Here is a 55,427-nt window from a genome sequence, read left to right as displayed (position 1 = left end):
CCCCCCAACCGAGGGCAGCTGCCCCAGCCCCCCCCCCCCAACAATCTGGCCACCCTGGCCCAGCCTCACACCCCTGCACCTGGCCACCCTGGCCTAGCCCCACACCCCTGCGTCTGGTCACCCTGCCCTGGGCCCTGTGCCCCTGCACGTGGCCACTCTGGCCTGCTCCTGCACCCTCATCGGGTCACGGAGGTCGCCACGTGCCAGGAGGACACACAGAGGGGTTTGCAGGTTCTCCTTCCTGTGGCCATTCAGGTGCCTGGGGGCTCCCCTGGTAGGGGGTCGTCCCTGACCCCAGTGGACCCCCAGCTGCCTTCCTGGGTGAGGCTGTGCCCTCGGCTCTGGTGCCTGTGGAGGGGCCTACCTGCTTGAGGTGCACAACAGCCCCCGCCTTCTCCATCGTCGGGCTCCACTGGGTCTCCGAGGGTATCCAAGTGCTCCCTGTCTCTCACGTCATACTTCTCATCTGGCTGTGGGGGCGGCAGTGAGGGGCCTGGCCAAGGCCGCCTGCCCTTCCCAGAGGCCACCCCAGCCCACCGCCACCTCCCACCTGGAAGCAAATAAAGATGTGGGTGACCCGTGGCTGGCAGCCCACGCCCTGCGCCTTGTCCCACTCCTGCGTCAGCACTGACAGCGGCAAGTCCCCAGGACTGCTCTGGCTCTCGTGCACCAGGAAGCTGCCCGGACGCCCCTTCTGCAGCAGCAGTTTCTCAGCCTCCTTGCCAGACAAGCTCCCCTGGTACTACCTGGCCCAGGCAAAGGGGAGCTCAGGTGAGGCTGGAGGCCACGGCCTGGCCAGATGAGGGGGAGAGACCCACACAGATGGGGCAGAAGGCTCAGTGAGACATACGCAGACCTTGGGGTCCAGGCAGCGCCCCCACCCAGGCCCCAGAGCTGCTCTGCCCACCTTTCTGGCCCTTGCCCACCCAGGAGCCTGCAGGAGGCAGGCAGGCGCTGCAGGGGTGGGCGGCCACCAGGTGGCAGCCTGGTCCTCAGCAAGGAGGGGCCGGGCGGCCTCCCCAGACCAGGCCTCCTTCCCTGTAGATGCAGGACCCTGCAGTGGGGAAACCGAGGCTGGAGGAACCGGCTCAGTCCAGGGCAACAGCCAGGAGGGCAGGGATGGGGCCAGGGCAGGCACTGGCTCCCCTGAGTCACCCTGGACTCCAGTGCCTGAGACCTGAAGGAAGGAGGCCTGGGGAGGCAGGTGCAGGACCCTGCACCCTCTGCTTTGCTGCAGCCGTGCCCTGAACCAGTGCTTAGCAGACGCCATCCCTCAGGATGCAGGCACGTGCACTCACACACATGCACACTCACACATGAACACACACACATGCATAAACACGAACACGTGAACACACGACACACGCACACACATGAACTCATGAGCACACATAAACACGCGCATACCCAAACACACATGAACACACGAACACACACATGAACACACATGACACACGAACATGCACACGTGTGTGCGCCCAAACATACGCACACATATGAACACACACGAACACACACATGCGTGCTGGCAGACACACGGATGCTGGGCCAGGGCTCACCACTCTGACGTGGGGTCCTGGCAGCCCAGCAGGCACCGGAGCTGCACCCCCAGGCTCTGGCAACACAGTCACAGCCCCGGAAGCCCTGCCTGTCCCCAGGCCCCTCACAGGGCAGGAAAGGGTCCTGCGGAGCCCCTGACTCAATGAGGCCTCCCCAAAGGCCTCTCTAAATAGTTCCTTCCCACCCAGAGGCCGCCCAGCACCACGTCCAACTCTCACAACCTTCCCAGCGCGTCGGCCCCCTGCACCAAGGCCTTGTGTCCAGGAAGCTGCCCACCGGCCCTCCAGGAGGACCCAGGTGTGAATTGCCCCAGGCCCCCAGCTGAGGACGTCCAGACCCCACGAGGCCTTCAACCAAAGCCTGTCCATGCCCTGACGGACACCATGAAGCCCCCGGGGCTGCTCTCGCTGGGCCTGGCAAGGAAGTTCCCACACTGACCCCTGGAGAGGAACAGCTGCTCCGCCTCCACCCCGCGGACCTCGGGGTGGAGCCACCCGGAGTGGGGAGAGCAGGTCAGTGCCCAGAGGAGGAGTCTGGCCCCACACAAACCTCCCTCACTGTTTCCATGGTAACACCCACGATGGTGGCTTGAGGCCACTGTGCTCAAAGCCAGGAATGGTCACTGGCCAAGGGTTGTGGGGTCCCAGGGACACGGACGGGCTGGAATTCTCCCCCAAGTGGCAGGGCCTGGGGCCAGTGGGGCTCCCTCCTTCTCCACATGCCCCCGAGGCTCTCAGCAGCCCCGTCCACTCCACCCCTCCCAACCTCCACTGCCAGGGTCTCGGCAGCCCCGTCCACTCCACCCCGCAACCTCCATGGCCAGGATCTCGGACTTCCAGCCTCCAGAGCTGAGGGAAGGAGCTGCCTGCCTGCCCAGCTTATGGTCACTGTTTCAGCAACCCAGCTGCCTGACGACAGGTTCTCATCTCCCGGAGGGCAGAAGCTGTTCCCCGCACTGCAGCGTCCCAGGTCCGTAACACTGGGACTGAGACACTCGACAGAGGGACGGCTGGATGCACAGGGAGGGGGGCGAGAGGCCAGCAGATGCCTGTGCAGCCCCAGGGAGCCTCGCTCTGTGTCTCAGGCGGGGCAGGTCAGGAAGCTTGGGGGTGTCACTGAGGAGCTAGACTTTGGCTCTGCAAACCTCGGGGCCCCATGCAGGCAGAGGCTGGTGCTGCCAGCACCTGGAGGGGAGGCTGAGGCTGCAGCCTTGCCCCTTCCTGGTGAACAGCCACCCTGTTCCCAGGACCCTCCTTGTCCACAGCCCCCCACGAGGTCAGGGCTGCCCTGGAGCCCACGTCCGAGATCACAACTGCCCCTTACTTTCGAGGCACAGGAGTCCAGAGCTCAGGACTACATTGTATTTGGGTGGCAGCCCCAGAGGCCAGAATGTCAGCAAAAAAGAGTGAGTGACTGAGGGAGGGAGGGAGGGAAGGGGTGGAGGGAAGGAGGGGATGGAGGGAAGCCGGGAGGGAGGGAGGGAAGGGGAGGGAAAGAGGGGCAAAAGGGGGGAAGGAGGGAAGGGGAGCGAGGGAGGGAGGGAAGGGAATAGGAGGGACCCCATCCCCGGCTCCAGCCCACCCTGGCCAGGTCCATCTCCTGGGGCCCCAGCTCCTCCTCCTCCTTCAGGCCCTGCCTCCACTCCTTGCAGCTCCTGTCCCTCTGCTCCCCTCTGAGCACAGCTTCTCCCGGAAGAAGCACGTATGGCTGTGTGATTTGTAAATGTGAATGAATTAAAATTCATGGCCGGGCACGGTGGCTCACGCCTGAAATCCCAGCACTTCGGGAGGCCGAGGCAGGCAGATCACCTGAGGTCAGGAGTTCGAGACGAGCCTGGCCAACATGGTAAAACCCCGTCTCTACTAAAAACACAGAATTAGCTGGGCGTGGTGGTGCCTGTAATCCCAGCTACTCAGGAGGCTGAGGCAGGAGAATCACATGAACCTGAGAAGCGGAGGTTGCAGTGAGTCGAGATCGCGCCACTGCACTCCAGCCTGGGCAACAACAACAAAACTCTGTCTCAAAAAATAAAAATAAATAAAGTAATAATAATAAAATTCAGCAACAGCAACTTTGCCGCCACTCAGGAACACTGTGGTGCTGGTCGGCAGAGCCAGTCCTCTCCCGTGTCTCCAGAGCTGTGTCCCGCCCTCCAAGCCCACAGAGGACATGGCTCTCAGGGTCCCCATGGACCTTGGGGCCCAGCCGGTCCTCAGCAGCCTCCAAGGCCTTCCGTGCCACCTCCTTCCAACGGCGCCTTCTCCGCGTGGCTGTGCAGAGGCTGCGTTTCCCGGCTTCCCACCTTGCCCTGGCCAGGGCCCTTTGTCCTCCTCCTCCTCGATGGGAGCCCACAGGCCCTGGCTCTTCTGTCTGCGCAGAGCCTCAGCCCGTCCAGCGCCACCTCTGCTCTGAGCTCCAAACTCAGACACCTGGTTTCAGCAGCTTCGTTTGGAAAGCCAGCAGCACCTCGTTCCCACTGTCTTCAAAACCCAAAGCTCCTGATCTTGTCCCCGCCCCCCACACCCTGTTCTTCATCTTCCCCACGCGGGCAAGGGTGGCGGCCCTGCCTCCGGCCCCCCTCGGCACTCCCCGCCGGCTCCGATCCATCAGTTCCTCTCGTCCTACCTTCAAAAGGTGCCCAGAGGCCACACGCAGTGGCTCACGCCTGTAATCCCAGCAGGGTGGATCACGAGGTCAGGAGTTGAAGACCAGTCTGGCCAACATGGTGAAACTCCGTCTCTACTAAAAATACAAAAATTAGCCAGGCGTGGTGGCGCACACCTGTAATCCCAGCTACTCTGGAGGCTGAGGCAGGAGAATCGCGTGAACCCGGGCGGGGGCGGAGGTTGCAGTGAGCCGAGATCACGCCACTGCACTAGAGCCTGGGCAACACAGCGAGACTCCATCTCAAAAAAAAAAAAAAAAAGGGTGCCCAGAGCTGACCACTTCTCCCCCGACCGCCTCGGCCTGCCAGGACTATTGGTTCCGTTCTGCCTGACTCTGACCCCATAGCCAAGCCATGGCTCTCGGGAAACGCAAAATTCTGTCCACCCGAGCCTGGCCAGCCTGCTGGGCCTGCCCCATGAGGTACGGCACACACCTCCAGAGGGGCCCTCCCGGGCTGGCCCTGCAGCCCCATCCCTGTCCCTGCTTCTGCATTCAGCGCTGATAATGGCAGGCAGCACCCCACATTTGCGTTCACTCTCTCCCTGTGTCTTCGCCTCTAGACAAGAGCCCGTGAGGTCGGCCCCCTTCCAGCCTCATGGCGCCCCAGGGCCTGCACACTGGTTCAGGGAGGCTCAGGAGCTCAGATGATCTGTGCACGGCCACCCAGCAGTGAGCAACACCTCCATCTACACCTGGCCTGTGGGGAAGGGGGGATCGCCCGCCAGGCACGTTCTGGCACTTGCTGGGCCTGGCGCCCTAAGCTACTTCCCATGAAACTGGCTCCATGGGGGAGCCAGACCTGGGGGCGGTTCCCACTGAGTGGCCATGGGGGAGGCTACCAGGGAAGGCTTCCTGGAGGAGGAGTGCCACGTGTTGACCTCCAGGGCCAGTCACAGGAGAGCAGGTGAGGCCACCGGGAAAGGGTAAGCGCATCCCCGGGCCGGCACTGAAATGCTGCGGGGCCAGGAGAACGGACGGGAACCCAGGAGGCAGCTTCCAGCCCCGGCCTGGGCTGCCCACTCTGCTGAACCACATCCCACACCTGCTGCCCCTCCCCAGCCCCACAGCCTCAGCCTCTACCCCAAGACGGGCGATGCCCAGGGTGTGGAGGCAGGGACAGGGGTGGAGACACAGAGCCGGGGAGAGACCTCATGTGACCCCTCCATCACACTTTCCAACCCCTCCTCCTGCCCGAAAGCTGCCACCAAGTCTGTCGCGTGGAAATCTCCAGGGGCGGGGCCGTGAGGCTGCAGCAGATCACACCACCACCCCCAGCATCACCGCATCCCCACTCCCCGCTCCCGGCCAGCCCAGTGCAATCCCAGGCTGAGCGTGGGCCTCACACCTGGGCCTGGAGGTGGAGCTGGGTGCCCAGCAGGCGTGGGGGAAGAGGGCACGGCCCAGGTTCCCAGCTCCCATCCCTCCCTCTCGTGGTGCTGCTCAGGCAGGAGAGGTTTGGAAGGCCTGGACCCTCTCTAGAGGGCCCAGGGTCACCTCTGTGCCAAAGGGGTCCTGGCTCCATGGTGGGCCAGTGGCTCAGCTCTACCCTGGTGACAGGGCCCACAGCGGGAGGGGCGAGGGGACTGGCAGTGGGCAGGACACACTGGGTTTCAGACCCCCAAGGTCCCCCAACAGGTCTAATGACACCAGACAGATGAGGTCACCCAAGAGGTCACCCTGACCCAGACTGGCCACCGGCTGCTGCAGCTCCCTGCATGGCCCTGGTCTTTGTGTCTCATCCGTAGTGGGGACGGCTCCAGCCCTGGGACACTGGGACTCCCCCTGAGGAGAAGTGTGGGTTGCAGCGTTCGTGAATGGCTTGTCAATGTACATACACACACACACACACACACACACACAAACACACACACACACTCAGTATGGGAGCGGCACACACACACACACACACACACCCGGTATGGGGGTGGCATACACACACACAAACACACATACACACAAACACACACATACAAACACACATACACAAATACACACACATACACACACAAAAACACACACACACGGTATGGGGGTGGCATACACACACATAAACACACATACACACCTGGTATGGGGGCGGCATACACACACACACACACAAACACACACACACACACACACCCAGTATGGGGGCGGCATACACACACATACACACAAACACACACACACAAACACACATACACACACATACAAACACATACACAAATACACACATACACACACAAAAACACACACACGGTATGGGGGTGGCATACACACACATAAACACACACACATAAACACACACACACACATATAAACACACACACATGCAGTATGGAGGCCGCAAACACCCACACACACATATACACCCACAAACACACATGTACACACACACACACCATATGGGGGCTGCTTTCCCCCACGCTGGGGCCTGGCCACACCTGCATCTTGATGGTGGCAGGTGTGCAGACCAGGGAGAGGGTCTCAGAGCATGGGAAGTGCCCGTTCCACCTCCCTCCCTAGAACCTCCAGGTCTCTCCTGCAGCCCCCAGGGCTGACCCCTCAGGACCCAGAGGAACCACAACCAGGGTGGGCTCTGCCCCCGACACCAGCCACAGTCATGATTCCCTCCCCAGCCCCCGAAGCACAGGAAACCCAGGAGCTCGGCGGGTCCACCCCTGAGGGACCCAGGACCCAGACACCATCATTGCTGCAAGACACGCACAGGGCACAACCCTGCCAGCCCCGCCGCGCTGCACAGGAGCCCCAGGGCCGAGTGGTGTCCACAGAGGTGACGCTGACGTGGCAGACCACGAGGAGGGGGCTGGGGACAGCGTGGTGGATCTACCCTGGGATTTGGCTGGGACTGCCCAGGCCTGATAGGGCTGTGGGCAGGGTCTCAGGGGCCAGAGGACTGACAGTCCAAATGGCCGTCCCAGGGCGGGGCGCGGAGGGGGTGGCCAGGTTGCGGGGGAGTCCAGCCCTGGGCTTTCCCAGGCAGGCCCCGGGTCACAGGCCGATGACAGGCACATGGCTCTCCCTGGGCACCAGCACTCTGCCCAGGGGTCCTGCCAACCAGTGCCTGAAATGGACAGTACACAGGCAGCCTCCTCCTTCCTGGGTTCCGGCTGGACGCTGAACGTGACAGGCACGGGGCTTTGGGCGGACAGATTCTCAGTGATCCAACTCAGTCCACTGTTCCCACGTCTGAGAAGCCCAAGACTGTGCTGGAGGCTGCCTGGGTCCCCCCACACACCTGGGCCTCTGCCCTAGCGATCCAGGCCCCTGACTGCTGGGGCACTGCTGGGCAGGGTGGGTCAAGGGTCTCTACTTTGGGTTATGGACCTTGAGCTCAGGCTGGGAGAAGACCTGTGAGCCCTGTTGGTTCCTTCATGGACCTGGGGGTCACTCAGGATCACAGAGCAACTGCTGTGAGCTCCAGGTTCACCAAGCCTCAAGCTCCAGAGGAGGGGGCTCTGGGTGCTGCGCCTGGAGCTGGGAAGTGGTGACGAGTGGCTGTCACCTCCGAAGCTCCCGGCTGACCCCCAATGCACGCTGCAGGGTGAGCCTGCATGCGTGGGCACACGCGGAGGGTGCAGGGGTCAAGCAGAAAGGGCAGGAAGTGCCCGGCTGCCGTACACGTACTGGAGGCAGGAAGCAGGCCCGACCTGCGGCCCGTCCCAGCTCCCACGCACCCCCGGCCCTGAGCCCCGCGACCAGACAGGGATCCGCCCTCCACACTGGGCCCCGGGGGGTCTGGAAGGGAAGTGAGTCCTCCAGAGAACCGGGTCCTGGTAGGTGGGCAGGCCACGCCTGGGTGGGGAGGGCAGAGGGCTTCACCTCCAGGATCCCCTGGTGTTGCTGCCTCAGTTTCAGGACTAGGAAAAGCGGGGTGCCCCCCAACAGACTGCATCCCCGGTGGCCAAAAAGGGAGTCTGGAGCAGGGCACGGGGTAAGAGGACGGAGGGAGAGGCTGTGCCCGCCACCCGCAAGGCACCTTCCCCCGGGTAGGGGTGCTGCTGACCCTCACCTAGGCCCAACCTCTGCAGCCCTTTCCACCCGCCTGAGTCAGGCCAGGCCCGGCGGGCCAGGGACCAGAGTGTCCCGGCAGGGCCTGAGGGTGGAGGAGGGCAGGAGTCCGGGACCCCAGGTCTGAGGGGCGACCCAGCTGGGAGCGCGAGGAGGTCCCGGGTGGCATCTCGCCACGCCCACCCGTCGAGGCCGTGGGCGCTTTTCCTGGGGTCCAGGATTCTGGGCCGCCGCGCGCCAGACTCACCTGCACGTGGCCATGTCTCACCGCGCCGCTCGCGGGCGCTCGGGGGCCGCACGTTCTGGCAGCTTCGCGAAGGCCCCGCCCGGGCCCCGCCCCTGAAGCCACGCCCCAGGCCACGCCCCGACGCCACGCCCCCGGCTTCCTTAAAGGGTCCGCGCCAGCCAGTCTTGCCGGGCGCCTGGGAGGTTGGGCTGCGGGCGGAAGCTCCGGTCGTCCCCGCTTCAGAGCCGGGTCGCGGGTCGCGGGTCGCGGACGCTGTTGCCGGCTCCGTCCCGCGCTCCCTTCCAAGACCCTCTGGCTTTTCCGGGGCCGTCTCCTCTGCGGACGGGGGCCGAGGCTCCAGGCTGGGGGGCGTGGCGGGGCGGGGCCCGCGGGACCGGCCCCCCGGCTGTGCCGCGTCCGCCCCCGCGCAGGTCCCAGCCTCAGGCCCGTCGGTTTCGCGAGTCTGGCTCCCACCGCGGCCGGTCCCGGACGCGGGCGCCTCTCCCTGGCCTGCGCTCAGCTGCCCTGGTTTTCAGGCGTGGCCCGGGCTGCCCTGGGCTTCCGAAGCCTCTCAGACCCGCAGCCTCCAGCCTGGGACCCACCAGCGCTTCTCCGCCCGCGCGGCTTTCCTCCTCTTCACCCCCGGCCACGAAGGCGTCGTCACCCTCCAGGTCCCCTTTGAGTCCTCTGGGTCCTGCGCGCTCCGCTGCGGTTGTTCCCCCAAACTCCGTCTCCTGGTTCTGCGCCTCCTCTTCCTCCCCTCCGAGGTCCTCCTCCCTCCTTCATTTCTGGCGTCGGAGCTTTTTCTCCCCTGCTAGGCAACACCCAGCAGGGGCACCTGCACCAGGCTTCAGCCCAGCCTCTCCCTGCCTGGCACCCCTCGGCCCCCTGGACCCCACTCAGGGGACCCTAGCTTCCCCAGCGCGGCCCTCCCTCCAGACGCATCAGGGCGAGTCCACCCAAAGCTTCGGTGCCTCCAGCTCCATCTCCACCTCCCTGAGCGCCTCTTCTCACCCCCCTCGACCCACCCATTCTCCCTCAAATCCCTCCCTCTGCTCCCCCTGCAGCCGAGCACCCTGTCCCAGCCAGCGGTGTCCTCGTGAATTCTGGTGTTCTCCTGCTTGGAGCCCTCTGGGAGCCTCCCACATCTCATCAGGCAGCGCCCCCAGCCCTCTTCCCCAGGCCCACGCAGCCCCGCTGGACCTGCCCTGCCCATCTGCGTCCAGCCCCTGCCGCTCTGATCTGTGGCCTCTGTCCTGCACGCTGGCCTCTGGCCACTCCTACGCCTCCACTTCTGCTGAAAGCTCCCTTCGTCAAGACACAGGGCCCTGCACACCATCCAGTGGACCCACGCCACATGCCCCACCTCGGGCTTCCTCACCTGCCCTTCCCCGCTCATGCTTGGGGTCTGGGTTTGGGTATGTTTTCCCTGGACCTTTCCTGGAGCCCAAAGTTGGTCTGCCCCCACCCTGGCCCCCCACCGTCAGCGACCTGTGTGTGGCCACCACTCCGGGACTCTGTCCTCCCTGACCCCCAGTGCCTGACACCTGCCAGGCACACAGGGTCGCTCAGCGCGTCCCCAGAGGACCGAGTGAGGAAAGGCTCAGAAAGCAAACACCCAGACTCGTGGGACCACCTGGGTGTGGAGCTTATGGGCATTATCTTCTTTTTCTTTTTTTTGAAATGGAGTCACGCTCTGTCGCCCACGATGGAGTGCAGTGGCGCGATCTCAGCTCACTGCAACCTCCGCCTCCCAGGTTCAAGCGATTCTCGTGCCTCAGCTTCCCGAGTAGCTGGGATTACAGGTATGCGCCACCACACTCGGCTAATTTTTGTGTTTTCAGTAGAGACGGGGTTTCACCATGTTGGCCAGGCTGGTCTTGAACTCCTGACCTCAAGTGATCCACCTGCCTCGGCCTCCCAAAGTGCTAGGATTACAAGGTGTGAGCCACCACACGCGGCCTTTTTTTTTTTTTAATCATTAATACAAAATAGAAAAGTACACTTCGTTATTTTTCATAAGAGCCAGCACTTTGCAAAGGCCACCCAGCTGGTCACACACCCCACCCCTTCTTCCCCTGCTTCTCCCCAGGGCTCACATCTGCTGGTGCTGGATGCCAGCTCTTTGTTTTTTAGACAGGTTCTTGCTCTGTCACCCAGGCTGGAGTGCAGTGGTGCAATCACAGCTCACTGCTGCCTCAACCTCCTGGATTCAAGTGATCCTCTTGCCTCAGCCTCCCGAGTAGCTGGAGCTATAGGTGTGCACCACCACGCCTGGCTAATTAAAGAAATTTTTTTGCAGAGATGTGGTCTCACTATGTGGCCCAAGCTGGTCTCAAACTCCTGGCCTCAAGCGATCCTCCAGCCTCAGCCTCCCAAAGTGCTAGGATTACAGGTGTGAGCCACGGCGCCCTTCGCTGAGGTTCAGCCTCTGCAGTGCTCTCACCCACACACTAATTTAGGAAGCAGGTTAGAGGGAGTCCAGGACCCCAAGTACGCTGGGGGTTACAGGCTGCCAGCAATGCCAAGGGTTGGCGCTGCACATCTGGGCCAGTGAAAAGGCTGCCCAGCAGCCCCACACACCCTGGCTCCCCCCAGGCCCGTGCAGCCTCCTTCCAACCCTGTGCCCTGACACAGACGTGGGCCAATTACGTGTGCAGACACACACACCCACACGTGCACACTGGAGAGCCTCCTGCCTCCACGGCCCCGCCCCCCACGGTGCTCCGCGTTGTGTGCTCCCCACTCAGGGCCTCATCAGCCACAAGGAGCCCCTGTGCAGGGCCTGGCTCCATCCAGGGCCACCCAAGGAAACTCCAAGTCTGCGTTCCCACCACAAAGCTAAGCAAGAAGCCGCCAGGCCAGGGCGCTGGTGAGGACGGACCCAAGCCAGGCCAGGGCGCTGGTGAGGACGGACACAAGCAATGCTTTCAAAGTTTTCAGACTTTATTTCACAGCGATCAACACAGAAATGTACTAGAGTTAGTAACAGGGCGCCCAGCCTCCCCGCCGCCCGCTTCATCGGGTGCTGCTCCTAGGAGGACTGGGCGAGGGCTGGGGCTGGGGGTGGGGATGGGATGGGGGTGAGGAAGGGATGGGACGTTGCAGTTTAAGGCATTTCTGGCTTCGGAGCCATCCCTGCCACCCCTGCACCTGCCCCTTGACCTTGGTCAGACACTGGCTGGCCCCTGGTCGTTCTGAGACAAGGATGACCGTCACTGATGCTGTGGGGAGGGTTTGCAGTGAGGCAGCCCTCAGCTGCTCTCAGGCGAGACGGGAAAGATGAGACCCACCACTCCAGGGGTCAAATAAAATCAATACACGAAGAACACGGCCGGTGGCCAGACCCAGATACCCAGGCAGGCAGCAGAGGTCAACTGCACCCCACAGTGAGCTCCCCTCGATAGCCCCTCACAGGGCCTGGGGTGTGGCAGAGGGACACGGCCGCATCCAGGGTGGCTGGGCAGGGCCAGCTGAGGGTCAGGGCACCAAGACCGGCCCTGGTCTGGCCTCTGCTTCTCAGCAGCCTGGGGCTGGTTCAGGCAGCACGGGGAGGGACGCAGAGCTGCCCAGCAGTAACATTGTTTCGAAGTCACAGTATTGGCATAGGAGGCCAAGGCAGGGCCCAGAGCACACACAGGAAGGTGCAGCCCCTGCGGTCCGGCCAGCCTGGGAGAAGGCCAGCCATGGCCCAGAGCACACACAGGAAGGAGCAGCTCAAATGAGGGCTTGGAAAGGCCCTGTGGGGGCACCCGGAGGAAGGGCCCCCTCAGACCTCAGCAGCCCCTTCCTCTCTGGGACACAAGCCCCACCTCACAGAGCGAGGGTGATTCAGGGGCCGGGGCTGCTTCCTGGCGGGGACACCGTGGGGGAGGCGCAGTGCAAGGGGGGGCTCAGCGCCCTGAGGCAGAGGTGTGTGTCCTGAGGCTGCCATCCACGCCAAGCCCTCCACGCTGCCACCTCGCCTGTCCGTCCCTCGGCACCAGGTCTGTCTGCAGCACGGCTGCCTGGACGGAAGGGAGGCCGGGCCAGCAGTCCCTCCGGCCAACACTCAGGCAAGAAAATCATATCAAAAAGCGACAAGTTTACAAAAATAGAAAATAATTACAGCGGGCGTGGGGCTCTGGTGCCAGCTCATGGGGCGGGGCAGGGCCGCAGCTCTGGTTTGGTGATGGCGTCCTCCAGTAGGTGCAGCGGGCGCTGGCCCACCACCACGTCCCGCAGGCAGCCCACGAAGCCCGTGCCATAGGCCTTGGGCAGTGCTGGGCCCACGGGCAGCTCCGGCAGGCCCCCTGCAGCACAGACAGTGGGAGTCACCCGGCTGTGACTCAGTGATGCTGATGGGCAGAGGGACCCACGGGCACCCCAACAAGCAGGTGACCAGCAGGGGGACCACACCTGGGCCCCCGCCTCCTGGCCCCACAGCACTGGGAACTGCAGGGGCTACAGCAGGAGAAGAGAGAGCCCAGCCCGCCGGCTCACATGCACCCTGACTCAAGGTGGGCCCTGGGGGGTGAAGTCTGTCCCTTGATATTATGAGACCCTTGGGTATCCCTCCCTAGTCTCCCCAGAACACTCACCAAGCCACAGGGCTCCATCAGTGTCCAGCTGCGTGGCGCCCAGCGGGGAGGAGCCGGTCACAGGGGCCTCATTACCCACCTGCAGGGAACCTTCCCTCTGCTCCCTGGGGGTACAGGGAGGGGGAGACCATCAGGGCCCAGAGCTCCCTCTGCCTCCTCTAGACTGTAAACCCTGCATCCTTCCTATGCCCTGCAGGTGCCTCAGCTTGGGGGACCCCCCAGGTGTCACCCCTGGGGGCAACGATGGGGTGGCCTTGACCCCAAGGAGGGCACTAGGAGCCAAGGCGGGGGACATTCCCGCAGCTCAAGCTTTGCTGGAGGTGATGGCCAGGCTCGGACCAGAGCAATCCCCAGCAGGCTCTGGGCAGGGCTGGGATGCCTTTCAGGCCTGGAAGCTGATCACTGCTTCTCCTGCATCTTCTCGGCCCTTCCTCCTCCCACTGGCAGCGACCTCGGCTCAGGCAGCAAGGCATGTCCTCCCTGACCCCCGGCCATAAGTGGCTGGACACAGCCCAGCTGGGCAAGTGTGGGCAGCCCTCACCACTATTCTCGGCATGCTGGGTTCCCTACTCACCTATGTGCCACGACCCGCAACCAGCGGTTGGTGTTGACGGGCACGGTGGAACGCAGCACCACGGGCTGGGAGCCCAGGTTGTAGCTCAGCTGCAGGTGGCCGTCCACAATGGCCAGTGCCACGTAGTCCGCCCGCTCCGTGGCCTTGCCGCTCCAGAGCACCAGCCCCTGTGTGGCCTCGGTGCGCAAGCTCAGTTCAAAATGGTTGCTCTGCAGTGCCTTCTCGCTGGAGGGCAGAGGGCAGGTCAGGGCCTCTAGGAAGGTGGCAACAGGACAGGGTGGGGGAGGTGGGAGGACAAGGGCCCCGGCGGCAGAGGCCACAAGGGCTGGTGACGGGACCCAGGGGTGGCTGGTGGGCAGACACCGACAGTGGGAGGGAGAAGAGGGATGGAGACAGGGGCAGCCTGGCAGAGAGATCAGAGAGAGAGGTGGGAGGACAGATGGGCCAGCCGAGGATCTGCAGGCGCTGCTGCCACGTGCTCACCTGTGAAGGGCCCCGGACTCCAGAGTTTCGGGGCTTAGAAGCAGGAAGAGAGGGAGGCAGGTGAGCAGGGGACAGGCGCGCCAATGCAAACCCTCCCCAACACTGTGGGCTGCAAGGAGCAGGCGCCCACAGAAGACACACGTGACCTCGAGGATCATAGGCCTGCCCACCAAAGAGCCCCAGCAAGGACACTTAAACATGCGTGTGCGGACACGCGAGGGCACAGACACCCACGTGCAGACAGCAGGAGCACGGCCAAGGCTGGGTACAGAGATCAAGGAGGTAGGCGTACGGTGGCATGAAATGGAGACCAGGGGCTCAGATGCCCCAGTACACACATGCGTCTGTGCATGCATGCAGATCTACACACAGACACACGCACCTGCATGTCCACACACATACACACGTGTACATGAACACACACAGACACACCTGAATGCTCCCCACTTACACCTGTTCACACACACACACATCTACATATACCCCCATATATACATGCACATACACGGACCCATGCACACACACACACACACCCCCGGACACAAAGCTGCATGTCTCCCCCACACACACACATATACATGGGGCCATGCACACACATGGCTATATATTCACACACGTACACCTGCCCATCCACCCCATATACATAGACACGCACCTACAGACACCTGCATGTTCACACACACGGACGTGCACACGGACACAGACACGCATGCATGTGCGTACACATGTGTATAGCCTCCGTGGTGGGGGCTGGCTGTGGGGCGACCCTCGGCCTGTGCCCTGGGAGGGGCGACTACACTTCTGAGGCAGGAAACAGCCTCTTGCCACAAAACAGCGCCGGACCCCCATCCTCCACCACGGGGGACGGACTGGGGGGCTCAGGACTGTGCTCCCCACCAGGAAGGATGGAGGGGTGGGAGTGAGAGGCAGCAGGTGGGGGCTGAGCTCTACTCACACAGGGATCTCATTGGCCAGTTCGCTTGGAAACAAAGAGACAGACAGTGAGAGGTGGGAGGACGGAGGTGGCAGCGCCGGGCCGTCCCCTCCTGGCCTCGGAGCGAAGGCGTGTGGGGGTCTGGTGTCCCGCCCCGAGGGCACAGACGGGACCAGCAGCCAGCAGAGGATGGCACGTTACCTCTCGGTCACAGCGTTGAGGTACTCGACGAAGGTCCGCCCGTCAAAGGCCAGGGTATCCACGTCCCCTGCCGACTTCTCCACCAGCCCTGTGAGACAGGTAGGTGAGGGTGGGCCTCGTGGGCTCTGGGCCCGTCCAGCCTCTACCCCCTGCCCTGTGCCAGGCTCACCGTTCTCGCAGTGTGGCCCTGAGAATCCCCCGGGACACAGGCACACATAGGCAGCCTCCCTCGGGACACAGGAGGCCCCGTTGAGGCAGGGGTGGCCTGAGGCCCGGGTGCAGGGGTGATCTGCAAAGGATGTGACGTCCACCTGCCGCAGTACGTGCTCCGGGGTCAGCAGCTGGCGGCCTCCCAGGGAGACCTGCAGGGCAGAGTGAGAGCCTTGTCCCGCCTGCCACCCCGCCCACCCTGGAGGCCGGTGGGACGCCCCACCCCCACATACCAGCTGGATGGCACCGTTGAAGCCAGAGGACACGGCAGCAGCACGGGCCAGCTTGCTGAAGTCAGGAGCTCCCCCTACATAGAGCGGCTCCTTCAGGTTGAGGACAGTGTGCGGAACCTGCGGGGACAGTGGGTGAGGGGCTGTGCAGAGCCCACCCACGGTGCAGACCCAGGGCCCAGGCACTTGCACGCACCCCTCTACCCAGCCGCCCATTGCCTATCTAGGGGGCAGTGTTAATCACACAGAAATGGCAGGGTCCTTAGTGGGGAGGAGCTACCCCGGGAGTGGAGGCGCCAGAGACGTGAGCGGATGAGAGGCCGACAGTACCTTGCGGGACTTCTGGCCTCCGAAGAGTGGGTGGGGTTGCAGAGCGAGAGCAGAGAGCAGGGAGGCAGAGGAGGCAGAGGACAGGGCAGGCGGCCAAGAGAACAGGACAGAAAAACAGCTCCGTGAGCGCCGGCAGGGGCGGGGCTGCCGCCCGAGGAGGAAGAGCAGGCAGCAGCGGGAGTCCCCTCACGGCCCAGAGCACTCACCGGGGACTCCCCCAACACGCGGGGGCCGTCGCCCACACGCATAGCACCCTTGCGGCCGTTTCGCTCCAGTGAGACCCTGGTCCAGGCTCCCAGGGTGACTGGCTCCTTGCTCCTGGTGAGGAGGGGTCAGTGTGAGTGGGCTCTGGCCGCCACCGGCCGCCTGACCCCCCAGGGCCCGAGCGACCTGTTGGTGCCCCAGCCCCAGGCCAGTGCCCCAGGCCTCCCACAGCCACCCTTGCCGGCCCACCTGATGACTGCCGCCCCCTTGCCCAGGTCATAGCGGAACTCCAGGCGGCGGTCCTGCAGTGCCAGCGACACGAAGTCTCCCTTGCCGTCCGTCTTTTGCCCGTTGTAGAGCAGAAGGCCACTGGGGCCTCGTGCCAGGAACACGACCTCCAGCGCCATCTTCTCCCTGGGGTCATGGGGAGTTGGGGTGTCTCGCTGTCCTCTCCCCACGGGATAGACAGAGGTGGAGGCCGGCCCTTCCCCGCTCCTGCCCCACCGACCCCAGGTCCCGTGCAAACGTGTGCAGGCCTCTCAACTCCAGATGGGAGAAGCCGTTGAAGTCAGCCACGAAGGGCCCAGAGCCGTCCTGCCCCGAGGCTGTAGGGAGAGTCACCAAGGCTTCAGTCCTGACCCCCAGGGCCTCCTGCACCCCATGCCAGCCGCGTGCAGAGCCTAACTCAAAACCCAAACTAGACTGAGCCGCATCCTAACTGCAATGCTACCTGGAACCCGTACCCACCCAAACGTTTGACCCCACCCCTACCCCCTGCCCTGAGAGCTCCACACCCCCGACCTGTCTGACAGAGGGTGCCCCCACGCCCCAGGGGGCACTCGCACTGGGCACCCCCCTCGGGCAGCACACGGCAGGGCGCCGCCCCGTGGCAGGGGTTGGGCTGGCAGGGGCTCTTCTCATCGGCGCAGGTTGGTCCTGGATGGAGGAAGACAAGACCAAGGTCCCAGGAGGTGTCGGTTGGGTACCGCCCACAGGCCCCGAGGTCCCACTCCCACCCGCCCCAGCCCCACTCTCACCGACGCGGCCGGGCGGGCACTGGCAGTGGAACCTCCCAGCCTCCAGGGCCTGGCACGGGGCCCCGCCACGGCAGGGGTTGGGCAGGCAGGGGTGGCTCCCGCACTCGCCCACGCCGGAGCCTCGGGTGGCAGCCCCCGGCCCAATGCCGAGCTCCAGGAGCTGGTTGTTGACGTCCAGCAAACGGATGCAGCCCCTCAGGCCGGTGCCCACGAAGGTCCGCTCCAGCGCCCTGCCACCAGAAGGGATGCCGGGTCAGGGCTCAGGGATCACAGGCAAAGCCACCTTGCACACCAGGACCCCAAAGGGCCAGGGCCGGGGCCACACCACCCTCCAGGGGACTCACACAGCAGCCTGGTTCTCCGGTACACCGCCCACAAAGAGATCTGTGTCCAGGTTGAGGCCGTCAGTGCCACTGGGGCTTTCGCCCAGAACGGGGGTCTCACCATCCACCGAGAGGGTGCCCCGGCGCCAATGCCGCGACAGCTCCAGGCGGTGCCACCGGCCCGGCTCTACCGGCACCGCACTGGTCAGCACTGCGGGCCCCGAACCGGTGTCAAACCTGAGGGCGAAGCAGGTGCTCAGGACCGTCGCCCGGCCCCGCCCCCCGAGCTACCCCGGCCCCGCCCCCTGCGCTACTCCGGCCACGCCCACTCCCCGCCCACCTGAGCTGCACGTGGCCCCGCCCCACCCCACCCCCCTGAGCTACCCCGGCCCCGCCCCCTCCCCACCCACCTGAGCTGCACGCGGCCATCCAGCAGTGCCAAGGCCAGGAAGTCCTTGCCCCTGGCGTTGCCATTGTACAGCAGCAGCCCCTGAGGCTCCAGCGCCCGGAATTCTAGCGCCAGGCGCAGAGTGTGGTAGGCGCGTAGCGTGGGGAAGGCCAGGAAGGAGCGGCCCTCGAAGGCCGGCACAGGGGCACCAAGCGCTGCAAAGGGCAACCGGGAAGGCCAGCTGGAAAAGCTCCGAGGATTCCCCACTTTTATCCCTGAAACCGCCTCCCCGCATTTTTTGTTTTTGTTTTTGTTTTTTGAGACGGAGTTTCGCTTTTTTTGCCCTGGCTGGAGTGCAATGGTGCTATCCTGGCTCACCGCAACCCCCGCCTCCCGGGTTCAAGCGATTCTCCTGCCTCAGCCTCACGAGTAGCTGGGATTACAGGCGCCCGCCACCACGCCCTGCTAATTTTGTATTTTTAATAGAGACAAGGTTTCTCCCTGTTGGTCAGGCTGGTCTCAAACTCCCAACCTCAGGTGATCTGCCTGCCTCGGCCTCCCAGAGTGCTGGGATTACAGGTGTGAGCCACTTCGCTTGGCCGGAACCCCCCCTTAATCCTGCCCCCAACTGAAAGCCTGATGGTGGCTTAGCCCCACCCTCAATCCTTGCCCCAACCCTGCTGCCTCCCTGTCCTCCCCGGCAGTGGACGTCCTTACCCTTCTCACAGGTGGCGCCTCCCCTGCCTGCCGGGCAGCTGCAGGTAAAGCCCCCACCAGAGACCTGGTGCTGGCAGGTGCCCCCGTGGAAGCAGGGCTGAGAGTCACAGGGCTTTGGAGGTTGCTGGGGGGCTAGGGGCCGACGTCCGGGCACACGGCTGGGGGCAGTGGTGGGGGGCCGACGTGTGGTAGGGGCTGCCGTGGTCTTGGCAACAGGCTGGCTTGTGTGACTGGGGTGCAGGGTCCGAGGGGTCACAGCAGAGGACGGCAGGCGGGACGCCGTGGTGGCTCTGGCCGTGGCGACGGCAGCAATGGCTCCTGACGTGACTCCCGTGAAAAACGCAGGAAACCAGTCTGCCAGCACAGGGAGCTGTGAGGGTTTCCTGGGAGCAGGGCCAGGAAGGGGTGGGGGTGTGGGCATGGGCAGAGGAGGGTCAGGCAAGCCGTGGCACGCGGCCTGGCGCTCACCAAAATCCATAAATCGCACATGCTCCTGCAGTGGCCGCCTCACCCCCAAGGACCGGCGCCTGGACACCTGGATCTGCCGGAGCAGGGCCCGGGCCACGTCGGGTGCCCTGAAGGCTGTGGCTGGGGAGGAGCGAGCTCTGAGCATGGCAGAGCCCCAGGCATTCCCCACCCACTGCCTCCCAGGAAGGGTCCGGGGTGGGGGTCTCACTGGGGTCAAAGTGCACATCCACAATGGCGCGGACGGATTTGCCGGGCCCCAGGTCCCGCAGGCGGACACTCCGAAAATCCTTCTTGACGTCTGAATTCCGGAAGAGGTCGTCCAGCTGTGGCAGGGGGTAGGCAAGGACTTGGGGGGCCGCCCAAGCCAGGCTGCCCTGGTGCTGCTCTGGGTATCTGGGGAGGAGGGCCAGTGGCTGGGCGGGGGCTGCGCCCCCCATCTTACGGTGCTCTCAATACTCCTGGCTGTCTCCCCGAACAGCTCTGACTTGGGGTCCGCCATCTCAGGCGTGTAGAACAGCTCCTGGCCCTCGACGCCCTCCAGCTCCAGGACGCCCTGGAACACCTTGGTGGCTGTGGGGGAGGTGCAGTGAGGCCCTGCCTGGCATCTGCCTGGATCCAGGCTGGCCCGGGCACAGGCCCCAGCAGCAAGCTACACGGGCGCACGGGAAGGTGGATGTTAGTCAGATGGTCATGAGGTTAGTGGGGACCCCAGGGTGGGGCTGGTGTCGGTTACCAGGCAGACTCCTCAGAGCAGTGTGCCACGCCGGCTTGCAACGAGAGAGACGGGTTAGGAGTGGGGTCCCGGGCACGCACGTGTTTGAGGGGGCCGAGTCCCAAGACCATAACCCTGGCACTGACCTGCTGCCCAGGTGAGGGGGCAGCACCCCGGCTGAGCCCAGGCTGGTCCTCACACTCCCCTCGCCCAGCCGTCCACTCACCAGGGCAGTTGGAGCCCTCTGCGTCCAGTGAGGGCGTCTTCCCATCAGAGCAGCAGCCCAAAGGGGAGTTGTAGCAGGAAGCCCTCTCCATGGGTGGCCCAGGGGTTGCCACGCTGCTGCCCTCGAAGGGCTCGAGCCCTGGAGAGACATGCTCTGAGCCCAGGCTCTGGGGCGGAACCTCTCTGTGCCTGCCCGCCCACCCCAAGTCCTTGATCCCTGCTTACCCCCAGAGCCACCCCCACTGGCCTCCTGGTCCCCGCTCAGTTCCTCATCACCACTTCCATCAGCGCTGCCAGATTCACCAAAGGCAGACGCCACCAGGCTGGGTGCAGGGGAGGGTGCCGTGGGGGGTACGGTCAGCACGGGCCACACAGTGGTCCTGGGGATGCTGGCGGTGGTCCGAGGTTGTGATGAGTGCAGAGGGGTGGTCTGGCTGTGTGCGGTACTGCTGGGAGCCGGGGGTGGGACACCAGGGGGAGTCGGCAGTGCCTGGCTGGGAAGGAGCCCTGGGCTGGTCACAGTCACGGAGGCAGATGTCGGGTGAGTGCTGGGAGCAACAGCCTCTGCAAGGAGAGGGAGGTTGGCGGGGGACTGGTTGGGACAGGGTCAGGTGGCTCAAGGCAGGTAGGGCTGGATTTAGGGCAGCGTCAGGCCTTCCTGGTCAGTTCTGGGGCAGTGGCCGTCAGGCCTCACCCTGGCACGGGCCCAGGCTCTGGATGGAGATTTGCAGGCCCTGGCGGCAGGCGATGGTCTTCAGCTGACACTCATTGCCGTACGTGACTCCATCTGACCCACAGACCTGGGGCAGAGAATAAGGGTGCTCAGGGCAAGGCCTCCCCCCCACTCCCCTTCACATTCCACACCCCATACCTTGGTAACATTGGCCTCTGGACAGGTGAGCATTGGGCAGACACAGTGGGCTGAGCCAGACTCCTCCACGCACAGTGCACCGAATTCACAGCGCATCTCCGCACAGGTTGCAGGCGCAGACGCATCTGGGGCACAGGCACGGGAAACCCCTGTGGCTCGGGTGGCCCCACCCCACACCATGAAGCCCCAGGGTAGTGCTGGCCCTCACTCACCAGCTTCACAGCCCGCGGGGCCCAGGGCACGGCCATCTGGACACTGCCCACACTTGGGTCCAGCCACCCCGGGCTTACAGGAGCACAGCCCAGTCATCTGCTCACAGTCATCCCGCACGGCGCCCTGGGGATCACAGCTGCAGGCTTGGGGGAAATCGGGGAGGAATCTGATGTCTGCAGCTGGACAGGCTTCCCCACCTCCTCCAGAGCCTGGTCCCCAACCCTGGCCCTGCCGAGCCCCCAGCCAGGTGTGGGTCAGGCCAGGGTCTGGGCAGGTGAGAAGGGGCACAGTGACAGGGGTGGACAGGTAGGAGGGCATAGCCGGTGGCCAGTCCTGGGCCCTGTCACTCACGTGTACAGCCACTCCGGCCATCGGTGACAATGCCTCGAAAGTTCCAGAAGCCAGGCTCACAGCGATCACACCTGAGGCCCCCCACACCTGGGCGGCAGGAGCACTGGCCTGTGACTGGGTCACAGGTGCCACCGTAGGAGCCATGGGGGTTGCACTGGCAGGCACCTGCAAGGTCAGGGCAGGACAAGGTCACGTGGCCGCACAGCCGCACCAGGCCCGAGGTCAGAGCTGAGCTCAGGTACTCACTGGGACAGCCAGCCAGGCCCACGCCCCGGGCTGCAGTGATATTGTCCTGGCAGCAGCCATAGGGCATCTGGGCACAGTGTGAGGGGGCCACGGGCAGCAGTGGAGCGAAGGTGGGGCCTGCAGGGAAGGGTATAGGACTCAGATTTCATGACTCAGACCCATTTCATGGGTCATCCAGGTGCTGGACACCTACCCTGAGCCCAGCCACTCTGCCTCCACCTGCCCCCACTATCACCACTCAGCCCTCCTGATCCCAGCTCCCAGAGGAGCCCTGGAGCCTGGGGCTGAGGACACAGGTGAGGCTCCCACATCGTACACAAGGACATGTCTGTAAATGCAGGTCCAGGAACACAGAACACACAGAGCACCCAAAGATCAAGGACACGCAGCTCTGTGCACACGCAGATGAATGTCCTTGCAAATCGAGAAACGTGAAGACGTCAGCATGTATTCTCACTCACACTCCTCCAAACCGTATGGTTAACGTCTCCCTGCAGACACACATCTGTGCACGTGCATCACACACACTGGGCACAACTTTTATCTAATTAATGTGATACACTGACTGGATGGATATATCCAGAGACAGTGCCCACTGGGTGGTGCCTCACATGGTTCATGCTGCCTTCCAGCACTGAGGCCTGGCCTGGTGCACGCCGACGACGGATGGACACACGCCCACACACGCAGCAGCACAAATGTGCACATGCACCAACACTGGACACCGCCCACTTACAACACCACACGTCCACAGGGGCCCACCACAGCACACAGGCACGCCCACATGCCCGACGCGGACACCCAGAGGCCAGCGCGCCTGTGCACAAGACCCAACGTGCAGCCGGCTCACCTCGGCAGGCTCCCTGTGCCGCTACAGACAGCTCTTGCCGTGACTCACACCTGGCCTTCTTCAGCTCACACTCGGTGCTGTAGGTGACCCCATCTGAGCCGCACACCTAGAGGGTGGTGTCAGTGTGAGCGGCTGCAGCCACGTCCTCGCCACCCGCCGAGACCAGGGGCGCAGGGCTCACCGGGCTGCCCAGGACACTCTGGCAGCTGAAGTCACAGACACACGGCCCATCCTCCGAGTCCTCATCCCAGATGCCACCACGCTGCCGGCACAGCTCCTGCTCACAATCACCGTCCTCCCCAGAGCCAGAGCCTCCGGAGCCACACTCAGCTGCGGGGAAGGGGAGCCGAGTCACCCAAGGGCTTCTTGTCCGAGGCCAGAGCCCAGCAGTTCTCGCCAGCTGTCCCCAGCCTACCCTGCTCGCATGGCCCTGCCCGGGCCTCCTCGATCTGTGTCTGCTGCCGGCAGGCGGCTTCCCGTAGCTCGCAGGCACTGCCATAGGTGACACCGTCACTGCCACACACGGGGCCGGGCGGGGGGTGCTCACACCGGGGACACACACACTGCCCCGCCGAGCACACAGCCCCAAAAGCACACACGGCATCTCCACAGGTCTCTGCAGGAGACAGAGCCAGGCAGGGGTCGGCAGGCCCAGGCTGAGGGAGGCACAGGACCCCGGCCCGCCCGGCCCCACGGCCTCACTCACCGCAGGGTCCAGTCGAGGCCACGTGCAGGCTGATCTGGTGTGTGCAGGCGTGCACATGCAGCATGCACTCGCTGGGGTACGTGTGCCCATCGGAGCCACACACGGGCTGGGCCAAAGCCACGCATTCAGAGGGGCACACGCAGCGCCCGGTCTCGGCCTCACACAGGGCTCCAAATCGGCACTGCCCGCAGGGGTCTGGGGAGGGGGCTCCATCACCATGGCGACCAGGAACCTCCCTCTCCCCGACCCCCACCAGACCCCTCGTCCGCCACTGACCACAGGGTCCTTTGCGCGCCACCCGGATCTCCCGCCCGAGGGTGCAGGCTGTGGCCTCCAGCTCGCACGTGCTGCCGTATGTGATGCCGTCGCTGCCGCACACAGGATCGTAGAGGCTGGAGCACGCCTGCCGGCATTCACACGCCGCCTGCCCGTTCTTCACAGCACACGTTGCCCCAAATGCACACTGCACCCCGAGGCACGGGGACGGGGCCTGGCCTGGGGAGGACACAGGTGCTCAGTGGGCCCACAAGCACCCCCCGCCAGCTGCAGGCAAAGCCCCCAGCCCCACGCAGCAGTCCCTCTCCCAGGGAGGGGATGGTGGAGGAAGAGAGAACACAGGAGAAGGGCCAGATGCACAGCAGACACGGCAGAGAAAGGGACAGACACGCAGCAGAGGCGAGCGGGACATACACCCAGGAGTCCCCAGTGGCCGTGGGCGGAACTGCCCCCAAGCTCAGGGCTTCCTGACTGTCCACAGAGGGCTATGGAGGGGCCAAGCTTCCCCAGCCTGCCCAGGCCACGGACCCCCAGGGGACCACCAGCATCCCCAGGACACCCATGCATGTGGGGGGCTCTCTGTGGGTAGGAGGAGCCTGCACCCCTAGTCACGCCCAGGGCTGCACGGGGGAGGAGGTGTCTGTCCACTTGCTCTGAGGACCACAAGGCCAGGCAGCAGCAAGCCCCCCCCTGCCGCACGGGGGCAGACCTCGGGCTGCGGGCTCCCGGCGGGCAGGCACGGCACCTCATCCTGCCAGCAGGTCAGGCTGGAAGACACAAGAGGCGGAGCCGACAGGGAAGGAGAGACCAAGGAGAAGAGACAGACGCAGAGAGAAAGACCAGAAGATGGGCGAACTGACCAAGACGAACACAGGCAGGCAGAGCCATGGCAGCCATGCCCGCCGGGATACGATGGCCACTGCCTCCCCCTGGCTCTTCAAGTCCTGACACTGACTCCAAAAGGGCTGCCCATGTCCTAAGAGTGAGGACCCTGGTGTCGCGTCCAGCCTGCCCACCCCAGCAGTCTGTGCTTACAGAGTGGGGAGACGCGGACAGGCCAGAGGACTCCCGGGGAGGGCATGGCCGAGGGCAGGGACCAGGGAGCCCACACAAGGCCCTGCCTCTGCCTCACCAGCCCCCAGGTGTCCAGATACCCTCCACACACACAGCCTCCACCCTCCCCAGAGCCTCCCCAGAGGGACCAGCCCACTCCCAGGACCCCAAGAGGAGCATGACGGATGAAGATGGCATGTGATGTCCAGGCAGGAACTGACGCAGGAACAGCCCACCCCGCCTGGCCTCCACCCCGGGGTGCTCACCACACGGGCCCTGGTGCTTGCTGGGGATGGCACGCTGCTGCTGGCACTCAGCCTGCTGGCGCCAGCAATCACTGTCATACGTGTGCCCATCCTGGGCACACACGGGCCTGTAGGCCCCGTCACAGGTGACACGGTCACAGGAGCAGCGGGGACGGCCACGGCGGGACAGGCACACAGCATTGAAGCGGCAGGGCTCCGGGCACTGGTCTAGGGTGCAGGGGTGAGGGGATCATGGAGAAACCGGAGCACCCTCCATCCCTGCCCTGGGATGTGCAGGGAGCAGGGGAGCAGGTGGCCCTCCCAGGGGGGAGCCACCCACCTGAAGGCTGGCACTGACCGGAGCCCTCCCCCTGGGGAGCCACCCACCTTGATCCTGGCACTGGCTGGAGCCCTCCCTCAGGGGAGCCACCCACCTCGATCCTGGCACTGGCCGGAGCCCTCCCACTGGGGAGCCACCCACCTCGATCCTGGCACTGGCCGGAGCCCTCCCACTGGGGAGCCACCCACCTCGATCCTGGCACTGGCCGGAGCCCTCCCTCAGGGGAGCCACCCACCTCGATCCTGGCACTGGCCGGAGCCCTCCCTCAGGGGAGCCACCCACCTCGATCCTGGCACTGGCCGGAGCCCTCCCCCTGGGGAGCCACCCACCTCGATCCTGGCACTGGCCGGAGCCCTCCCTCAGGGGAGCCACCCACCTCGATCCTGGCACTGGCCGGAGCCCTCCCTCAGGGGAGCCACCCACCTCGATCCTGGTACTGGCCGGAGCCCTCCCCCTGGGGAGCCACCCACCTCGATCCTGGCACTGGCCGGAGCCCTCCCTCAGGGGAGCCACCCACCTCGATCCTGGTACTGGCCGGAGCCCTCCCCCTGGGGAGCCACCCACCTCGATCCTGGCACTGGCCAGAGCCCTCCCTCAGGGGAGCCACCCACCTCGATCCTGGCACTGGCCAGAGCCCTCCCGGGGGGAGCCACCCACCTCGACTCTGGCACTGGCCAGAGCGCACTTTCTGCAGGAGGAGACCCCGGGCGGCCCCCGATCTGCCCATGACGCAGTCGTTTTCGTAGGTGACTCCGTCGTCCCCACACACTGGCGCCCGCCGGGCAGGACAGCTCTCGGGCCGTAGGAGCATCTCAGGGCGCCGCGTGCGCGGGTTCACGCGGCAGCTGCGGCTCGGGTCAGGGAGGGCGCCCTGGCAGGGGTCTGGGGGTCGAGGGCAGGAGTCAGGACGCTGTCGCCGCGCGCCCACAGAGGTCGAGCCGTGCGCCCGCCGCCGCGCTCACCACAGGGGCCGTCGAACTTCTTGAAGACATTCTCCTGGCGGGCGCAGGCGCGGCGCAGGAGCTGGCACTCGCCGGGGTAGTCGGCGCCGTCGCTGCCGCACACGGTCCCCTCGGGGGCGTCACGACAGGTCGCGGGGCACAGGCACGAGGCCGTCAGCCCGTCGGCCGAGCGCACACAGGTGCTGCCGAAGCTGCAAGTCACGTTGGAGCAGGGGTCCCGCGAGCCTGCGGGCAGGGCTTGCCGGTCAGACGGGCCGCCCCCGCCCCGCCCCGCCCTCTCCGACCCGCTACGCTCCCCCCCCGGCCCCGCCCAGCCCCGCTCCTTCCCGCCGGGCCCCGACCCTGCCACAGGCCCCGCCTCCACGTCTCCATGGCCCCTCCCAGCCCCGCCCCGCCCGGCACCCGCCCAGCTCACCGCACGGCCCGCGGCTGAGCAGGCGGATGCGGCGTTGCTGGCTGCACTGCGCCCGCTGCAGCTCGCATTCGTTGCTGTAGGTGGAGGCGTCCGAGCCACACACCGGCGCCACCACGCTGGGGCACGGGCCCTTCTTGCAGACGCAGGACGCCCGGCCCGGCCCCTCCGCGTTGGGCTCGCACACGGCGCCGAAGCCGCACAGCATTCCCCGGCACGCTGGGGCGGGTGGGGGAGAAGGCTCAGGGTGCCGGGGCGCCAGTACCCACGTCCACACGCCCGCGAGACCTTGCCGTGCTCGCGGCCCGCGCCTTCACCCCCCTGCGCCACATCGGGGGTTCACCATGGACACGGACACGCGTGCATGCGCTCAAAGGACCGGCCCTGCCCCTCGCAGATCCCGCCCGCCGAGGGTTCCCGCTAGCCCCGGGCCTCTCCAGGGGGGAACATTCTCCCCCACCCCGCCCCTGCAGCCGCGGAGAGGGGCGTCTCCTGCAGGGGGCACCTGACTGTTTCTGCGACGGACGAGCACCCATTTCCCACCCACCTCGTGCGCCCCCAGCGAAAAGCAGAGTCGCCTGGAAACCAACTCGGGCACAAGCGGTCCAGGCCCCAGTTCTGCTCAGGGGCCCCTTACACATCCGCACCGGAGCACCTCACCGATTCACCCCATGAAGCCCGGGGAGCCCCTTCCCGCGCTGCTGCAGCGTCCAGCACACCTGAGCCCTGCCGCCTCCTGCCTGGGTCGCGCCTGACGGCCCCACGGGGGCGGGGTGTGAGGCCAGGTCACAGCTCTGACCCACCTCTGGCGCCTCCCTGACTGCTCCCTGCACCCAAGATGGGTGGGGGATCTTCTTCCAGCGGCCTCCCTCTCCCCAACTCTTCCCCAGCTTCCCTGGAGAAGTGCAAATTCCTGGCCGCCGCCTCTACTTTAATCTCCTATTTTTTCCTGGCCAGCCCCCGACCCGCGGCAGGCCTGTGCCCTTCTGCAGCCTCCCATCGCTCCCTGGGATCCCTGGGACACCCACACACCCCCTCCTCCCTGGGCGTCCCCCTTGCCCCCCACCTCACCCCTGCGTCCTCCAATCCCCTCACTCTCTGTCAAAGTGATCTTCCTTCTTGGGGAGGTGCAGGAACTGTTGCTCATTTTAGTTCTTATTGTTGCAGACCACAGCGCCTGGCACACATCCCATCACCAGACCTCAACGTGGCCAGCAAAGCTGCCTCAGGCACGTTAAAACCCAGAGCCCCTGCGGCAGCCCATCCTGAGCACCCCCACCCCCCAGCATGGCCCACCCAGGATCAGGGAAGGGCCCATTAGGGGCTGCAGCTGTCTGGATTTAATAAATGTTTAATTGGGTCCAATTATCATTAATAAGTCATGTCAGAGGGGTGGCTACCACCCATCACTTCCCAGCAGGCTCTCGAAATGGGGCAGGAGGAAACCCCCCCGCCCCGGTCTCCAAGGAGGGTGGGTGCACCGGGAGCTGGAGCCAGCTGTTGCCACGGCAACAGCCCACCCCAGGCTCTGGCACTCTCTGTCTGGGTGTCCCTGCCCCCACCCCAGAAGGCTGAGCGAGGGCCATCAGCCTGCCATCCTTGCAACCTACCCATGCTCCCCGCCCCCCATCCCTGTCCTCCTCCCCAAACCTTGGCTGTGCCGCCACCCCTCTTCTGCTCCTCTCCCACCTCAGGTCCTGCAGCCAGGCTGCTCAGTTCTGCATTACCCACTGTGGGACTGTGGGCAGGTTCTCACCTGCCTGGGCCTCAGTGTCCCCTTCTGTGAATACGAGCAATAGGACCTACCTCCCAGGATTGTGGGGTTAAATGGGCCAGTATCTGCAAAGCTTAGAGGGTGCCCAGCACACAGCACTCTGTGGCCCGTCTGCTGCCATCATAAGTACAGTCATGAGGGCTGCCATCACCACTGGCCTCCCACCGTCCCGGCTCAAACCAAACTCAAACCACATGCACCCCTGGCCCCTTCACTTCCCTTCTGGCTCCCCTTCCTTCCCCTCAGCACCTCCCTCTCCCTTTGGCCCTGCCATGTCCAAGGCCCTGGGACTCCCAGTCCAAATCCAACAGGCACCTGCCGATGCCCGACCAGCTGTTCTCCTGGGCTTCAGCTGGACCTGTGGACTAATGGTTCCCCCCAGGTCCCATCCCCACGGTCAAGGACCCAGTCACCTCCCTACACCTGGGTTCCTGAGCCTTTCTCCCCTTCTGGTCACCTTGGCCCAGCCAGACCTCTCCCAAGGCCCCGACACCACGGCCAAGGGCACTGTTCCTGGATGGCTCCTCATCCACCAGGACCTGCAGCTCCCTCCATAGTCCAGCCCGAGGTCAGTCCTGCTGCGTCCCAAGACAGAGTCTCGGGGAAGAAGGTGATGATGGCAGCTCACCAGGATGAGCCGGGCTGGGCTGCCTGCAGGGGCATGGAGGTGCACGGAGAGCAGGCTCTGGGGTGGGAGCCCAGAGATACCTTAGGGACAGGCTCTGAGCGACCAGCTGCTGGACCAATGTGGCAGGGCAGTGGAGAGACTCTGGGTACCTGGGGGGGACCTTGAAGCCGGGCTGAGCACTGGGCCCCCCATCCCCGTCTGGTGTGCAGGGCCAGGTTCTGGCCCCTACCCCTCTGCCTCCAGGGCCTCAGAGAGTCCGCTCCTCTTGGGATGTGGCCCCAGCTGTGGAGTGGGGGTGGATCTCCCTCACAGCATCTGATGGTGTGACACTGCCATCCAGGCCAGAGTTTAAAGGTCACAGTGCTGGTCCCTCCCTCCTATCCCCATCCAGGCTGGAAACACAGCTGCCTCTCAAGAGTGAGCTCAGGAATCACTGCCTCCAGGAAGCCCCACACCCCATTCTCCACTCACACTGCAGGCTTAGGTGAGGGGCAGCTCCCATCACTGTGCTGAGTCCACCTCACAACTACTTGCTTCCCCACAGGCCTAGGGGATCACAGAGGCTCCACACGAGATCACCTGAAGACAGGTGCACCTGGTGACGGCACACACGCATCTACCCACCAGGCACAGAGCATCGCAGCAGCAAACCCCGAGATGTCAGGCCACTCGTCTCCCCAGCCAGCTGGCAGGAGGAAGGTGAGACATAGCTGAGGCCGCCTGACAAGGCCACATTGCTAGAAATGCCAGCGCTGGGCTCAGATGCATCCATGGTCCGGTCACCTGCCCACATGGCCCCTCATAGATGCAGGTGACACACCTAGGCCCCTGTGAGCCCTGTGTTCCCGATGGGTCATTTTTGGGGGTCCTGCCACGTCTGTCCTAGCTCCGCCTCCTGCAGGAGCCCCTCCCCGGCCACTCGGCCTCCCCACCCACTCTCCCGCAGCGTGACGGGTCCCCCCGCCATGTGTAATGCTGGAGGCGGCAGTGCTTTTTATAGGAGTGGGTATATTTAACTCCCTTCCTGGTCCTGGGTAGGCTGGGGGATGGAGAGGATGCCCCAGCCCTGCTGTGAGCTACAGCCCGTAACTATGACGGCAGTGAGGTAGCACGTGGGTCACGATGGCCTTGGCGTGGAGCCCTCCACACCACTGACTGTGTGGCAGGGCGGGCTGTGGCTGGGTGCAGGGAGCAGTATGTAAAGAAAAGGAGACACTCCCAGCCTTCTGGGTGTCAGGAGAGGAGGCTGAGGATGCTAAGAGAGGGGACCTCCCACCGGAGCACATCTTTAAATCCAGATGGCTCCAGGCCTGTGGCTCACAGGTGGTGGAAACTCAGTTCTTGCCCTGGCCCTGCCCAGCCCCAGCCACCAGCACAGACCTGTCTCCTCCCCAGTGGGAGGGTTCAGGCCCACTGGGAGGGTTCAGGCCCCTTCCTGCAAGACTCGGGTCCTTCTCTGAGTCCACACCCTCCTGCCCCCAGTCCTGGGGCTACCAGGAGGGAGAGGGTCTTCCAGCACAAGCCAGCTGCTCACCTACCTGCTCTCCCAGCCCATGTCCTGTCAAATGCCTCAGGTCACAAACCGCCCATGGTGCTGTGCTGCCCTGTCCCACAGGGCTCCTGAGTCTCAAGAAGGGGGACAGCAACCCCACTGGGAGGAGCCCCTCAGAGGCCTCAGTCACCTTGGCCATGCAGACCGGTCTCCTCTCCCCACAGTCCAAGAGGAGTCTGGCGCTCTGAGGAGCCTTTGGGATCTCGCAGGAGCGTTCTGGGGGGCGGGGGTTGGAGGGCCATCAGGGGCTGGGGGCCAACAGAGAGGCTGCAGTGCTAGAACCCAGGGGTAGGACTGGTTTGCACAGCCACCATTCCCCATTCCCACTGCCCAGCTCCCCACCCCAGGCCCAGCGCTGCCCCAGCCCAGAGTCTCTGGGACCAGGAGTTGAGTAGCTCAGTGTGGAAGAACCACTGCCCACTTGCTGGTACGCGGCTTCAGGAGCAAAGCACAGCTGACTACAGGCCACGCCAGCCTGGCCGGCGGCCGAGGAAGCAGAGTGCCTCCATCTCATGCTCCTCAATCCAGCTCTGGTTCCCAGGTGCCCAAACTCCACACTCCCAGGAAAGACCCCACCCCGTCTTGCAGACCGCTGAGAACCCCAAGCTGCCGCCACCCCTGCCCCCACCTCTCAGCACAGGTGGGTATCACAGGGCCCCCTGCCCAGGCCAGGCCACCTCCTCCAGCCATCATCCCCCACTCCCAAGACCTGGAAAGTGGCCCAGACAATCTATGCAGCCCAAGGCCCTGTCCTCAGGTCACCTCAGGATTCCCCCAGGTCATCCTCCCCACCCCGTGTCCTGATCAGGAAGGCCTCACAGCGCAGCCCTTGCACAGACAGTCCTGCACACACGACTGAACGCAAGTGAGACCCACTGATGGGGCAGGTGCTGACACAGACAGTCCTGCACACGCGACTGAACGCAAGTGAGACCCACTGATGGGGCAGGTGCTGAGAGAAAACCTGGGTGCTCCCTCCCCACCTGCTGGAGAGGACCCCAGGTTTGGCAAGGGTGTCACCAGCCCTCCCGTCCGTGCTCCCCTGCGGCGCTGACCGCTTCCTCTCTTCCCCTCATACACCCCGATGACAGCAGCCCAAACACCAGCAGCACCCCCAGGAGGACAGGCCCCACCTCACAAAGCAGATCAACAAGGTCAGCCCGCCCCTCCATCACTCAGCCCACCCCTCCATCACTCAGCCCGCCCCTCCATCACTCAGCCCGCCCCTCCATCACTTGTGCCCCCCCATGACAGCCTGCAGAGTCCCAGGCACAGACTGCGGCCTTCCAGGCCCCTCCCCAGATAGCTGTCACTGATCAGGCCAGGGCCCTCCCCCAGCCCAGCCTCCCCTCTGACCTCCTGTCCACTTCCAGCCTCTGTCCAGCCCCACCCCTTGCTCAACAGGGAGAAGGAAGGACAATGGAGCGGAGCCCCCTGACCAGACTCTGGCCCCACCCCACACATCTGACATCTCCTCACCACCCGTGGGTCCCAGGACTTGTTTCCAATTTTGAGGCTGAGGGGGCTGAGGCCCAGAGAAGTGAGAGTCGCGCTCCAGTGCCACCAGGCCGGGGCCTCCAGACTGCGAGTTCCCACTGCAGCCTACTGCTGCAGACTCCCAGGACAGACCCAGGTGCCCTTGTCCAGCCTCCTCCGCACTCCAGACACACTCCACACATCTGGGGTGCACACCTCCAAATGGCCCTTGACTCCCAAGCATGCCACAGCCCATCCAGGTCCCCCAAACTCAGCCCCACTCACCATCAGGAGGCGTCGGAGGCACTGGAGTAAAGTGGATCCCAGGTTTATCTGGAAGAAAACAAACCCCCAAGTTAGGCCCCTCTGAGCAGGCCCCTCCCTGTCCCATCCCTTTGCCCAGCCTGGAAAGGGGCACCCCTGCCCACCCACCTCCCTCCCCTCCCCATGGGATCCAGGCAGGGGTGCCAAAGGGTCCAGCCCTGACCCCATGGGCTGGCTGAGGCCTGAGACGGAGGCCCCTGCTTTTCTCTGCCCCTACAGCCAAATGGTCATGGCCTGACTCCTATCAGATGGGGCCCCAGCCACAGGGGTGCAGGCAGGCCCCACTGCCCTGGGAGAGTCCACTGCAAGCCCCACCTTAACCCCAGCTGCCGGCTCTCAGTGTAGCCGGGTGCCCCTCCCTCCCCAGCTACCGCAGGAAGTGTTTCTGCAGCTTTGGGAGAGGGCCAGGCCCACTGAGAGCCCAAGGACAGGCCTCCAGGGACCAAGGGGTCCACAGAGTGACCCATCCCATCCCCCTGAAGCTGCCGGCGGCGCCGCGGCCTCCAGCCTCTATGTGCAGGGACTTCGGGTTGGGGCTTGGCCAGTGCGGCGCCCCGCCCGTGGCCACCTACAGTTGTTGAGGAACAGCAGCACCGCGAAGCCGAGCGTGGCGGTGGCCAGCAGGATCAGGCAGGCGTTGCACGGGACCATGAAGCCTCGCACCAGCAGGGAGGCGCCACGCGGCTGCCGGGTGTCCCGCGCCAGCGGCAGCGGAGGCATGGCCCGGGGCTCCGGCTCAGTGCCCCACTCTCAGAGTGTGGGGGCTCCTCACGGGGTGCCCTTGGGCCTCTTCAGGGCTGCTCGCCCCATCCTGGGACCCCTGGGGCGGCGGACCGCAGCTGTGCCCTCAGAGCTCACGCCGTCACAGCCCTGGGGGTGCCAGGTCCCGGCTCCAGCCCTCCAGGCTCATCGTGGGAGGAGTGCAGAATTCTCCCGGAGTAGAAATCCCAAATGTGGGCTCCGAGGCAGGCGGAGGAGGCACGGGGAGCCCGCGGTCACCCTTGCTGCCCACAGCCTCCCCGGGCCGGCCGCCAGCGCTTGGTCTTCCCGGAGCCCCGGAGCCCCGCAGGCCGGAGAGGCGGTGTGCGCGGCAGGTGCGCGGGGTCCAGGCGCCGAGAGCCTGGGCAGCTCCTGTCCCCGGCAAAGGCGGGAGCGGCGATGGGAGCGGGCAGGCAGGAGGGGCGGCCGCGTCGGGAATGAGAAGAAAGCGCCGCCTGCGGAGGCCGCGCCGGCTCCTGGGCTCCCGGGCTCCCGCCACTGGGCGAGCACCGCCAGCTCCCCTCGTCCTCGCGGGGCTGGGGAGGTGAGTGAGGGGCGAGGGCGCCGCGGAGGGAGGGCGGGAGCAGAGACAAAGGAAGCCGCCTCCGGGGACCCCGGCGTCCGCGGGGAGTTCCAGAGGATCGGGCCGACGCGGACGGGAGAGCGCTGCACAAAAGGGAACGCCGGGCAGGCGGGGCCGGCGGCGGAGCTGAGGGCGCTCGGCTGGGGCTGGGGCTGGGCCCTGGATGGGGCCGGGACTGGGGCTGGGGTGGCTGAGGCTGGGGCCCGGGGTGGGCCTGAAGGCGCTGGGGCTGGGGGTGGGACTGGGGCTGGGCCTAGGGGCGCTGAGGCTGAAGCTGGAGCCGGGGCTGGGACTGGGGGCGCTGGGGCTGGGCCGGGGGTGGGACTCGGGCTGGGGGAGCTGAGGCTGGGGCTGGGACTGGGGGCGCTGGGGCTGGGACTGGGGGCGCTGGGGCTGGGCCGAGGCAGGGGCTGGGGCTGGGGCTGGGGGCGTTCAACTGGGACCGAGACGGGGTCGGCGGTAGCGCTGGGCCGGGGGAGCAGGGTCGGGTGCTGGAGCGGAGGCGAGTATGGCCGGGGCAGGTCGCGGGAGGAGGAAGCGCCTGGGGAGCAGGAGCTGGACCGGGCGGGTCCGCGCCCCGCACCCGCTGGGGTGAATCGGAGTCGCCGCAGGGGGGCCCGGGGGGCCGCGTGCGCCCGCGTGTACGCGTCGTCGTGCGTGTGCCCGCGAGTGTTTCTGCGCCCGCGGCCCCACCCTGGCGGGGCGTAGGTGGGGGAGGGCCCCAGGTGCGGGGCGAGCTAGAGGGTGGAGTGAGGTGAGCGGCCCAGAAATCGCCTCGCCCACTTTCCCCTGGGGATTGACAGTGGCTCCTCCAGTCGCCAGCGCCCCCGACTCCCGCGCGGGGCGGAGTCATGCAAATGAGCCCCATGCAAATTGCGGCGGGGACTCCCTGCGGGCCCGCGGGCCTGGAACGCCCCCGAGAGGCCGTTCCAGGAACGTCGGGGCCCTGACGTCACTGCGGCCCGGGGCGGGGGATGGGGGTCTCGGCCCATCTGGGACTCCTGACGCGGTAGTCCGGCGTCCCCACACCCGCCCCCGAAGGTCGCCCCTCTCCCTGTCCGCTGCCCAGTTGGGGGATCCGGGGATCAGCGAGGGGCCCGTCTGGTCTGGTGTGTGCACCACCCGCTAGAGTCCATGCCAGGTCCGTCCACCCTGGAGGCCAGAATCCCTCGGCGGCGGCACCTCGGTCCCCCGCACACCCCTGGCCACCAGCAGCCTTTGGAAAAGACCCCTGCGCACCCATTACCCTGCCCTCCCCTCTGTCCCTGCAACGACCTACCCCATCCCCCAAGCCCCAGCTCCAGGAAAGCAAGGACCTGGCGCCAGGGCGCTTCTGCTCCGCCAGTCCCCTCCAGCACCGCAGACCAAGCCATCTGCCACACTCACTCTCACCCACTCTGCAGACAACAGCTGCCAGCAGTCACCAGTGCCACCGCGTGGTCACACCCAGGTCTCACCTCAGTCCACCCCAGAGGACCCACTGCCCACACCTGCCTTCTTGGAGTCCCACAGTCTGGCCTGTGGGCCCCTTGACCCCATGGCCTCCATCTGGACTCTCCCCAACGCCTCCTTCCCTCCGGTGCCCTGTCTCACCCTCCTGGTCAGGCTCTTCCAAGGGCCCCAGCCAAATCCCACCAACCCCACCTTAGCTGGGAAGGTCCTGTCTTGCCAGTTCCCTCTCCTGGGACTCCTTTCCACCCCCCAGCCAGGGACCAGCACCATGCCCCGTCACCCAGACAGGAGGCCACCACATCTCTATGGCCCTGGAACCTGGTGTTCCAATGAAACCTTGCAGGAAAATCCACTCAGCCAAGGGGTCTCACCCACCGCAAGCCACGTCCCATCCAGAGCAGCTGTCAAAGGAACCACTTGGAGACGCACCCCTGCTGGCCTCACCCTCTCCTCAGGGGAGCTCCTACCCCAACCCCCCCCCACCCCGCTGGACCTTGGCACTGTCCACACCAGGCTGACAGTGTCCCAGCAGCGCTGACTGTGGGTGCCCTGGGCAGGATCTGACTTTTTATCTCCCCAGCACAGGGTGTGGCCCAGGGATGAGAAAACCCAGCACAGGACTTGTGCAGAGGCAGGTGGTTCACACACATTCCCCATTTCTCACCTCCCAGCTCAGAGTCCCAGGGGCAGTGCCAGGGTCAAACCCAGGCCGTGCTACCAGGTCACGCGCCAGACCGCCTGCTGCCACCACCTTCAGCCATGGGATCTCTTGGTGGGCTCTGCAGGAGGAGGACATGCAGGTACCAGGATGTGGGAGGGATGGGGGAGCCCCAGGTACAGGCTGGCAGAGGGGGCCTCGAAGACTGCCTGGGAAGTTTGCCCCCACACAGAGACCCTGGGATCTGCCAGCAAAGGGGGCCCAACAAGCTGAAAGTCACATGGGGGGGCCTGGCTGGCCCAGGCCAACACTGGAATGAGGCTTAGGGCCCCTTGGGCTGGCCCAGGGGGAAGGGGAACCAGGCAGGCGGCCTGGCTCCACCCAGCCCCAGTCAGTGTCTGAGCCCCCCACAGAGGCCCAGATGCCTTCAGAAAGACAAAGGGCCATTGAGGCCCCAGGCCCAGCCAGGGAGGGGAGCTCAGGCGACATGAGCTATTTTGGGATCTTCAGACAAAATCATTCAGCTCTGACCAGCCCACGCAGGCTCATGTTCGGGAAAGAGGCAGGCATGAGCCCCCTGGTCCCTGAGCTCACACTCACAGCACCATGCGCTGCACACACACGGCCACACAACGGGTATTCCAGGCCTGCCCAGCACCACACCCGCTCCCTGACCCCCCTCAACCCCCTGTTCAGCCCCACTGCCGTCTCCAGCCCCAGCCTCAGTCCTCCCCCCGCACCTGCTGGCATAGACATGGGATGTCCCCCTTCCCCCCCCACCTGCAGAGATAGTGGATGTCCCCCCACCTGCCTGCATAGACACTGACGTCCCCCCACCTGCCTGCATAGACACTGGGCGTCCCCCAACCTGCCTGCATAGACACTGATGGCCCCCCACCTGCCTGCATAGACACTGGGCGTCCCCCCATCTGCCTGCATAGACACTGGACATCCCTCCAATCTGCCTGCATAGATACTGGATGTCCCCCCACCTGCCCGCATAGACACTGATGACCTCCCCGCCGCCGCCTGTGTAGACACTAATGTGCCCCTACCTACCCAAATAGATACTGGGCGTCCCACATCTTTGTGCAACATTAATTTTGTCCCTCAACCCCCACCCATACAATGGGAAGGCATGTTCCCCACACACCCCACACATGTTCCTGCGTGGATACAGGCACACTCTGGTTGGGCACCCGAAGGTACTTATCCTGCCCTCAGAAGGTGAGGGTTGGGGCCTGGAGAGGGTGGAGCACTGGGGCTCTCTGGCATATTGGCAGGCCCCAGAGGGGCTGGGGCTCAGTTCCTTTGGAAAGGCTGGGCTGAGTATGGGTGCTGTCGGCCCACACACCGCACATGCACGCACACGCAAGCGCTCAGTGCCCCCAACTCTAACCAAGGAAAACAGAGCTGGCATGGAGTGGTCAGTGCTCACAGGTGCCGCCAGCCAGGTGTGGGGGAGCCAGCAGGGGAGACGGCAGCTCGGAGACAGGAATCAGCTTGCTCCCAGCTGTGGGGTCATGGCAGCTGACAACTGCGTCCCAGACCTCTCTCCTGCCCGTGTCCACAGCCTCTTTCTCCCACCGTTCCCTGCACAGACCTTCACCCCTCAATGCACAGCTGACTCCTGGCTTCCTTGGGAAGCCCTGTGGAGGTGCCAACAGTGAGTGTGTGAATGGGGAAGGTACTGATGATCAAATCAGTGAAGGCCAAGGTGAGCCCTGCTCACGCCCCACCCTCCTCTGGGAAGAGAAGGGGGCACAGCCCCTCCCCACCAGCCATCGTCGCCAGGGCCGCCGTCGGCCGGGTGTTTGTGTTTGCGCTTCTCCAGCAGGGGGTGCATGGGAGCCTCCCACCTGCGGACACACAGGGGCTTCTCCTAGGGCCCAGTGCGAGGTGGCCAAGGTGGGCTGCCAAGGGGCAGGGCAGGGAGGCTCAGGCCAGCGACAGAGCCCCCCTCCCGACTTGACCATGCCTGGTCTGACTCCCAGACTGCTCTGCCACCCCCAGACAGAGCCCCATCTGGGCAGGGGTGGGCATCTGTGTCAGCCTCGAGGTTCAGCAGACATGTGAGGGGACTGTGACCCAGGACCCTCTCCTGTCCTCACTGCAGCCCCAAGGGACCCGGCATGCCCCTTCCTCTCAAACCTTCAGAAACCACACTGGTCATCTCAGAGGCAGCACCTGCAGAAGGTCCCGGGCCCTTTGCCAGACACGGGGCAGCCCGCTGGACGCAGCGAGCGGAGGGCAGGAGACTGGACAACCAACAGCAAGCTGAGGCAAGACACGTGCACAATGACAGAGGCAGAGCCCAGCTCCCAAGGCCCCCAGGACAGGCCAGGGTCACCCACCACCAGCCCCACACCTGCAGCACCGGCCCGGGCTGAGCCCAGGGACACAGGGTGGCAAGAATGATGGCCCACTAGCAGAGGCTCCAGCCAGAATTCTGAAGTGCACAGGCTGGTACATCTGAGGCTGCAGGCACGTGCACACACATGCGTGTACAAACACACAAACACGTGCACACACGCAGGCCACACAGCTGGAAGCAGCCGGCTGCCTGTAGGACAGAGCGCGCCCCTTCTCCCACGCCTCTGCTCCGTGGGGGGACTGCAGGAGGAGGGGGCTGGGAGGGGCCATCTCCCTTTCCCAGGTCCCGCTGTGAGCTACCCCTGGCAGGGGGCCTTCCTCAGAGGAAGTTCCCAGGATCTGCGCTGGGGGGAGAGGCCCCTTCTGGGGAGCTTCCCTCTGTGCTGGAGGCTCCAGTAGAGAACTGCCTCATCCCCTAGATCCCAGCCACAATCTTGCCACAGCCTGGGGGGCACACAGGACTGCTCCGAGCCCCAGTGCAGCCCCCCATAGGCAGGAGGTGCTCGGGCACTGAGCCTCCTCCTCCAGCGGGCGACTGTCTGTGGCGCGACACTCAGCCCCGCGCTTCCTCTTTCTTATCTGTAAGGGGCAGGTACCTCCTGGGACCCCGGGGTGTCCATCCTCAGGTGGGCGGGCCACCATAGTGTTTACATCTGCAGCCCCAGCCCAGCTGGGCCTCAGGGGGCCCTGGGGAGCCCAGTACAAGTGGGGAGGGGGTGCCAGAACTAGGACTGCAGGGAGGGGTCCGTTCCTGCCCCACCCAGGCCGCTGGTGGGGCTGTGGACTGGGGTCCCACAGGTGGAAGCAAAGCCCTGGGGGTGGGGCGTCTGCTTCTGCAGTTGTTTTCCACTCCCCTGCAGTGATGGGGGCCAGAGTCAACCCTTCAGGAAGGAAGCTGCACGGGCCTGGCTGGAATGACCTCAGGCCGGACCTGTGGCCCCGAGGCACGGGCACCCCTCTCTAGAGCAGCTCCAACCTGCCTTCTGCCGGCTGTGGGGTTAATGATTCCCTCTCCTGATCTTGCAGGGACAGGAACCTGTCCTCGCCCTAACCTCCTTCTCCCCGACCTCGGCCTGGAGGCTGCAGCAGGTACCATCCCCACCGCCACCCACAGAGGCCCCACCAGAGCGGCTAGTGTGGGAGGGAGCCCTCTCCAGTCTGCAGGAACAATGGAGCCAGGGCTGTTCTCTGGGTGGGGAGTGAGGGGGTGGGGTGGGGTCTGGAAAAAGCCAACAGTTCTTTCCACCAGCTCAGCCCGGCCCTCTCAAAGAGGTCACCTCCACAGAACTGACCGGCCCAATTCCTCTACCCCTCCCACCACCTTGCTCCCTTTGGTTTCAGCCAGCAAAGCCCCCCCAGGCCAAGGCAGGGGCAAGCCCAGGTGAAGTCGGAGACAGGACAAGTCCATTCACGCAGGAGGGAAGCACCGAGCCCCGACTTCCCACCAGGAGCCCCTGGGTTGGGAGGGACAGAGGTGGGCCCTTCACCTGGCAGACCCCCCTCCCAGCTCTACGAGAGACAGAGGTGGGGCCCCAACTTCCTACCAGGAGCCCCTGGGTGGGGAGAGACAGAGGTGAGTGGGGAGGGGCAGGGGTGAGTGGGGAGGGGCAGGGGTGAGTGGGGAGGGACAGAGGTGAGTGGGGAGGGACAGAGGTGGGCCCTCCCACCCGGCAGACCCCTCCCAGCTGCAGGAGGGAGATTGGGGCAGCAGCCTCAGGCCCAGACCTGCCTGGGGGAGGGCCCGAGAGGGGCTCATGGGGTGGGGGTGGGGGAACCAGGGGGCAGGATGAGAACCTGGAGTCAGGAGGGGGCAGGAGAGGGTGGCAGGAACAGAGAAGCCCCTTCCCCACTCCGAGGGAGAAAGGCAGAGGAGTTGGGGGCAGGAGCTGAGCCCTGGGCAGGAGAGGGGGCTGGGCCCAGCCCTATGGGAGGTCCTCCTGCACCCCAGAAACCTCCCCCATCTCCTCGACTGCCCCACACTGAGGGGAGCCTGGTCTGGGGCTGCTGGGCCCCTCAACCCCAGCACCGATGTTGCCCCCGGGGCCGTGGGACTCTGGGCTTCCCCTAGGACTGCCGTCCTGAGGCCTAGACAGCTGGCCAGGCAGAGAGGAAGGGAGGGCGCGCAGGCCGGAATACAGGCAGGGCCGGGACTAGGCCGCCGGGACCCCGCGCTTCAGAGCTGGGCAGGGCTGGGCTGGGAAGGCGCCAGGCTCACTCCGACCCTGGCCCCCTGCCCTGTCCCTGTGCCAGGCCCCGGCAGGGGCAGACAACACTTCCTTTCTCTGTTCCTGGCTCCTAGCAGGGAGGGATGGGCCCCAGGCGGCCTGGCCGGCCCTCAGCCAGGAGTCCATCCTGGGGGCTTCAGGGAGGCTCTAGGACCAGCCTTCGTGAGGTGGGTGGGAGGGCATGGGCAGTGCCCAGACAGGACAGGGTGGCAAGGGCCGGAGGAGTCGCCTGCTCAGCCACCAGCCTTGGGCAGCTAGCACTGCGGAGGCCAGGCCACTTCCCTGACAAAGCAGGGGCGGGGGACTCCTTCTGGAGGGAGCATGGGCCTCCCCCGCCCAAAGGTGGCGCAGAGGGAGGGACACATACCTGTCTTAGTTATGCCAGGAATGTGGCTCCCTAGGCAGAGAAGGGGGGAGGAGCCTTTCCTGAGGGCTGTCGACTGGGGGAGGGGCCTCGGCTGGGCAGGGCCAGGAAGACCCGGCAGGGCCAGGTGAGAAACTGAGGAAAGAAGTCCTCAGTAGACCTGAGTCCAGGTGTGGTCCAGCAGCAGGTGCACCTCAGGCGGTGTCCGGGCAGGGGTGGTGAGGGGCGTGACCTGGGAGGACGTGCCCTCCCCCACCCGGGGAGCACGGAGGGACCTTTGACCCCAGCATGGGGTTCCCCATAAAAGGTGGGACCCAGTGGTCTCGGGTAGCTTCCGAAGACTAGGGACTGCCCAGACATCATCCTGTGCCCCGGGAGGTGGGGTCAGAGTCTGACAGGGAGAGGTCAGCTAGCCTCAAGCCCCCTCCATCCATCCCCCTCACTAGGGTGAGGCCTTGGCTACCAGAGGGCCCACGGTGGGGTTCAATACCCTTATCTCCTACAGAACAGGAGGTGGACCCACCTCCCACCCCACCCAGTGTGAGGAGAGGGGTAGGTACACAGGATTGTCCCTTCTCCAGCCAGGTCAGCTCCAGGGACCTTGTCCCTCAGGGGTCACCCAGGGCTTCTGGGAGGCATTTACCCTGTTCTGGCACCAGTGCTCCCAGCCCCCCGAGATATCCCTGGTCTGTTTCCAAAGCAGAGCCCCACATGTCCCACTGGAAGCTCCTGGGCTCCCCGGCACCTTCCAGTGGACCCCACTCCTCATGCTGCTTCCCTCCTGAGGCTCCCTTCGGCCCCTGGCTCATCTGCAAGGCCCCTCCCATGACATTCTTCCCTGGCCCACCCTCCCCTGGCCAGCCCCACCCCAGGGGGGTTCGGTGGCCACAGCCCCTCCCAGGTGCTCCCCAAACTGCATACTGGCTATGGGTCCCAGGCTCCCCACCTGGAGCTTGTCCCTGAGCGTGACTGTGCACAGCTGGGCTAAGCCACACCCTCCTGGCAGGGGCTCCCCACGGACCCTCCTCCCTGCGCTCGGCTCTGCTCAGCCTGGGCACTCGCTCCAGAGCCAGGGCCTGGCATGCGTAGAGCTGCTTTGCTAAGACGCAGAGCCTCGTTCTGCCAGGGTGACTCTCCTGCCACATGCCCTCTGACCTTACAGCAAGTCCTCGGTTACTAAGTCATGGACCCTCAGGCTAGACCTGCCTGGCTGTGGGGTTAATGATTCCCTGGATAGGAACCTGTCCTCGCCCTAACCTCCTTCTGCAGCCCCTCCTCAGCTCCCGACAGCCTATCCTGACTTCACAATGCCCCATCTTTTTCCCAGACCACAAGTGCCCAGAGGAGGGCCAAGATTATCGTGTCCTTCCAGTGGAGGACCCAGGGGACCCTCCTCTGTGCTCCATTGCGGCCTGGACCCTGAAGGCAGCTTGGGGGCCACTGACCACAGGCTGGGGAAGAGGCCGCAGCACTCCCTATTTTGGGTGCCGCCCCTCCCCCTGCACAGCTCCCAGAAGGCAAGAGCAGTGGACAGTCTAGAACCCTACAAGGACCCCTCAAGAGCCAGGCTAGCGTCAGGGCAGCAGTTTCCTGCGCTTTCCTGCTGGCCAACGGAGCAAATCGAAGAGACAGGAAGTCAGGACCCTTGCCGTTGCCTTGGGGAGGAAGCATTCTCCGGGCCCCCCACCGACACATCCCTTCCCAGGCAGCCATGAGGGAGCAGACAGGATGTGGGGGCGACGGGGACCTCCTATATTTTCCCTGCCACATTCCCCAGCCAACAATCTCAGTCCCCAACTGGGACTTGTCCTGGGGGGGCTGTCATGGGACTTCTGCCCCCACCAGGCTGGGGTCAGGGAGGGCCACTCCTCGGCCATTCGGCAGAGCCATGGGAACAGCCAGAACTCTCGATGGCAAATCACACACCCTCCAAATCCGCAGAAACCTTCACCGCACAGCCTCGCCCTCCCGCCTGACCCCCACGGCAAGGGGTGCTGGATTTGTGGGCCCATCTAGACGGAGGTCTGGGCCAACACAGGCGCTGAAACAGCTGGGGACATTCACCTGTCCAGCTTCTCTCTAGAAGGGGCCTCCAGGAGGAAGTGTGGAGAGCTGGGAGGCGGGGAGGAGGCAGGAGGCCATCCGTTTGCAGGGCTGGGACTTGCCTTTGGCCCATCTTTTCGAGGGCCAAAGATGTCTAATGTGAGGGCTTGGAGACGCAGCTGGAGAGCCGGGGAGGGGCAAGCAGAGAATAAGGTGGGACACAGTCAGACCACAAGTCAGTCTACAAGACACCATGTGCTGCAGCCCCCAGCAGAGCACGAAAGGGCCCCTCACAGCGACCCCTGCAACCTGTCCACCTTGGCCGCTGCCCTGACCCCCAGCGGCCCCCACATGAGCCCCCCACCACGCACCTTCCACACAGAACTCCACCTCCTCCAGGTTTCGCAGAGTGATCCGCATGAGGCTGGAGTTGAGCATCAGCTCGTTCTTGTGGGCTGGCCACAGGTATGGGGGTGCAGGGTTCACAAAGAAGATCCTGGTGTCCCCAGTGGACACCTGGTTGTCACAGATGAGGGGGTCTCCGAAGCCACTGATCACCACCTTGTTGCCGCCGTCCAGCAGGCTCTCCCGGGCCACCAGCTCTTTGCCCTTCAAGTACCGCCAGACCCGAACCTGGGGTGGACATGGGGGTAGGGTGTCATTAGTCCTCTCCTGGCGAAGGGGCTAGACTGGGGGCTTTAGCTGCTCAGGACAAATGTCCACAGCAGACTCAAGCCCTGGGCAGAGATGTGGGGAGACCTCTGGGTCAGACCGCTGGGCGGAAGCCGGGGGAAGCACACGCTGGCCACCACGGCCCGTGCAGGAACGCTCAGAGATGCATCACCTGTAAACATGTTCCCTCCCCCAAGTCACCCTTTTCAGCCACCCCAGCTCCAATAACGTCCCTATCAGTTAAGGCTGAATTTGGGAAGGGGGCCCACCTGGCTTGGGGTGCCTGCCTTCCACGTTCCCATCCTCTCCCCACTGGCCCACTGCTCAGGGCCCTCCTCCTGGCAAGCTTGGGCAGTGGAGAAGGGGGACGGGGCTTCAGGGTAAGGGGCCTGCTTGGCTCCTTGCAGCCCTGCGGCTGGGCTGAGATGCCCCTTCCTAGGACTCCTACAGTCTGTGCAGTCAGGGCAGCCCGTGAACCACGAAATCAAGTTTGGGCAGCGCAGGGTGCCCCACCCTCCACCTTCTCAGCTCCTGGGGCCCTGAGGGCAGCTGCTCTGATGGCTGCCTGCGGTAAAACCTACAGCCGACCTGGTGGCCCTCACAGGGTCAGAGACCCACGCACTCCCCTGAGAACAAAGCCGGGAGAAGAAGCCCCTTCCTCAGGAGATCTGGGGGGCTGGGGCTGCCGGATGGGGGGAGAGACAATGGTTGGCCTGTCCACTGCGCAGCCCCTGCTGGGAGCCTCAGGACTGCAGCATCCGCAGGGACCCCCTCCAGTTGCCTAGGCAGACCTCCTCCACGCCCCCCAACAGCAGGCTCCAGGAGGCAGATGACCCAGGCCCGCGGAGGGCCTGGTGGCTTTCATCGCCTTCCCCCACCCCAGCCACACCCAGGAGCAGCGGGGAGGAAGTCGGGAAAATCCTGCAGGGACCTGGCAAAGTGCCCTGGCCGCTGTGGAGGAGACGGGGCCGGCGGGGGAGCCCAGCTGTAGCCCGCACCGGCCAGTCTGAAAGAAGCTGCCACCTTCTCCACCTCCATGGAGGGGGAACGAGCCGATTTCTGGTCCCAGGAGGTGGTTTGGGGGGTACAGGGGAGCCGGGTCTGGGTTCCCCGAGCCCTTACCAGAAGATTGTGGGGGGCCCGGCGTACCTACCCCGGGGGCTCCCACAAGCACCTGAAGGAGAAGCCGGGCAAACTTCCCCTCCCCGGGCTGGGGAGCCCCGGTTCCCGCAGGAGCGCGATGGGGCACCGGCCCTGCCCCCAAGCACTCGAGGCCAGGCAACGGCCCCGCCCACTTCTCTGCTCCTGCACGCCCCCCCCTCGCCACTGCGGCACCCCCCACCTGGCTCCTGGTTGGGGAGCTCAGGCTGTGAGCCCCTTTCTCTCTCCTGACCACCCCCTCTAGCCCTGGGAAAGGCCTCTGGGGAGGGGGACAAGCGGACCCCAGGCCCAGCCCCCGCTCCCCGCCCGGGCAAAGGCCCCTCGCCCCAGGCCCCTCTCCTTCTCCTTGGCCGGTGGGGAGGGCGTGAGGCAGCCGCAGTCGCGGGGCGAGGTGCACTTGTCTCCGCGAGGAGGGAGGGGGCGGCGGGCGGAGGACGGCGGCGGCGCAGCAACTTTCCCCGGCGCCCGCGAGTTTCCCGGGACCCGGCGACCCCCCCCTCCCGGGGCTTGGCGGTCGCCAAGGGAGCCGGAGCGGGGGCTGCGGAGCGACCGGGGCTGGTTCCCACGGCCTGGGGCGGGGGTCCCGGCGGGGCGGCCGGCGTCGCGAGGGGAGGCCGGGGTCAGGGTGGGCGCACCTTGCAGGAGTACGTGTGCTGCACCGGGTCCACGTTGAGGATCTCCTCCACCGTCCCCGTGAGCACCACGTTCGCCTCCTCCTCGCGCCGCTCCAGCGCGCGCTCCGGGCACGTCCCGCCGGCTCCGGGCAGGACGCACGCGGCCACCACCAGCAGCAGCAGCGGCCGCAGCGGGCCCGGGCGGGACGGGCCGGCCATGGCGCAGGCGAGAGGCGGCGGAGGAGCGCGCGGGCCGCGCCGGGGACGGGACTGGACAGGACGGGACGCGGCTCCGGAGGCGGCGGAGCGCGGGAGGGCGGGCGGGCGGGGGCGGGGCCCCGGCGGCGCCCCTCCCCCTCCCTCCTCCCCGCCCCCACCCCTCCCCGCGCCCTCCTCCTCCCCCTCCCTCCCCCTCCCCCGGCCCGCCCGGAGCCCTGCGACCCGCGCCGGCCGCGAACAAAGCCCCGGGACGCGGCGCCCCGCGCGGCGGTGGGGCGCGGAGGGGGCGGCCCGGGAGGGGCGGGGAGGGAAAGGGGGGTCTGGATCCCGCAGGCGCCCCTCCCCCGCCGCGGCCCCCCGGAAGTGCGGCTGCACCCGAGTTAATGCCTAATCTGGAGGAGACGTGACGGGACTGCCGAGGGGTTCCGGGCGGCGCCGAGGCGGGCGGCGGTGCTTACAGGCCGCCGGGAGGGTCCCCAGACCCGGGCCCGATACCGCCCCGCAGGCTGCGCCCCTCCCGCGCGGGGCCGGACACGGAGGCTCGGCCCGGCCAGGACCCCCGGGGCTGCAGCGAGGGGGCGGGTCCCGGCGCCAGGGCGGGCGCTGATTGGCCAGCATGGCCCGCGGCCCCGCCCATTCCAGTCCCGCCCCCAGGCCCCGCCGCGGGGAGGTGCGCGCCCCCTTCCGTCCCGAGGCTGCAAGCGCGGGTCCCGCCACGCCCCCTCCCAGCTCCGGGCCGGACGCCTCTGCAGCTTGGCCTGGCTGGGTGCAGGGGGAAACTGAGGACTGGAGGGCCCAAGTGAGAGCCTGGCCTAGCTGAAGATTGAGAGGAGGGAGCGGAGGCCCTCTTTGTCCCCTCAGAACTGTGACTAGGCCGAGCGTGGTGACTCACGCCTGCAATCCCAGCATTTTGGGAGGCCGAGGCAGGTGGATCATGTGAGGTCAGGAGTTTGAGACCAGCCTGGCCAACATGGTGAAACCCCGTCTCCACTAAAAATACAAAAATTGGCCGGTGTGGTGGCGCACACCTGTAGTCCCAGCTACTTGGGAGGCTGAGGCAGGAGAATTGCATGAACCCAGGAGGCAGAGGTCGCAGTGAGCTGAGATGGTGCCACTGCACTCCAGCCCGGATGACAGAGCAAGACTCTGTCTCAAAAAAAAAAAAAAAAAAAAATTAGCCGAGGGACCGGGCGCGGTGGCTCATGCCTGTAATCCCATCACTTTGGGAGGCCGAGGTGGGTGGATCACTTGAGGTCAGGAGTTCAAGACCAGCCTGGCCAACATGATGAAACCCCATCTCTACTAAAAATACAAAAATTAGGCCGGGTACAGGGGCTCACACTTGTACTCCTAGCACTTTGGAAGGCCAAAGCGGACGGATCAGGAGGTCAGGAATTCGAGACCAGCCTGGCCAATAGAGTGAAACACTGTCTGTACTAAAAATACAAAAAAAAGTTAGCTGGGCATGGTGGCAGGCACCAGTAATCCCAACTACTCAGGAGGCTGAGGCAGGAGAATCACTTGAACTCGGGAGGCGGAAGTTGCGGTGAGCCGAGATCGCACCACTGCACTCCAGCTTGAGCAACAGAGCGAGACTCTATCTCAAAAAAAAAAAAAAAAAAAAAAAGACAGGCGCCAGGCTCACACCTGTAATCCCAGCGCTTTGGGAGGCCGAGACAGGCGGATCACGAGGTCAGGAGATCGAGACCATCCTGGCTAACAGTGAAACCCCGTGTCTACTAAAAATGCAAAAAAATTAGTCGGCCCTTGTGGCGGGTGCCTGTAGTCCCAGCTACTCTGGAGGCTGAGGCAGGAGAATGGCGTGAACTCGGGAGGCAGAGCTTGCAGTGAGCCGAGATGGCGCCACTGCACTCCAGCCTGGGCGACAGAGTGAGACTCCATCTCAAAAACAAAAATTAAAAAATAAATAAATAAAAAGGACTGGGCCTGTGGTGCCCCCCCTCACCCCAAGCTAGCTATGGATCTCTGGACCAGAAGCCATGAGGGAGGCCCCGCCCTGCTCTGCCCCCGTTGGGAGTTCAGGAGAGGCCCCTGGCTCAGTGCTTCACTCACCCATTGTGTCACAGGGGTGAGGTGGGGACCCAGACACAAGGCTGGAGCCAGGACAGCCCCTGCTGGGCACACGTGGGCACACAGTGGTCCTGGTGCAGCCAGACCGGGATCTCCCCACCTGGATATGGACCCCAACAGATGAGGAGGGACTCTGCGTCTCCAGCTGGATCCTCCAGAGGGCTCTGAAAGCTGAGGTCCAAGTGCCCAGAGTCTGGACTCTGCGCGTCCCTCCATGCCCCATCCTCGCTGCATCCCAGCCGGCATGCATGCCCCATCCTCGCTGCATCCTGGCCAACAGTTGGCTTCTGGGAGACTCATTTAGCAAATTGGAGTAGGAGAGCTAGAGAAGGGTGCACCGTTGGGGGACGGGTGTAGCTTGTACTGAATTGGGTGCCCCCAACCTGGGACAAACTCTTCTTCCTGGATGGTGTCAGCCTCAACTCCAGGCGCCCCCACTGCTGGCCACGGCCCCTCATTCATGCAGAGCCTTGAGGGGATGTGCTTAGCCACCCAGGCTGTCTTCTACAGCTGGCCCCAGTGGTGATGTGAGCACTCAGGACCTGTCTCTATCCCTCCCTTGCCCAGCCCAGGCAGGTGGAGCAGGCTGTGCAGGCTGGGCTAGGGACAGCTGAGGCCCCCAGCCCCCAGTTCCTATGGAGAGCCTGCCTCACAGCCCACTGGGCAGGCCCCAAGGACTCACCCCTCACCGCTTCCAGGGGCCCACTCGGAGCCTCCCCCGTAGCCTTTTGATTTGAGCAGGCTGGTCCCTGCCTAAGCTGTCTGCTGTCCCAGATGGAGGACGGGCAGGATGGGCTCCAGCAACTGTGTCTCTTTTTCTTTCCCTAGAAGTTAATTTCCCAAAGGGTGGGAAGAGCTGTCTTACTTCAGTTTGGTAGGGAGGAAGCTCCGTATTTTGATCCCTCGAGGCTGTAACTACAAACCCTTATCCTTTCACTTGGCAACCAGGCCTGGTCACCAGGATGGACCCTGGGATCTCCCTCCTGACTCCTCCCGCCACTTCACTAGGGGTCTGAGGCGGACGCTGGAGAAGGGTCACGTGCAGACACAGAGGCAGCCATTTCTCTTTACAACATTTATTGCCAGCCCTTGATCTTGCTCGAATGCTGGTGGAGGCCCTTAGCTCTGCCCGCCAGGCTCTGTGCCGCCTCCCCGCAGGCGCAGATTCATGAACACGGTGCTCAGGGGCTTGAGGCCGTACTCCCCCAGCGGGAGCTGATTCTCCAGGGGCTTCCCCTCGAAGGTCAGCCAGAACAGGTCGTCCTGCACACCCTCCTGCCGGCTCACTTGCTGCTTCAGGTGGGCCACAGTCTGCGTCAGCTGTACCTCGTAGGTGCTGCTCCGGCCCTTGTCGTTCCTCACCAGGATGCTCAGAGGTTCATCGCACTTGTCCACCACCAGCAGGACCGTGCTGCCGGGGCCCAGGCCCTGGTTGGCAAGGGGAACCCTGTCCTGCAGGGTGGCGCCGCTGGGGTGGACAGCCAGACGCTGCTGGAAGGCGTGCACGCCGATCTTCTGGGCGATCTTTGCCTTCAGCTCTGACACCGACATGGAGTTGCTCAGGGACACCTGGAACTCGTTGCCCCCCAGCATCTTCACCTTCAGGTCCCAGCTCTGCAGACATTACACAGGCTCAGAGGCTGCCGCACCAGTCCCAGGCCCACGACACACAAGGCCCTGGCTGCTGGGCGAGCTCCTGTGCCCAGGGACAGTGCTTCCTCCTGTTTGTCCTCTACATCCCATCAGCAGGGACCCCAGGCACAGAAGGCACTGAGGGGTCATTACTAGAAGGCCAGCTGCCCACAGCCATCCGTGGCCTCCCTTTACCTGCTAGGGTGCCCCTCTGTGCCCACCCCGAGGATCTCGGGTGACCTGCTTTCAGGAGCACACTTAGAACCTGGCCGAGCTCTAAGCAGCTCTGCTCTCCCTGCAACCCTGGGAGACCTTGGCTGGGGGAGGGAGATGAAAATTGACTGGCACAGAGGCCTGCCCCCCCCCGAGCCCCCACCTGTGACATCTCCCTTACCATGGCTGTGGGCTGTGGGCCACGGGCTGGGGGAGGGAGACAAAAATTGACTGGCACAGAGGCCCTCCCCCACCCAACACACACACACCTGTGACATCTCCCTTACCATGGCTGTGGGCTGTGGGATGCGGCACGAGCTCCTGTACTGGCAAAGATGAGTTCGCTGCCTCTCAACTGCCGGCTCCTGCAGGCAGCAGCCAGCCCTGTTATAAGCCTGAGCCACACACGTCAGGGGGCGTTGCCGCGCGAGCCTGCTCCGGTGGCCAAGTTTCGGTTTCCTTTTCCCCAGGCATGCCCCAGAGTGAGCAGAAGAAACAAAACAGAATGGCCGAAAGACGGGGAAAAGCAGAAGGGGGTGGGCAGGGTCTCAAAGGCACTGTCAGGGCCGGGGACTCAGGACGGCGGACGGCATCCCCACCCCCACCCAACACCCTGGAAACACCTAAATATCGAGCATTCCAGATCCTTCACAAGATGCACTAAAGCTGGTCGAATGCCGTGGCTCACTCCTGTAATCCCAGCACTTTGGGAGGCCGAGGTGGGCGGATCACCTGAGGTCGGGAGTTTGAGAGCAGCCTGACCCACACAGAGAAACCCCGTCTCTACTAAAAATACAAAATTAGCCAGGTTTGGTGGCACATGCCTGTAATCCCAGCTACTTGGGAAGGTTGAGGCAGGAGAATCGCTTGAACCTGGGAGGTGGAGGTTGCGGTGAGCCGAGATCGCGCCATTGCGCTCCAGCCTGGGCAATGAGAGTGAAACTGTTAAAAAAAAAAAAAAAAAAAATGCGCTAAAGCCTTCACATGAACTAATGGTTTCATTTTCCATTTACCAACTTGCAAACAGTAAACATGGAAAACACCTCTATGGTTAATTCAGAAACAAAACCTCCAAACTCCCCAGAGATGACAACACTTGGTTTAGGGCAGTATTTGCCCAGGTTTGGTGTTTTTTGTTGTTTTTGTTTTTTTGAGACAGGGTCTCACTCTGTCGCCCAGGCTGGAGTGCAGAGGTGCGATCTCAGCTCACTGCAGCCTCCGCCTCCCTGGCTAAAGGGATCCCCTCACATCAGCCTCCCACGTAGCTGGGACCACAGGGGTCCGGCTACTTTTTTGTATTTTTAGTAGAGATGGGGGTCTCGCCATGTTGCCCAGGCTGGTCTCGAACTCCTGGGCTCAAGTGATCCACCTGCCTCGGCCTCTGCAAGTGCTGGGATTACAGGTGTGAGCCACTGCGCCCGGGCCTCAGACTGTTTTTTAATAAAAGAGACCTATCTTGTATTTTCTACAAAAATGAACTCTGGGACACTACTGAGAAAGTGAAAAGACAATCCACGGAATGGGAAGAAATATTTGCAAATTATCTATCTGATGAGGGCACAGCATCCAGGACATATAGAGAACTCCTACAACTCAATTAAAAAAAAAAAAAAAGCAACTCAACTTTCAAATGGCCAAAAGACCTCAATAGACATTTCTCCAATGACATAGCAACGGCTGTAAAGCGATGCTCAACATCATGAATTGGGGAAATGCAAATCAAAACCCCAGTGAGGGCCGGGCGCGGTGGCTCAAGCCTGTAATCCCAGCACTTTGGGAGGCCGAGACGGGCGGATCACGAGGTCAGGAGATCGAGACCATCCTGGCTAACACGGTGAAACCCCGTCTCTACTAAAAAATACAAAAAAAAACTAGCCGGGCGAGGTGGCGGGCGCCTGTAGTCCCAGCTACTCGGGAGGCTGAGGCAGGAGAATGGCATAAACCCGGGAGGCGGAGCTTGCAGTGAGCTGAGATCCGGCCACTGTACTCCAGCCTGGGCGACAGAGCGAGACTCCGTCTCAAAAAAAAAAACAAAAAAAAACCCCAGTGAGATGCTATTTCCTACTAGTATGACTGCAATAATAAAAATAAAGGACAGGCCGGGCACGGTGGCTCATGCCTGTAATCCCAGCACTTTGGGAGGCTGAGGCGGGCAGATCACCTAAGGTCAGGAGTTCAAGACCAGCCTGGCCAACATTTTTAGTAGAAACCCCACCTATACTAAAAATACAAAAATTAGCCGGGCGTGGTAGCACACACCTGTAATCCCAGCTACTTGGGAGACTGAGGCGGGAGAATCCCTTGAACCCAGGAGGCAGCGATTGTAGTGAGCCAAGATTGCGCCAATGTACTCCAGCCTGGGCAAGACAGTCTCAAAAAATAATATAAAATAAACATAAAGGGCCGGGCGCGGTGGCTCAAGCCTGTAATCCCAGCACTTTGGGAGGCCGAGACGGGCAGATCACGAGGTCAGGAGATCGAGACCATCCTGGCTGACACGGTGAAACCCCGTCTCTACTAAAAAATACAAACACCTAGCCGGGCGAGGTGGCGGGCGTCTGTAGTCCCAGCTACTCGGGAGGCTGAGGCAGGAGAATGGCGTGAAGCCGGGAGGCGGAGCTTGCAGTGAGCTGAGATCCGGCCACTGCACTCCAGTCTGGGCGACAAAGCGAGACTCTGTCTCAACAACAACAACAACAAAAAATAAATAAATAAATAAATAAATAAATAAATAAACATAAAGGACAGTAACAAGCATTGGAGAATACACACATAAGTTGGAATCCTGGTACGTGCATTGCTGTTGAGAATGTAAACCGTGTGGCCACTGTGACGCTCAAAACGTCAAACAGAATTATCGGTAACCCAATAATTCCACTCCTAGGCATATGTGCAAAAGAATTGAGAATAGGTGTTCAAATATTTGTATACAAATGTTCATGGCAGCACAGTTTACAATAAACAAGTAGTGGAAACGGAGCACACGTCCATCAGTGATGGACGGAATATTACGCAGCCGTGAAAAGGACTGAGGCACTGATTCATGTGAAAGAACCTCGAGAACATTATGCTGAGTGGAAAGAGCCAGACACAAAGGCCACAGAGTGTTGGTTCCATTCACTGCAGGGGGAACGACCAGAACTGGCAGATCCACAGCCACAGGACACTGACCCCGTTACCGGGGGCCAGGAAGGGGGAGTGGGGGGTGATTGCTCCAGAGCCACAAGCCCCTTTGGGGGTGCTAATGCTTCCGAACTCCACAGAGGTGATGGTTGGACAACGTGGTAAATAACTAAACGCCACTGGATTACATTCTTTAAAATGGTTGGTTTTATGTTATATGAATTTCACATCAATAAAAAGCAAAGGTGAAAAGGCCTCACCATACTTTCACCATTTTGTAACCCGCTTCATTCATGCAACAGCGTATCATAAACATCGATCCAGGCCAGGCAGCTCATGCCTATAATCCCAGCATTTTGGGAGGCTGAGGTGGGCGGATCATTTGAGGTCAGGAGTTTGAGACCAGCCTGGGCAACAGGGTGAAACCCTGTCCCTGCAATACATAAAAAAATTGGCCGGGCGTGGTGGCTGCCACCTGTAGTCCCAGCTACTTGGGAGGCTGAGGTGGGAGGATCACTTCAACCCGGGAGGCGGAGCTTGCAGTGAGCTGTGATCGCACCGCCGCACTCCAGCCTGGGTGACAGAGCGAGACCCTGTCTCAAGGCCAAACCAAACCCAAGCAAAACAAACAAAAAACCCAGGATTTTCTATTTCTTTTTATCATTTTAGATGCCCTATTAAACATGGCATATGTTTTCTGAACGTGGTATATGTTTTCTGATTTCCTTTTTCTTTTTTTTTTTGAGACGGAGTCTTGCTCTGTCGCCCAGGCTGGAGTGCAGTGGCGCAATCTCAGCTCACTGCAAGCTCCGCCTCCCGGGTTCACACCATTCTCCTGCCTCAGCCTCCCAAGTAGCTGGGACTACAGGCGCCGCCACCGCGCCCGGCTAATTTTTGTATTTTTAGTAGAGAAAGGGTTTCACAGTGTTAGCCAGGATGGTCTGGATCTCCTGACCTCATGATCCGCCCGCCTTGGCCTCCCAAAGTGCTGGGATTACAGGTGTGAGCCACCGCGCCCGACCCCCGTTTCTTGATTTCTTAATGCTGACATACGGTGCTAGAATCTTCTTTTTCTTTTGGTTACTCCATCCCATCTCTGCCAGTTGTCTTCCTGCTTCGACAGAACCAACCCAAGGCACAGGCACCGAGGAAGGTGACCAGACCTGCAGTCACTTGCTTTAGTTCCCTGGGGTTGCTGAACAAAGTACCACAAACTGGGTGTTAAACTGCACACCACAGAAATGTGTTTTCTCATAGTTCTACAGGCCAAAAGCCCAAAATTCATGTGGACTAAATGACCAAGATTATCAGCCCAGGATGGTCCTGATCTCCTGACCTCATGATCCGCCCGCCTCAGCCTCCCAAAATGCTGGGATTACAGGCGTGAGCCACCTGGCCCGGGCAGATTAACTGGTTCTTTAAAGTCTGATTCATTCTTTCTACTTTCTTTGAAAATGGGTGATTTCCTAGTAAAAATACACATTAACAAAATGTACTCTAAAATAAGGAAAATTTAAATACAGCAATTAGCACAGAAAAGCTTGGAGTGACCCTTAGAGATCCCCCATTGAAAAAAGACCCCAGGGGCAGGGCGTGGTGGTTCACGCCTGTAATCCCAACACCTTGGGAGGACAAGGCGGGCAGATCACTTGAGGTCAGGAGTTTGAGAGCAGCCTTGCCAACATGGTGAAACCCCACCTCTACTAAAAACACATAAAAAATTACCCGGGCATCATGGTGCCCACCTGTAGTCCCAGCTACTTCAGAGACTGAGGCAGGAGAATCACTTGAGTCCAGGAAGGGGAGGTTGCAGTGAGCGGAGGTCGTGCCACTACACCCTAGCCTGGGCAACAGAGTGAGACTGTGTCTCAAAAAAAAGAAAAAAGAAAGAAAAAAGAAAAATACCGCAGGGCCGGGCGCAGTAGCTCACACCTGTAATCCCAGCACTTTGGGGAGGCTGAGGCTGGTGGATCACTTGAAGTCAGGAGTTCGAGACAAGCCTGACCAATATGGTGAAACCCCGTCTCTACTAAAAATACAAAATTAGCCACATGCCTGTAATCGCAGCTACTCAGGGGGCTGAGGCAGGAGAATTGCTTGAACCCGGGAGGCAGAGGTTGCGGTGAGTCGAGATTGCGCCGCTGCACTCCAGCCTGGGCAACAAGAGCAAAACTCTGTCTCAACAAAAAAGAAAAGAAAAAATATATTCCCAATAAAACATGTTCAACTCTCCAGATCGTGGTGACATTTCCAGCTTGATATGGTCACGTGGTTGTGACCTTCAGCATAAATATGTGTGCCATCCCGCGAGCAATTCCTTACAGACCCGGCTCGGCTCTTCTCCAGCGTCTCCTTTGGGAGTTGTACCTGATTTTATTACCAGTTTTCCTCTGAATCCACTGGGGAATGGGACGATTTTGCTTTTGTTTCTTGGCCAGGAGTCACTTAATCCTAAAGTCTGGTGAGAAAACACAGCGAGAAGCAGAGTCAAGCACAGATGATGGCAATGGCAGAGCAGGGAAGGGAAGGTAGGGGAGGGGGTTCAAGCTTTTATCGTTACAGGACCTCCTGTGTCTCTATCATGCTTTGTTCCATGATCTTTGTTAATCTGTTAATGACATTGTTAGTATGTCTACACCGGCCGGGCGCGGCGGCTCACGCCTGTAATCCCAGCACTTTGGGAGGCTGAGGCGAGTGGATCACGAGGTCAGGAGATTGAGACCATCCTGGCTAACACGGTGAAACCCCGTCTCTACTAAAAATACAAAAAATTACCCGGGCGTTGTCGCAGGCGCCTGTAGTCCCAGCTACTCGGGAGGCTGAGGCAGGAGAATGGCGTGAACCCGGGAGGCGGAGCTTGCAGTGAGCTGAGATCGCGCCACTGCA

The 55,427-nt window shown here is 63.4% G+C and overlaps 2 protein-coding genes across 4 annotated transcripts; both read right to left on the bottom strand.

Annotated features, from left to right (window-relative positions):
* Positions 1–11,389: 11,389 nt before the first annotated feature.
* On the bottom strand, positions 11,390–45,529 carry AGRN (agrin). Of its 2 annotated transcripts, XM_025386339.1 has the most exons (39): positions 45,285–45,529; positions 43,188–43,449; positions 32,321–32,368; positions 26,609–26,824; positions 26,194–26,418; positions 25,889–26,113; positions 24,913–25,119; positions 23,594–23,812; positions 23,318–23,512; positions 23,027–23,227; positions 22,793–22,941; positions 22,612–22,717; positions 21,762–21,878; positions 21,516–21,680; positions 21,164–21,307; positions 20,952–21,076; positions 20,775–20,880; positions 20,306–20,644; positions 20,082–20,219; positions 19,586–19,713; positions 19,352–19,466; positions 19,144–19,263; positions 18,676–19,029; positions 17,981–18,173; positions 17,592–17,807; positions 17,248–17,477; positions 17,012–17,146; positions 16,719–16,815; positions 16,460–16,624; positions 16,213–16,324; positions 16,007–16,018; positions 15,680–15,796; positions 15,406–15,598; positions 15,237–15,324; positions 15,057–15,080; positions 14,102–14,134; positions 13,619–13,843; positions 13,045–13,148; positions 11,390–12,756 (listed from the first exon to the last, which is right to left on the bottom strand). In XM_025386339.1, the coding sequence occupies exons 1-39, from the start codon at positions 45,480–45,482 to the stop codon at positions 12,599–12,601; spliced, it is 6,204 nt and encodes a 2,067-aa protein (XP_025242124.1). In that variant the 5' UTR covers positions 45,483–45,529; the 3' UTR covers positions 11,390–12,598. The 2 variants fall into 2 exon arrangements, with proteins under 2 accessions (XP_025242124.1, XP_025242130.1); XM_025386345.1 differs by lacking the exons at positions 14,102–14,134; positions 15,057–15,080; positions 16,007–16,018.
* Positions 45,530–48,633: 3,104 nt separating this feature from the next.
* Positions 48,634–49,803, bottom strand: ISG15 (ISG15 ubiquitin-like modifier). Of its 2 annotated transcripts, none has more exons than XM_025386801.1 (2): positions 49,706–49,803; positions 48,634–49,187 (listed from the first exon to the last, which is right to left on the bottom strand). In XM_025386801.1, the coding sequence occupies exons 1-2, from the start codon at positions 49,706–49,708 to the stop codon at positions 48,693–48,695; spliced, it is 498 nt and encodes a 165-aa protein (XP_025242586.1). In that variant the 5' UTR covers positions 49,709–49,803; the 3' UTR covers positions 48,634–48,692. The 2 variants fall into 2 exon arrangements, with proteins under 2 accessions (XP_025242586.1, XP_025242595.1); XM_025386810.1 differs by lacking the exon at positions 49,706–49,803 and adding an exon at positions 49,600–49,613.
* Between the last annotated feature and the right edge of the window lie 5,624 nt (positions 49,804–55,427).

The sequence above is a fragment of the Theropithecus gelada genome, chromosome 1 (genome assembly GCF_003255815.1).
Source record: "Theropithecus gelada isolate Dixy chromosome 1, Tgel_1.0, whole genome shotgun sequence".
NCBI classification, from domain to species: Eukaryota; Metazoa; Chordata; class Mammalia; order Primates; family Cercopithecidae; genus Theropithecus; species Theropithecus gelada.
Note: the sequence above shows the minus strand (reverse complement) of the source record. Positions and strands in the feature narration are given on the sequence as shown.

Bases quoted from the DNA above. Each gene is read 5' to 3' on its own strand.
- AGRN (XM_025386339.1), bottom strand. From the start codon at position 45,482: ATGGCCGGCCCGTCCCGCCCGGGCCCGCTGCGGCCGCTGCTGCTGCTG. The intron at 19,264-19,351 runs GTGAGACCCCCA...GCTCCTCCCCAG, and splicing joins GGATGTGCACTTTGACCCCA to CCACAGCCTTCAGGGCACCC. The intron at 17,808-17,980 runs GTGGGTGGGGAG...CTTCGCCCTCAG, and splicing joins GATGGCCGCGTGCAGCTCAG to GTTTGACACCGGTTCGGGGC.